This window comes from the organism of the source record quoted next, unplaced genomic scaffold (assembly GCF_019419815.1).
Source record: "Pyrus x bretschneideri cultivar Hongxiangsu unplaced genomic scaffold, Pyrus_bretschneideri_v1 Contig85, whole genome shotgun sequence".
In the NCBI taxonomy this organism is placed as follows: Eukaryota; Viridiplantae; Streptophyta; class Magnoliopsida; order Rosales; family Rosaceae; genus Pyrus; species Pyrus x bretschneideri.
Genome location: NW_025999826.1, coordinates 783,308 through 852,281, shown reverse-complemented (window position 1 = coordinate 852,281; position 68,974 = coordinate 783,308). Strand labels below are relative to the sequence as shown.

General features: G+C 35.7%; 3 protein-coding genes and 1 pseudogene across 3 annotated transcripts; 3 read left to right on the top strand and 1 right to left on the bottom strand.

Annotated features, from left to right (window-relative positions):
- Positions 1 to 9,584: 9,584 nt before the first annotated feature.
- On the bottom strand, positions 9,585 to 10,956 carry LOC103965232 (B-box zinc finger protein 20-like). The gene is made up of 2 exons (XM_009378254.3): positions 10,602 to 10,956; positions 9,585 to 10,349 (listed from the first exon to the last, which is right to left on the bottom strand). The coding sequence occupies exons 1-2, from the start codon at positions 10,785 to 10,787 to the stop codon at positions 9,867 to 9,869; spliced, it is 669 nt and encodes a 222-aa protein (XP_009376529.2). The 5' UTR covers positions 10,788 to 10,956; the 3' UTR covers positions 9,585 to 9,866.
- Positions 10,957 to 19,144: 8,188 nt separating this feature from the next.
- LOC103965234 lies at positions 19,145 to 30,681 on the top strand (annotated as a pseudogene).
- A 5,554-nt stretch (positions 30,682 to 36,235) lies between these two features.
- On the top strand, positions 36,236 to 37,287 carry LOC103965224. Its single transcript, XM_009378247.3, has one exon. It carries the CDS (start codon positions 36,461 to 36,463, stop codon positions 37,043 to 37,045), a length of 585 nt encoding a protein of 194 aa, XP_009376522.1. The 5' UTR covers positions 36,236 to 36,460; the 3' UTR covers positions 37,046 to 37,287.
- A 6,435-nt stretch (positions 37,288 to 43,722) lies between these two features.
- On the top strand, positions 43,723 to 45,393 carry LOC103965226 (protein SHI RELATED SEQUENCE 3-like). Its single transcript, XM_009378248.3, has 2 exons — positions 43,723 to 44,503; positions 44,772 to 45,393. The coding sequence occupies exons 1-2, from the start codon at positions 44,200 to 44,202 to the stop codon at positions 45,164 to 45,166; spliced, it is 699 nt and encodes a 232-aa protein (XP_009376523.1). The 5' UTR covers positions 43,723 to 44,199; the 3' UTR covers positions 45,167 to 45,393.
- Positions 45,394 to 68,974: the final 23,581 nt, after the last annotated feature.

Here is a 68,974-nt window from a genome sequence, read left to right as displayed (position 1 = left end):
TCCAACAATCTCCCACTTGCACTCAAAGCCATCTTCCCATGTATCTAATACCCATCTTTTCCATATGACGGTCAAGCTGAATTTGAGACATTGGCTTTGTTAGTGGATCTGCTACGTTATCGGCTGAAGCAACTTTGAGGATGTTGACTTTCCCCTCGGCAGCATATCTTCTAATGATATTAAAGCGCCTATCAAAATGCTTATTCTTTTGATGTGCCCTGGGTTCCTTGGCTTGAGCTATCGCCCCATTATTATCACAGTACAAAGTTACTGGTGATGTAATGGTTGGAACCACTCCAAGTTCAGTGATGAACTTCTTCATCCAGAACGCTTCTTTGCCGGCTTCAGCTGCAGCGACATATTCAGCCTCTGTCGTGGAATCAGCAATTACACTTTGTTTCTTGCTTTTTCAGCTGACAGCCCCACCATTCAGAGTGAATACATATCCGGAGTTGGAACTTCTATCATCGACGTCAGATTGGAAATCTGCATCTGTATAGCCTTCCACTCGCAACTCTGTCGCTCATCCATAAACGAAGAACATGTCCTTAGTTCTTCTTAAGTACTTAATGACCGTCTTGACTGCTGCCCAGTGTTCTGATCCTGGGTTAGATTGATATCGACTAGTAATGCTCACAGCATATGCGATATCAGGCCTTGTGCATATCATGGCATACATGAGACTTCCTATGGCGGAAGCATAAGGAATAGTATTCATTTGCCGTATCTCTTCAGGAGTCTTAGGTCCCATGGACTTAGAAAGGTGAATTCCATGTCTCACAGGAAGAAAACCTTTCTTAGATTGTTCCATCTGGAACCTACTTAGCACCTTATCAATGTATATAGATTGGGATAATCCAATTAATTTTCTGGATCTATCACGATAGAGCTTTATCCCAAGTACATAAGATGCATCTCCTAAATCTTTCATGTGGAAGGTTTTGGACAACCACACTTTTACAGAAGAAAGTACTGCAGTGTCATTCCCGAATAGTAATATGTTATCTACATATAACACTAGGAATATAACTGCTTCCCCAACGACCTTTTGATAAACACAATTGTCGTCTTCGTTTTGAGTAAAACCAAACGATTTGATTTCAGTATCAAAACGAATGTTCCAGCTCCTGGAGGCTTGCTTAAGTCCATAAATGGACCTCTGAAGTTTGCATACCTTAGTCTTTTCAGACTTGGACACGAAACCTTCGGGTTGAGCCATATAAAGCTCTTCCTCTAGGTAGCCGTTCAGAAAGGCTGTCTTCACGTCCATTTGCTAGATTTCATAATCATGGTACGCAGCTATAGCAAGCAAAATCCGAATGGACTTAATCATGGCTACAGGAGAGAAAGTTTCTTCATAGTCAATCCCTTCTCGTTGCCTGTAACCCTTGGCTACTAGTCTAGCCTTATAAGTCTCCACGTTCCCATCAACGCCTATCTTCCTCTTGAATACCCATTTATTTCCAACAGGTACTATACCTTTTGGAGGGTCTACAAGAGTCCAGACCTGATTTTGATACATGGAATCCATCTCGAATTTCATGGCCTCATGCCATCTCTTTGAATCAATGTCGGACATTGCTTCATTGTAGTCTCTAGGGTCCTCCTTTGTGTCATTGTCACCTAGAAGGTGCAATTCCGCAAAGTCATTGTCTAAGCCATACCTCCTAGGTTGCTTACTAACCCGTTCAGATCTACGTGGAGCTAGGGGTTCAGGAACAGGGTTGTCAACTTGTCGAGTTCTTGTTTGTGGTTCATCATTAATCTCATTAATTTCCTTCAATTCTATCTTGCTAGTTCCTTTAAGAACTAATTCATCCTCCATGAATATAGCAGTTCTGGCGACAAAGACTTTCTGATCGTCAGGGTGATAGAATTCGTATCCATAGGTTTGTTTAGGATACCCCACAAAATAGCATTTAACGGATCTCGCTTCAAGCTTTCCAGCATCTTGTTTCTTAACGTATGCTGGACAACCCCAAATCTTAAGATGTTTAAGACTTGGCTTCTTTCCATACCATATCTCATATGGTGTTTGTGGAACAGATTTAGAAGGCACTGCATTTAGCAAATAAGCTGCTGTGTGTAGTGCATATCCCCAGAATGATATTGGTAGATCAGCGGAACTCATCATAGAACGAACCATGTTTATCAAGGTTCGGTTTCTCCTCTCAGAAACTCCGTTATGTTGAGGAGTTCCTGGTGGAGTCCACTGTGATACAATTCCACACTCTTTGAGATAATCTAGGAACTCGTCACTCAGATATTCACCCCCTCGATCCGATCTTAGGGTCTTTATCTGTTTCCCAGTTTGCTTCTCAACTTCATTCTTGAATTCTTTGAACCTTTCAAAGGATTCTGACTTGTACTTCATAAGATACAAATAGCCAAACCGAGAGTGATCGTCGGTGAATGTGATATAGTAGGAGAAGCCTCCTCTCGACGTAGTAGACATAGGTCCACATACGTCAGTGTGGATTAACCCTAGAATTTCAGTGGCACGCTCTCCTTTCCCAGTGAATGGAGATTTGGTCATCTTCCCCAGTAGACAAGGTTCACAAGTTCCCATGAGGTCATTACCTAATGGGCTAAGATATCCATCTTTCGACATCTTGCGAATCTTATCCTGGTTTACATGTCCAAGTTTAAGATGCCAAAGTCTAACTTGGTTAACTTCTTCTCTAGCCCTTTTGGGTTTTGAGGTATTCCGGCTTTCAATACAGTGCATCCCACTATTCGTCTCTAGGTGAAAAAGTCCCTCTATCATATTACCATGAGAGATAATACGACCGTTCAAGTATAAAGTGCAACTCATTTTGTCAAACAATACTGAGTGCCCATCTCGTAAAAGCTTAGAGATAGAAATCAAATTCTTTATACATGAAGGAAAATATAAACAATTTTTAAGTTCCAGGACTTCCCCAGAGGGTAGGTTAAGCATGTAGGTGCCTATTGCTTTTGCAGAGATTTTAGCGCCGTTCCCAACTCGCACAACCATCTCCCCATTGCGTAGTGTCTTGCTCCCTACTAGTCCCTGCATCGTATTACAGATATGTTGACTAGCGCCTGAATAAAATATCCAGGAATTGGAGCTCACTGTAAAAGCACTTTCTATGACCTAAATAGTCTCTTCAAAAGTTCGTGTCATAAGGCTCGCAATGCGCACCTTGTATTTCTTCTTCCAACGTTCATCCCTTCCACAATGAAAGCATGTTCCTTTGGATTTCTTTGCCTTCTTCTTACGTAACCTTTTCCTTGTTTTTGCATTCTCACTCCCACTGTCCTTTTTGAAACATCTTTCAAATTTACAGCACATGTCAATCATCTCGTTAAAAGTATGATCGAATCTATTCACTTTATAGTTTACAATAAACTTAGTGAAATCATCCGAGAGATATGCAAGGAAAAAGTCTTGGGCCATTTTGTCAAGTATAATGGTGGGTAGTATTTTAGGCATGTCGTTAACTACATAACATAACAGAAATCGTATTAGATTGTTGATTAACTACTTGATTGGGTCTTGAATCAAATAGTACCACCCACTATTTTTGGCAAACTCCACATCCCTCAATGGAATTCGAGAGTTATATTGAACTCTTAGCGGGGCATGGGAGACTCACCATTACCAAGCCCACCTCAGAATTATATCATGTTGGTTAGCAAAAATAATGATGAGAGAATAACACTTTAGTCATTTACAACTCTTGTAATTACCCATCTAGTTTGGCCTCTAGAGAATGAATGCCTCAGAATTATATCATGTTGGCACCATTGCACTTAGTTAAGTTATTCCCACCATGCTTAGTTTATGTAGAGGTTCAAGCACAACCTCAGAATTATATCATGTTGGTCATACTCGTTGTCTACACTCACCTCATCATATGTTTATGGACTCCTCCTGGATGTAAGCCCATACTTTGTACTTCCCCATTATAGGGTGAAGCCGGTGCATGAGTCACAAATGATTGGAGCCCACCACGGTGGAAGGCCTACGAAGAAATGTTCAAAACATCTCTCGTTTATCAACTTAATATTCGTTTGTTGAGGGAGTAGTTTTGGGCTACATCAAAAACATTTTAATCATATTAAAAGAACATGGCCCTATCATAACTATTGGTCCAAGTTAATATGATTTAGTAGCATATAATACTCCCACTGTTTCGTTGAAACAAGCGAGACTATATGGAACTACTAACGAACGCATTGCATCCTCATATGGACTATATAGTCATATTAGGTTTTAGGATGATTATGAACCGTTTGATTTGATCCAACACGAGCCTTGTGTTGGACCTTGGGTTTAAGGTAGATAGTTGTTGATTTTAGTTACGCGTTTAATTCCAATTAAACCGTTATTTCCTATTGGGCGTTGGACCCAACTATTCCAATTTGCATACATATAAACAAAGAGGAATACATGAAATAATAAGAAGGGCTTATGCCCTTTTACAACACAAATAATGGGCTTATGCCCTTTACAACAACTTGAATTAATCAAATTACATTCAAATCTACATTACTTAAAACCCAAGCATTCATAATGTAAATCGGCCAATCACATAGCTCAATTATCGAGGCCTTTGGTTCATAATCACCCTTTTCTTAATTAACTAAATTAACTAAGAAAGCAACTTTAAACAATTGGTTTTTGGATCCATAGAATTGATTTAAATGGAACTAAATATAATGAAAATCAAATTCTCATTAAAGAGACAAAACAATTTTTGTTCTCATTTTGTTTTTGGGCCAAAAACAATGACCACAACAATTTGGGTCACTTTGTTAAAACAAAAAAAACTTTTGGGGTCAAAATGCAAATACACAAAAGTATCAAAACTTTATATAATTGCACAAAAGTCCCTCCATCACCTTTTACCAAAGGTGGCCGGCCATAGTGTTGTAAAATTGAAAAAATTCTAAAGTTTTGTGAGTGGTTTTTGGTAGGTGAGACAAAGGTGACTTTGATGGTTTGTAAGAAAATGTTTTTTATAAAACTTTAAAATTCTTTTAGTCACATCTCACCAATAACTATCACCCACCATTTGAAAATCAAAACTTTATGAAAAACATAAAACTTTTGAATCAAAACTTCAAAACTTTTTGTTCTTGGTAAGAACTTCAAGAAATATGAAGAACATACATGAAAACTCATAATAGCTCCATAGATGTTTTCTTTCACCAAAAACTCAAATTTTCACAACTCAAAAGAGGGTTAATATCCTAGGGTACTTAGGGGTTCCAAAAAGCACTTTAAAACCATTTTAACAAGACTAACAAGAACCCAAAAAATCACCCTTTGGATTTGGTCGAAAATCCCAAAACACTTGGCACCAAATTTTAGTTCCAATATTCATGCTTATATGAACTACATCTACAACATTTGAGATGCTAAATTTTCAAACAAAATTTATATTCAAAGCAAGAACAAAGCTTGTAACATTTACAACATTTAAATCACATATTATGAAAAATCACAAAACCCAAAAGGATCCACCATAAACTAGGCCTAGGCTCTAATACCACTTGAAGGAAAATTTTTGTCCTAGCTAAGAACATGTAAGAACATTTGAATACATATGCAAACTAATAACACTTTAAAGTAGGCATGCATTCAAAAACAATTCATAAAACCCATGACTTTCAAAGCCTAGTATATGGTGAACCATAAGACTCTTTAACAATATTAAAGAGAATAAGAATTTAGAGATTCTTTACCCTTGAAGCTCATCCTTGATTGCACAAGGGATTCACCCAAGTGGAGGGCCTTCAAGTCACCTCCTTGCTCCTTGGATCTTCCTTGTGATTTTCTCCCTTTTAGTGCTCCTTTTCTTCTTTGAGGATTTGAGGATTTGTTCTCCAAAACACCAAAAGTTTGGTGTCTCTAAGTCTCCACACCAAAGATGTTGTGTGAAGATGAAATGGATGACTTAGGGAAGAAAGATTGCTAAATGTTCCTCACCTAAGGTGGCCGGCCTCTATGTAGAAAATGAGAGAATATGTTTCACCCAAATTCAATTAGAAAACCCTAAGGATGAAATGGCTATAAAGATGTCTTTATACCACCTCACAATGGAGTGGCAAACTTGCAATTAAGCCAAGTTCACTACCCTCCACCCTTATGGCCGGCCTCTATGTAGTTATTGGGCTTAATTGCCCATTTTGTTTTAGTTGTCATACAACTTAAACATAATGGGCCTTGTGGACCAAAACGTTTTTGTGCCCCGAAGCCCAAAACTAACTTAAACGCCCAATACGAACGTTTCGTATAATTAATTAACTATTTAATTAATCTTGACCATTCTTCAATTAAACCATTTAATTGCTTATCCATTTCATATAATTTCTTCACTTATATCCTTACTCGGTGTACGATCCATTAGGTTCCAATTAGCGAGGTAGTGGGCGATGTTACTCTTAACGATCGATTGTGAATTGAAACCACATTTCAATTCTCCCTTAAAATTAGTGTTTGCTAATCTTTAGGGCTTCCACAAACCATGGGTGACGCCTAGCAGCATGTCATGGTTACCCAAGCTAAGTAGAAGTGGTTGGAGAACCTATCCAGTTACAACTACAATGCAATACGGTCCTTCTCTAATACAATACTCTTAATCACATTGTTTAAGTGATAGTTTGTTTCATGTCTACTATCCAATGTGATACTTCTCTATATGATTCAATTGAATAAGATTTGGAACATCTTCCTTAGTCATATTCATATGCTTTGGCCAAAGACTCTCGAATCATATCTTAGAGTATTCTCCTTCCACCATGGAAGGTTAGAGATCCCTTGTTGTGCATTCATATGCCTACATGACTAGATAGCTTGACCCCAACAATGCCTTGGACACTCCAATAGAATGCCGTTGACATAATCAAAGATCAAGGACCTAACCATTAAACATCAATGATGCCTCAGGTCAAAGGACTACTTTGCATATTGCAACTATTGAGTTCTCACATGACATGTATGTTCGAACTCTCGTTTGATCGTTGTTCAGTGTACTCGATTACTCTTTCGAGCACCTATGTGTTTGCCTTAGTGTCCAACACCAAATGACTTGAGACTAGTTCATACTCACGCTTGAGTCGACATAACACATACTAACCTTAGCGGATTGTCAATGCCCAATTGGCAATCCTATGGCTAGGAACGTTTTAGGAATGAACATAAGAGAAATGTCTCGTTAATTTAACTAACTTAAATCACTTGTCTCTTAGATCAAATACATTCCTTGGATTCCCTTATTGCTTAAACACAAGATACTATAAATAGTGATTCACAATAAGCTTTGCCCTCTATTAAACATATAAAAGTGTAACACAATAAGTATTCCAAAAAGCTATTACATCAAAAGAGTGGCTTTGTAGGCATACTTCCAACAAGGGTATCTACCATCGTCGGGCTTTGAATAACCCTCTTTGTCTTATTTGTAAATCTTCGCTGGAGATTGCTGAGCATGTTCTTTTCCTTTGCCCCTGGATTTCGGTGATTTGGTTTGCATCTGGTTTAAATTACCGCTTTGATTGCCAATCTATTAATACTCTTGATAGATGGTTGTTAGCTTTATCCAAGGTGGTGGAAGGTGGGGATATGTCTTTATTTACTGTGTTATCTTCTGTTTCATTCCTTTGCTAGGAAATTTGGAAAGCCAGATGCCATGCAAGCTTCAACAATGTTCTCCCCTCTCCTTTCAAAACCATGAAACTTACCTCAGATTCTGCCAAGGATTTCCTCGAGGCCACCCCAACCTCTGCTGAGTTACTGGTTCCACTGCCTTCCCAACCCCTGTGGATCCTTCCCCCACCTAATTTTATGAAAATCAATTGTGATGCTTCGTGGTCTAAAGCTTCCTCTTCTATGGGTTTGGGAGTGGTGGCTAGAAATGAGACAGGGACCCTTAGCTCTGGTGTTGGTAGTAACAGTATTGATGCCTCTTCTTTGGAGGCCGAGGCTAAATGTGCACTTCTAGCAATGGAATTGGCTGTTCAAAATAATCTTTCCAGATTTTTTTTTTCGAATCAGATTCGGCAGAACTTGTTTAGAGTATAAATGGCTCCAAAAAGCTCTCTTGTTGGGCTATCTTTTCGATCCTCAACCAGATTCGTCATTTAAGTCACAATTTCAATTCCTAAAATGGTCCCTCGATTCCTCGCCAAGCGAACTCTGCAATCGACTGGGTTGTATTGCAATGTAAAAGAGGGATGTGTCCAGAAGTCTGGGTGACCAGATCCCCTTCCGCTCTAGTCCACATTCTATCTATCAACGGTCTCCCCTATCCTCACTAGGCTCGGGGTTGTCATGCTCAGGGAAGGTGACTAAAGCTTCGCTTCAAGTCATGTTCTTATCCTTCCCTGGCCATGGGTTGTTCTTTTTTCTTGTCTTTGCTGGCCTTGGCTGTGTGCAGTCTTGTGTATATTTTTGTCTCTTCCTTGTATTTATTTTTGGACTCATCATCCTATTTATTTTTGGCCACACATCATCCATGTGAATTAAAAAAATACACTTCTTAAAAAACTTGCGTAGACTTGCCAAAACAAAGCATCAATATTGCCATAACAAGATAAAGAATGCTCTAGAACAACCAACATCATATTAAAACTTTAAGGTTATTAACTCTTTATGTCATTGTGTTTCTATCCAGACTCTATTTTGGTAAATGTATTTTCAATTTAGCCAATATAGTGAATGTGTTGTTGTATGCTTGCAACTTCAGCCACTTAATTACTAAGAAACAGTTATTGGCACTCCAAAAGTTTTATTCTACACTTCTCACAAATGTATTTTTCTTTCCTAATAGAGTGTGGAATGAGATTTTTGAAGTGCTAATAACAATTCCCAATTACTAAATTAATTATTGACCCATTGAAAATTAACAGAATTAAAATACTTATTTAGAAATTCGTATGGTTTTAAATTCTTAGGTATGTATGTAATAGAAAAGAGAATCTATGACAATCACAAAAATCAAATCAAATGCAAATGGGGTGCGGCTCGGGATTTGGGTATTTACTTTTAGGTGTGGGAGGTGGAGATGGACAATGGGATCTTATAGATCCCGTGATTGTGACTATTCATCATATATCATGCGATTAATTTTTGTTAGGTACTATTTATGTTTAATTTTAAATTTTAAAATAATTAATGTCTGCACGATGTACAATGAATGTGGTGAAGGGAGGTGGGCATGGGGATTTATTGTTTTATGTTTCTTGATTTTATTGTTTTGCAAGTTGTGAACGATTAAGGGCGTTTGATAACTATTTTATTTTTAGTTTTTAGTTTTTTCATGCTTTCGAAAACTGAAAAATGAAAGTAGTTACCAAATATGTTTTTAATTTAAAAAAAAACTCAAAACTAAAAAATGAAATGATTACCAAACGACCTTAAGTAAATTCATTTGAGTCTGGTTGCATGAATTTGTAACTAAGTATAACATTAAAATGATTAATTGTATGAAGGTAATGAGTAAAGTGGGTGAGATATTCATTATCACCTTATATAGAGGCCAAATTAAACAGGCCTTAAGCCCTTAGTAGGGAAGACCTCGCCCTCAATATCTGAGGTAGCAAATCACCTTAACAAAGTAAAACCATTTGCCAAAAAGTTGCCAATAACAAGTGAAACCTCAAGTACCCAGATGGCCAAATCATCTGATGAGAAAAAAAACTTAAGTTGTTTGGAAGATCTTGCTTCACTAAAGGCAGCAAATCCCACAAGTTACATAAGCAAAATTGGCCATGACAACTGCCAAATATACACATCACCAACAAAATGGCCTTCTACTGTTTTTTTCAAACAAAAGATTAAAAAAAAAAAAAAAAAAAAAAAAAAAAAAAAAAAAAAAGGAAGAAAAAGAACCCCTCTAGAGGTAATGTGCACTTCCAACCTCACAGAAAGCATTGGAATGATCATATGAAAAATCAAGGTCTTCCACATGCCACCCGGGGAGCTTCTCCATCAAATACTCTGATATGCTGCTCGTCGAACCCGAACCATAGTCACTGAAACAATAATTCTCTTCTACCTTCTTGTCTGACGAAGATGAGATTGTATGTTCCAATAACGAAGAAGGAGAACTCAAGATTTTGTTGCGCGAAACTGTGCTCTGTCTCTTTGTGGATGCCTTTGAGGCTCTTGCATCATTAATTTTTGCGGTCATAACTTCGGGGAAGTTGGAGCAGGCTGATGAAGTTGGATACAAAGAAGAAGCCGCAGAAAGCTTAACACCCGGGAGAAGAAACCTGCTGTGTTTCTGTGTGTGTTCGTTCGATTTGTGAATCGAATGGTCACACTCCCTGCAGAGAATTGCTCTATCTTCTTGACAAAAGAGAAATCCTCGCCTTTCCTACAAAACCAAGCACAAAATATTTAGGACTCAATATAATTTGGAATTTGGATAGTGATTTTCAGACTCTTGTTTTCTCCAACTGTGCTCCTCCCGTACTATAGTTCCTCGATTATCTTTGATTTATTCAATCCAAAGGCTTATATCCAATTGAAAGGCTAGAAAAATAAGGAGTGCATGGGGAGAAATGGGAGGGTGAAAATCACTTCCCAGTAATTTTATAGAGAAAGAATGCATCTAGTACTAACTAACCTGACAGATATCACAAAGAGGGGAGTCTTTGAAAGTTGGGTGGAGAACAGAGAAGCGCTTGTGTTTGCTGGCAAGTTTGTTTGCATGGTGAATTTGGCGATCGCAGACGTCACAAAGAGCGGCTTCATCGGCAGAGCAGAAGACAGTTGCCTCTTCTTTGTCACACAAGTCGCACCGGATCTTCATAATCTCTAAATTAATTTTCTCTGGAAGTGCAGCTGCAGGATATAGCTGAGTGTTTGAGTAGTTGTTGTTTTAACTGAGTTGGTGATGGGGTTGGAAAGGAAATGTTATGGGAGACAATGAATGGAGACAAAGAACAAGTATGGGCTTTTGGGCATTTAGCTGATGAGAAAGTGAGATAACAGCTAAGAACTTCTTTCACAGAACTGATGTCTCTTTCTCCCCACTGTATTATTGTGTGCGTATTTGTTTCTCGATTCTTTGAGTAAAGTCTAATGATATTCCATCAAAGAAAAGAAAGAATATTTGGGAGCTTTTGGAGATGGGAGGAGAGGCTTCACACACACGCACACACACATTCATCCTAACCTCTCTCTTAATATAGTAGAATGAGAGAGAGAGAGAGAGAGTAAGCGACAAGAGCCAGAGAGGTAAATCCCCCCTTTATCCTAAAGAATATATTATATGCAAGAAAAGAGAAGGAGAGGTGATGTGGATGGAGCAATATTGTTAGCTCAAGGGAGACCAGAGTTAATTATCAATTAGTTAGAGGTTTGCTTTTTCATTTGTTATTTGTGCGTTGATGATTGTCAATTTTTGATACATGTAGAGTTTATGGTAGAATTTCCCTGCAATAACAATTAACTGTATAATTTCATATTCTTGATTATATTTAATATTTTATGACTGTACTTTTCTACTCACTTGTAATTTGTTTATAAGGCTAATTTCCACACATATTTTTGGACCTCTCACGCATCATTTTTTATATATTTATAGTCATCAAACTAAATAAATTAAACAAAAATAAAAGACATGATTAAGCTTAAATGTGTAGGAGAATAAAAATGATGTATGTTTATCAATACCATGAACTGCCATGTAATGTAATTTGATTACTTGTGCATAAAGATAACTTTTTATTTAAGATAAAAATATGAATAATTTTGATTATGACGCATGTACTGTAAAACCCGATTAATCATAATAAGCATATGAACACAAGTATTTTTCCATTTAATATTAGCAAAAAGTGCAAAAGGGAGAAGAAACCATAAAGACGCAATACTAAACTGGATATAGATATGCACAATCTGGCAAGTGGCATTGAATCAAATTGATGAAAGGCGCTTTGTTGGTTCATTGTTGGTTCCCACACCATCTCCAATTGTTGTTGGGTTAAAAATTGTTTTTAAATGATTGAAAGTTTTTTTTAGAGAAATTGTTTTGAAATTTAATTACAATTTAATTCTAAAAGAGTATTTTAAGTGTTTTCAGCAAATTTATTTTTTAGAAAATGCACTTCAAATACTTTTAAAATTAATTTTTTTTCTCTAAAGTACTTTCCAAACAAACTTTATATCAGTAAATGAAATAGATTGGAAAACGAAAAGGCATTCCAAACTAGAAGGGAAATGGTATTTTATTCAATACCCGAATTAAAAAGGCATAATTTTGAAGCAAAATAGAAGCCTAGTTTTTCTTTAATTTTTCTCTCAGCATAGGGGATGAGACGAGTGAGACTTTTAAAACTAGAATATGTTAAGAGGTCGATCCCTTGTAATACAATAATAAAAGAAACTTCAACTTTCTTCATTATGAGCATTTGGTATTTTTTGGACAATTTGTTGTAAGATGAAATCTTAACTTTCTTCAATATGAGCATTCTGTATTGTTTAAACAAATGCATTTCTTGAATAGACGTTCAAAAATTTTATATAATTTAGCGTCTAATTATAAGCACTTAAATTGTAATATATACTATAGATAATGTGATGTTGTGAGGAAGTTTCAACTAAAACTTCAGGGATTGAAGACACAAAAGAGAAGTGAAATGGTGATGGTTGGCAGCTCTCCCACCACCACCGCATGTGCACGTTATAGCATGATGGGAAAGCAGAAAACAAAGTTCTGGGAAAGATTTGCAAATAAATAAAAAATGGGAAAATCAGTAGAGGACAAAATAACACTTTGTCAGGCTTTGGTATGGATGATCTTGTCTGAAGCATTAAACTTAAAGAACGTGAAAGACATGCGACTTGTAGTCTTGTATTCCCCCTATATCACCAAAAGATTTGCGATTTGTATGTAAGCATCAAAATATAAGAGAGAGATCAAACATAATCTCCGCATCATATCTTTGGTCATTATAATCATCGTTTTCTTGATTGTTTGATAATAAAATATTTAAAATTTTCAAGGTATGTTTTAATTTGTGACTTAACAGTTAAGTCATGCATAGAGAGATCTTATGTAACTGTACAATAATTAGATTGTATAGAAGTGACATCATCAAGTGAGACATACTGCTATAGCTGAACTATAAAAAATCATTCATTCTTGAATTTAATTTCAAGATTATATAACAAAAGTGAGTGCACGCACTCATTACTCTCCGCATTTGATCTCAAATTCATTAGCGAATGACAATGTTTCTTGATTTACGAAGACAACATTTCTATATAGTTATTATCATCATTTTGATAATCGAATATTATTATTTTCTGGTTGTAAAGTTCCAATACCTCCTCACATGGATGGTATTTTGGAGCATAAATAATAAGGAGATACCTTATTTTACAAAATTGTTTAAAGTTCCTTCCCCCACTGAAGTAGAGACTGGGTGAATGACAGAATGTGTATGTGTTTTTGGAGTCCGGATTCTAGCCGGATCTTCTTTGTGAGGATCTCAAGAATCTGTGAATCGTATCCGTTTATCATACATCGTACGGTCAAAAATCATTTTAAATATTTTTTTTTAGAAATAAACGTAAACAGTACTTGACAAAAATTGATCACACAATGTACGATAAAAGGATGCAATTCACAAATCTCTAGGATCCTCACCAAAAAGATCTGAAGAGGATCTTGTTGGGTGTTTCTTAATGACATACCATGTGAAAAAGTACTCACTTACTCACCACTCAAATGTGTGCTTGTCACAAATTTTTAATATCTTAATTATACACTTTTAGCATTGTAAAACGAAAAATACTATGAAAAATTAATTTTTAGAGATTATGATAGATAACATAATATTTCAGTTGATAATTAGTAAATAAATCAAATTATTATTTATCATATCATGTAATTTACAAAATATAATTTAAATAATAATATCTCTAGTTTAACTCTGCAAAACAATATATTTTGTGAACTTTTTCACCACTTTGGGTGCACTACTTTTGTGACCCCCATAAAGTGTTAAAGTTGAGCAAAAACTTAACAGACCTCCAAAAACAGTATACCATGCAAATTGACTATTTGGGTTGGTGTGCCGTCAGTTCAGTTTTATACTTAAAAACAAGGTATTTTGGTGACGAGGAGAACGGTATACGAATAATTGCGTTCTTAAGTAAAAACTTTTCTTTTTATCTTTTTGGTTTTTTCATCATCTTGTAACTTTGTATACTGATTAGATTTACAAATGATTTAACCATTTAGTTACTATTTAAATGTCAACTATGTGAAAAACATTCTAATCAGAAAGCGTTTAACTATTTGGCTACCATTGTGAAAACTTTAGTGTTTATTGAACAACATTTGTATTGGATAATAATTAGATGACTAAATAATTTTTTATTTGGTTGATTTTTGCATTGATATATTAGATTATCATGCAACTGTGCATGATGAGAACGACAGCGAGAAAGTTTAAATGAGAGGGTTCTAGCTCAAATACCTTCTAATTATTAGGTATGGAGCCCATGATACGTGTAAGAGATTTAGCTGGTCGAGCACCTTAACGAAGTAAATGAAAAAACTATTATATTTTGGAACTTGTGTTTTAGTTTCCCTTCTCCATGGAAGAGAGATTTGAAGCTCAGAGCTGGACTGCCAACTTATATGCTAATCTGATGGTGATTTCATGTATAGAGGTGACACAAACCATGACAAAGTTGAAAAACTGTGAGTTGTGTGATCATCCTAATGACCATGCCTCCATGCCTCCATCACCAATTCGTCCTCAATTGAGTCCTCACATCACATGTTAAGATTTCCACACTACAAAAATTTAAAAGAAAAAAAATTCTGGACTAACTACACTATGTGTTTTTATTATGTATATTAGTATATGCCCACACACATACTCTGTGTGAATTTTATTTTTTTCTCAAGTGAGAGAGAACGTGAGAGTGGATGAGAGGGAGAGGTTTATTTTTTAATTTTTTAAAATTAGAAATGCTAAAATCACATGTAGATGAGGCTTAAACAAAAAAAAAAAAAAGAGCAAAGTTTTGTTGTGAGAATATTACGTTACTGCTTTTAACTTTTTTATTGTGATAGAAGACTAAATAGTCTTTTCACATTCTTTTTGTTGACAAAGATGGTTCTAGTAATTGTACCAAGAAGTGGGTACATTTTTCAAAACCACAAAAAAAAGAAAAAAAAAGAAAAAGATATTAGGCTTAATAATATTATTAAATTTCTTCGATTATACTTTATATGGATACATTCTCAAATCAATGAAATTGAATGTATCCATATAAGTTAAAAAAATAGATTAGAAAAAAATTGAATGGATTTTATACCAAAAAAATGGGTACATTGTATATTAAAAAAAATGATACATTTTACATATAACAAATTGGTATATCTAAGAATGGATACATTTAAGACTAAAAAAAATTTAGACTTCAATTTTCTGACTAAGTGACACTCCCCAACCTAGATAGAGGCGTGCTGACCCCTAAGGGGGGTGGATTGTTACATCCCACATCGCCTAGGGGTAAGGATCCTATAAGCCTTATATGTATATTCTCATTTCTACCTAGCACGAGGCCTTTTGGAAGCTCATTGGCTTTGGGTTCCTTCGGAACTCCGAAGTTAAGCGAGTTTGCGCGAGAGCAATCCCATGATAAGTTACTCACTGGGAAGTTCTCGTCTGAGTTCCCAGAAACAAAACTGTGAATGTGTGGTAGGGGCCCAAAGCGGACAATATCGTGCTACAGTGAAGTCGAGCTCGGGATGTGGTGGGGGCTCGGGCCAGGATGTGACACTAAGTCTATGAGTTTGATTCCCAAATTTTCAAGTCCATTGTAGAAGACCTAACTATACATTTGCCCCTTGAACTTTAGGTGTTGTTTGATTTGTGATGTAGGACAAGACATGGGTCAATTCTGATGAAAAAAAAACAAAGAAAATGAAATATTTGATTGGAAAAGAAGAATAAGTTCGGAAATATTGGATTCAATCAATATGGCGACATGAAAGGTAGCAAGAAATATTCTGATATTAGAAAGGCAACAAGACTCATTAATGAGCTTTTCGTGTTTAACGCCAAAAACGATTGCTTAGACTTCCAAAACCACAGAATAAAGTTTGTAATAAATTTTGAACTTTTTAATTTCTGTCCCAATGCATGTCTTTTAATTTCCTAAGATCCCTGAGCTTCCATAGAGGCTGTGATTGAGTTTATTTAAGCCGTTTGGCTCCCAAATTAATGCATCATTCAAGAATTATTCAAATAAACTTTGCGGTTTTCTCTCAAAATATGGTGGATTCCAAAACATTGTTCTTCAAGGGCTTACTCTAGTATCCCTTCTACGCTCGTGCTGCGTCATTTTGATTCAATGATGACAACACTAGAGATGACTCTAGTCAATGTGAACCGCCCTGAACTAAGCCAACTGACCTCTCATCAGTTTTCTACTGATGCGAGCTAAGCCGAGCGCACTCTATAGACAACGACACCACTGAGCTGATTAGCACAAAATTTTCTTCTTTTGCAGTTCAACTCTTTTGCTTGCCTACTACTCCTAGTGTTTCAACTTTGACCCATCCAATGGTCACCCGCCTTAGCAATGGAATCTCCAAACCCAAAACTCGCACTAATGGCATTGTGGGGTATCCTCTTTCACATGCTCTTTTAGCATCTATTAATTTTGATGAACCTAGTTCTTATTCTTAGGCCTCTAAACATCACTAAATCATGAATGGCATTTAGTTATGAACGAGAAAATTAATGTTTCTCTCCGCAAATAAACTTGGTCCCTTATTCCTCCTCGACCTGGGCAAAACATTATTGGTTGCAAATAGGTGTTTCATATTAAACAAAAATTAGATGACTCTATTGACCTCTATAAAGCTTGCTTAATGGCAAAGGGTTTTCATGAACATCCTGACATTGATTATACAGAGACCTTTAGCCCTATTGCCAAATTGACCAATTTAGAATGTCTTAAGCCTTGTCTCGAAATTGGCCTTAGCATCAATTATATGTCAAAAATGCTTTTTTACTTTAGTTTCTCTAGGAAGATTTTACATGGCCTAGCTTCTTGTCTTTGTGGATCATGCTCGCCCTCATTTTTTTTTGTCTTCAAAAGTCACTTTATAGTCTGAAGTTGGCTCCTCGAGCAAATTAACTCTTTCTTATTCTATCTTGGCTTCACTCAAAGTCCTGCAGACTTATCTATTTTTTTCATCAATGTTTAAACACCATTTTCTACTACTTGATGTTAATGACATTTTGCTCACTAGCAATTCATTTGACTTACTTGACCAGTTTATTGCTATTCTTGTTTATAGGTCTCATGTGACTCCACTAGTCTTCATATTCATTAACCGAAGTATGCTCATGATCTTTTTACAAAAGTTTAATATGGCTTTCTGCAAACCTGCCTCCACGCTTCTCTCCAACAATGTATCTTAAGTTAGTTGGTTCTTTCTAGCATCTCACTTGTCCTGATATTGCCTTCTTTGCCAACATCATTGCCAGTATATGAGCTCTTCCCGGACTACTCATCTCATTATTGCGAAGCGCATATTACGTTATGTCAAAGGGACTCTTGACTTCAACATCCATCTTCGTCCACAACATTCTTTTGCTACTTGGTTGCATATTTCGATGTTGATAGGGCGGGCTATCCTGACTCATGTTGCTCCAGCATTGGCTATCTTATCTACCTTGGTTCTAACCTTACATCATGGTGTTCCAAGAAGTAGCCTACTGTGTCTCGCTCTAGTACTAAATTAGAGTACCGCTCTCTTGCATATGCATGTGCCAAGATGACTTGACTTTGCTTTTTGCGGTGAGCTTGTTGTCTATCTTTTCATGTACTCTTACATTGTGCTAACCTCAATGCCACCTATTTAGAGGCTAATCTTGTTCATCATGCTTGTACTCGGCGTATTAAACTTGATTACCACCTTGTCTGTGAAAAACCAGCCCTTGGCAATCAAAGGGTATGATACATCTTTTCCGCTTATCAGCCTGCTAATCTTCTCACCAAAGCTCTCTAGCCTCGTTATCATTAGCTATGTTCTGAACTCGTCAGATCAAGAGCGTCCAGTTTGCGGGTGGTTGGGTGTGGGAGTTACATATATTTACATGCCCTTAAAAATGGGCACATTTTATTATGTCAACTTTGAGTGTCGAGCACCACCATTTGTAATCATTAAAAACACCTTCAAAAGTTTAAAGACTAACTTTGGTGTATTCCGCAGTTGTCCTATTTTTTTCATCCACCTATGTTGACATCCCCTATGAATTTCTTTTCTACAAGAGATAAAAGGTGGGGGAGAATTGAACATAAGATCTCGAATGCAAATATAAATGTTCCCACCCACCATTATTCCTTGTTATGGCAAACATTTTGAACCGGAAAATGATTTATGAACACTTTTTTTTACCTTACACACTCTTTTATTGTTTTCTGAGTCATTGGATTGAGAAAATTGAGAGAGAATCAATAACCATAATTAAAAGAAGGAGTAAGTCGAACCCACTAAAACTTTCCACTTACAAATACAAATACAAATACAAAAGAATACTACTAATTTGCCACAATAGCTTCTTATGAAAATGGTTAGTTTGGATACTTTGGTACAGGCCCTTGTCAAAGCTCGGGCTTGATGAGATGGGCGATTAATAAAGCATTCTTTAATGGTAATAGACCCAAACGCTTCTCATCCACCCCTCCTCTCTCCCGCCACAGTCCGTACCAAATGAGCTTCCTTCATCACTACTCACGCCCGCGCCTCTGTCTGTACAATTTCACCGATGTTCCTCTTCACATTCTCACTCCCACCAGGTAACTTCTTTTTACAAAGTCTTCTTTACATTTTGTTTTTCCAAAACCCATTTCCAATCTCCTTGTATAAAAGCTAATAAAGCTTAGATAAAATGTAGTATAAAGAATACATGAAGCTAACTGTTGTATGTTTTTTGCTAATTTTTGTCGTTTTTGGTAATTTCTCTTTCAATATTTGATGACAGTTTGTGGGTTTTCTTTTTCTGTAATATTTTGAGTAGGTGCTTTGCTATATTGGTTTAACAACATCATTTCTCAAGAAATGGGATGTTGTGGAGATGTTGCGGAGGCCAAAGCCATTTGGTTCAAGCAATCATACGGGTTTGAAGAAAAGGTAATTAGTTTTTCTCCTGGCCTTCAGTAATGATTTTCTTTTGGTTTTCCATCATTGCATTTGCATTTGCATTTGAACTCATGCTCTTACTTTACTTGATATTTGAGTTGATAATTTAATGGCATGCCCCAACAGGAGAATAGAACTTGTCATTATAAAATCATCTTGCAAAGGATGTATGATAATTTATAGCACTTATGCTAACATGTTCTTTTTATTTTTATTTTCAATGTGGGAACTGTGAGATGATAATTGACTTCACAATGTGGGACATTTGTAAGAAGTTGATAATTGATAACCCGCCACACTTTGATTTCTGATATCCTCATCGTTATTTCCATAGTCATTGCTTTTCTGTGTGCCTCTTAGAATTTAACATGTTTTGTTCCATTTTATAGTTCCACTGTCCAGGATTCTGGCTAATAGAGCGAACAATACTCAATAGTAAAATTGTGTGTTTCGATCTAATAAAACAGGAGAACTTTGATTTGTGTAGCGAATCAAGATGTTGAAGAAGCATTCAGAAAGACTGTAGAAGTGGATAGGCTAATAGACAAACTGGGGGATTTAAATCCAATTGAAGTACGTAGATGTCTGGTTTAAATTACTTCTATCAATGATTTCCTTTTTAGCAACAAATTAAACTTATTTGGATTTGTTTACTTGACATTGTCCTGTCTCTGTGGTATTGAGACTATAAACTAGTTATAGAAGTTATTCTATCATCATCTTAAGTAATACTAGTAATGAGTATATCTGAAAATTTGAAGATACATAGGATGAGACCAAGTTAATATTATAATTTTAAACGCACAAATAGCAGTAGTAAGAGCAGGTCTTTGTTTCAAATTTTTAAGATTCGTGAGATAAGACCGTAAAGGCAATTCTTTCAATAGCCTTTCTTTTCTTCTAGTGTCTGTGAAGGCCTAAGATATGTACTTAATAAATTCTGTATGCATGATACGAAAAAAGTAACCCTGTGAATGCTATTTGAATTATCCTTTGAATTTCTATGCAGTTTCTAGTTTTCATTTTATGTATGATAATATAAAATTTTAATCTTATAGAGCGTGTGGGGAAAAAGGGGTTTTGGGATATGCCTTGTTTGATTAAATATGGATTTCTTTACTTGAGACTTCAATGCAGCTTTCATTGACTTCCACCAATAAAGTTACCACTGAAATTCTTATTTGATTATGATTTGTGAACATCTTCAGAAGCTTGTTGTTGAAAATGTCTTGGCGTTTAACGAGGGTTTTTGGATACGGCTTGCGGCAAGAAGTGTATCTGTAAATCGGAGGATGATAATGTTGGAAATGTGCCCTAAAACCAATCATATGATGATACTTTACGGACATTTCAAACTAATGTAGTTTAAAGGGCAAAGATTATTGTTTGAGCCGTCTAATATAAATGTTATATGCTTAAACGATAAGTCCAAGGAATATGTGATTGGAAGAATGCGATCTAAAGAAGTTAGATTCATGAGACCATTCTTTCGTTGACATATCCTAAACGTTCCTGATCATAGGATTGTCAATTGGGCATTGACAGTCCATTAAGATCAGTACGTGCTATGTCTTCTCTCAGGGAGAGTGACTAGTCTCGAGTCATTGGTGTGTGTGACATCAAGACAAGTACGTAGGTGCTCAATAGAGAATGAGTTCACTGAACACGATCAACGAAGAGTTCTCATATTCATGTCACATGAGAACTCATGGTTGGGATAATGCAAATTAGTCTTTTGACCTGAGGCATCACAGTTGTCTTGTGGTTAGGTCCTTAATCTTTGATTATGTCAAAGTCACTCTATCAGGGTGTCCACGGCATCGTTGGGGTTAAGCCACTTAGCCATGGAGACAAGTGAATGCGCAACAAGGGATCTCTAACCTTCAAACTGTTTGAGGGAGAATACTCTATGATATGATTTAGAATCTCTGGCCAGAGTATGAATGAGATGTTGGAATGCGTTCCAGATCACATTCAAGGTAATCATATAAGTACAAGATTCACATTGGATAGTAGACATGAATAAACTATCAAACCAAACAATGTGGTCAAGAGTATTGTATTAGAGAAAGACCGTATTGCATTTGTAATCCTAAACTGAATAGGTTCTCCACCTCTTCTGATTAGCTTGGGTAACCATGATATGCTGCTAGGTGTCACTCATGATTTGTGGAAGCCCTAAAAGTGTATTATCACTAACGGGAGAATTGAAAGTAAGTTTCAATTCACAATCGATTTGAAAGAGTTTGAATCGCCCACTGCCTCGCTAAAAGGAACCTAATGGATCGTACACCGTGTAAGGTAGAGATTGAAGATTCAACGGAGATGAGTAAGAATAATTAAATGGTTTAATTATTTATGGCAAGGATTAATTAATATGATTATTAATCAAACGAATAAGTTCGTTAAAAGACCTCGGGTTAGTTTTGGGCCGCAAGGTCCAATGGGATTTGAATGTCAAGCCCATTAACTCAAGTTGTATGACAACTTGAATAAAATAAAGGGCTTGAAAGCCCAATAAACCTATAGGCTAGCCATGTGTAAAAGAATAGGGCTTTTGGTCCATTAGGTCACTTATTTGAAGGGACTATATAAAAGACTTTATAGCCTAAAATTTACTAAGGGTTATTTTTGGGGAAAGGATGAGAACACAAGCTCTCCTTTCTCTCAAAAATTTTGGCCAATCTAGAGGGGAATAGCTAGCAATCTTACTTCCTCTAGGTCACTCATTTCTTCTACAATATACCTTGGTGTGGAGACTTAGAGGTTCTCAATTTTGGGAACTTGGAGAAACCTTTTAATCCATCCAAATCCATGGATCCAAGATGCAAGGAATGAAGGCCCTCTCTTTGAGTGATTAGCCTTTGCTTATGCAAAGAGGAATCTACAAAGGTATTGATTTCTCAACTCACTTTGTTTTGAGTTGAGTCTTGGTTCACCTATCTACTAGGCTTTGAATTTCATGGGTAAATGTTTTGTTTTAAGTGCATACAAGCATGATTCCGCCTTTAATTGTTAATTGCATGCTATTGATGTTGCTTAAATGAACATGTTTTTCACAAATTTTCCTTCAAGTGGTATCAAGAGCCTAAGTCTAGTAGTTGGTGAATCCTTTTGGGTTTTGTAGTTCATAGTTTGTGATTTGAATGTTGTAATTGTTACAAGCTTTATTCTTGCTTCTTTGAATGTAAATTTTGTTAGAAAATTTGCCATCTCAAATGTTGTAGATGTAGTTCATATGAGCATGAATTTTGGAGCTAAAATTTGGTGCCATGTTTTTGGGGAAATTCGGCCAAATCCAAAGGGTGGAATTTTGGGTTCTTGTTTGACTTGTTAAAAGTGTTTTAAAGTGACTTTTGGAACCCCTATGTACCCTAGTATGGTTGTATGTTATTTCCCTTAAGTTTGAGTGGTTTTGGTATGTTTTTGGGTGAAGAATGTTCATGGAGCTCTTATGGGTTTTCATGAATGTTCTTCATTGTTCTTGATATGTTCTTGCCAAGAACAAAAGGTTTGGTGTTTTGATTCAAAGTTTTGATTTATTTCATAAAGTTTTTGTTTTGAAATATTTCTTATGTTTAAATATATTAGATATTTATTTTGAAAAATTAAAGAAATTTTAGTGGGTTGGTGTGTAATGATTTATTCCATTACACACACCCCACTTACAAAAACTTTGAAATTTTTTTTATTATTTTGCTTCAAAATCAGCCACCCTACTCAATTAGGGTCCTTGTGGGGCTTTTGTGCAATTATATAAAGTTTTGATACTTTTGTGTATTTGCATTTTGACCCAAAAGTTTACGTTTTTACGTAAAGGTCCAAAATCACTAAAAGGACAAATTGTTTTGCTCCTTTAATGAAGTTTTATTTTTTGTGGAAATTTTTGGGTTCTAGTTGTAATTACATGAAGTAGTGGACTTTTGTGTTTTTACAAAGTGACCCCAAAAGTTTAAGTTTTTGCAAAATAGCCCAAAAGTTGAGGTTAATTGCACTATGGCCCAAACAAGTTGAGGTCATAGCATTTTGGCCCAAATTAGGTAGAGAACAAAAATTGTTTTGTCTCTTTAAATGAGAATTGGATTTTCATTTCATTTAGCTCCATTTAAATCAATTCTATGGATACAAAAACCAAATGAAAATGTTGCATTCAAGTTTAATTAGTTAAAGCGTTAATTAATTAAAGAAATGGTGATTATGAACCTTAGCCTACGATAATTGAGCTATGTGAAAGGCCGTTTCAAATTTGTTTGAACCATGGGAATGTGTAGATTAAATTTTGGTTGTAATTTGATATGATTAATTGTTGTAAAAGAGCATAAGCTCTTCTTTACTTTAAAGTAATTTGATTTGATCAATTGTTGTAAAAGAGCATAAGCTCTTATTTACTTTGAAGTACTCCTTTCTTGTTTTATTCGATATGCATGAAAATGGAGTAGTTGGGTCCAACGCCCAATAAGACAACACGCCTTAATGTGATTAAACGCGTAACTAAAATCAATCACCATCCCTAGACCGAGATTCAACACTAGGCTCGTGTTTGAATCGAATCAAAGGTTCATAGTCATCCTAAGGCCCTAAGGCAACTATATAGTCCATCAATGAATGCAAACCTTATGTTAGTAGTATCATATACTCTTGCTTTAAAAACCGTTTTAAAAGCTTAGTGGGAGTATTATATACAACTAAATCAATCAAATGGACCAATAGTTGTAATAGGACAAAAATGTTTTAATTGGATTAAAATGTATGTTTATATGTGATGAGACCTAAAAACCCTCAACCAAATCAATATTAAGTTGATAAGCGAGAGATGCTTTGAATATCTCTTCGTGGCTTTCCACCGTGGTAGGCTCCAATCGTTTGTGACTTGTACACCGGCTTCACCCTATCATGGGGGAGTACAAAGTGCATGCTTACATTCAGGAGGAGTCTATACGCATATGATGAGGTAAGTGTAGGCAACGAGGATGGCCAACATCATATCATTGTGAGGCTATTCTTGAACCCCTTCATGAACTAAGCATGGTGGGAATAACTTAACTAAGTGCAATAGTGCCAACATCGTATCATCGTGAGGCAACATTCTCTAGAGGCCAAACAAGATGGGTAATTACAAACGTTGTAAATGAGTAAAGCGTTATTCTCTCATCATTATTTTTGCTAACCAACATCGTATCATCGTGAGGTGGGCTTAGTAATAGTGAGCCTCCCATACCCTACTAAGAGTTTCCTCCAAAACTCTCGAATTCCGATGAGGGATATGGAATTTGCCAAAAATAGTGGGTGGTGCTATTTGATTTAAAGACCCGGATCAAATAGCTTAAAATCAATCAATTTATATTCGTTATGTATTTGTTTACCAATATATTTGCAAACGCTATCCAAAACTTGACAAAGAAAAACCGAACGCTTTAGTTTCCGAACTTGGTACCACAATCCCATAGATTGTCTTGAATGGATTGTAAAAGTACCTAAGTAGTCTCGTCCTCACAATCTTCCTATTGATAATGTATCAATAGAAGAACATGTTAGATAAGTCTACCATGAAGAGGACAATGCAAACTCTAGTGCTTGTCTCTTTGTTACACAAACAAGGAACTTGAAAAGTAAGCACAAGGGCATGGACACTTTATGTGCCATGATTCTTCACTTACAAATTGTTGTATGAAGAAATGAGAGTTGCCTTGAACAACTCTTGAGAGTTTGTTATTATGTTTAGAACATAATGGTTGGTTGACAAAAATAGTCCATTTATATGGACTTATGATGATTTTGAATCATTGAGTGTTGAAGTGTTAAACCACTTAACGAGATGGAAACTAGGCAAGGACTTCACCTTTGTGTCCCTATCCTAATGGTTCACTAAGTTTATTGTAAACTATATAGTGAACAATAACCGCACGCTCTCCAAATTGTTTGATGTGTATAACACATTTGAAATAAGTTTCAAGAGAGATAGTGGGAGTTTAGGGACCATGACTATTGTAATCAAAAGGGAAGTCAAATGAAGAAGGCAAAATAACTCCAAGGGAACAAACTTTCTTTATGAAAGGATGGACATTGGAAGGGGTATTTGCAAGAAATGTCTTGCAAGTGTCAAGAACACACCTTTCGAAGGTGTTGTAATATGTTCTTGAAATAGTTCAAAACAGTTGGTTCTTCTACTTGAATGCTTGATTCCGTATTAGTAACTATGTTTTACAATTGTTGTAAAAGTGTGCTAATAAGAAGTAGAAGATTAAATGAGAGAAGAGAAAGTACTTCACATTCGGAAAGTGAATAAAATATAGATCTCTGCGAAAGCGGATTGTACTTACTTCCTCATATGAACTACCAAAGAAATTGGAAAATACTAAAGATTGTCTTTACATTCCAATTTTAAGGAACTTAAATCCGTCACTATAGTAGAGATAGATAAATGTTTTGTTTGACAAAAACATTGTTCTTTATTAATCAATAATTAGATTATTGTAATTTAATTGGTTGTCTCTATAGTAGAGATGATGTGGTAGTTTAACTGTTTAGAATACGATGATGCTTAAAACCCAAAAGGTTGCAAGGTAGTGACTAATCCCAACTGAGTTGTGATACCTCTAAAACATAAGTTACGAGTTGGTCATAGATGGATGCTTTGGATCGTTAGATCCGGATCCAAGACATTCTTGTTAAAAATTGCATAGAGGCGAAATGTTCGAATCTTTATTCTTTTGGAAAGAAGAAAGAATCACAAAGTTGTTAAGGTTAATTCACTTAGATGTTAGTGGCACTTGTCCACAACATAATACTACTCATGTTGTATGACATTCACCGAAGATCACTCTCGGTTGGACTATAGTTTATTTTGAATAAACACAAGTACGAATACTTTGCAAAAGGTTTCAAAGAATTCAAGAAATGTAAGTAGATGAGTAAGACGTCTAAAGTATTTACCTCCTTAGATTTGATCCAAGGAAAAAGTAACACTTTAGATTAATTTCCTTGAAAAAAATCAAGGAAAGTAGCATTGTAAGATAATGTATTTCTCCATTAGGAGAAGAATGAACATAAATAAGATTTAGTTCGTTGGACATTATCAATTACCCATATATATATGATATATACTTCTAAGACATGTTAGTTGTAAGAAGATCCATCCATCATGGATCTTAGCAAGCTAGTGGGAGCTATAAGTGTCTTATGAGAAAAGATCAATTGTTTGATTTCTCATAAAGATGTAAATGAATCTTTTGTTTACTAGGTTTACAAAAGATTAGTGGGAGTTGATCATATTCCTAAATTAGAATATATATATTAGAATATATATATATATATATATATACATGATATATATTAATTTTGAAAATGAAAGGAATTCTTCATCGTTAAAGTTATGACTTTAAACATTCTATAATGATAGAATGTATATGGGAGACATAGTCTATATACATGGGATGGAAATCTATAATGATAGATTTCAAGATATAATTGGATTATATCAATCCCTAAAATAGACAAGAGATGTTAGGAAGTTTCTCATATGATGATAAACTTCAATTAGAATCACAATTCTAGTGAGACTAGGAAGTTGTTCTTCTCAAAGGGAATGTACCCTTTGACTCCCAAAGAAATAATGCGTAAATAGAATCCTTTATGCATACGCAGAAAGGTGATTTATGTATTTCATATTGTATGAAAACATTGATATAAGTCGTACCTAGAACGGTACAAGATGATATCAGTGCAAGCCCAGGATCAAAGCCATGGCAACTGTCAAGTGAATCCTTAGGTATTTAAGAAATACTAAGGATGGATTCCTCAAGAATGAGGAAGAATTAGAGTAACGTAATGGAAGCGTAAATGTATTAGATTATAAATCTAATCCATCATAGAATATCTCTTCATTATGAATGAAGTGATAATGAGATATCTCTTTAATATGACTAAAGAGATATTTGGGTGGAAACGTTAAAAGTAAATGACTTTAATGTATTCCATCATGTATGCAAAATATATTGCCATATAGAAGCTTACAACATTGTTGTTTGGATGGGAAAGTTCATTCATGAACTCTTCATTCGGTTCCAACCAGAAAGTGTATGACACTAATGGGGCGATAGCTCAAGCCAGGGAATCAAGGTCTCATCAAGGTCCAAACTCAAATGAGAGACTGAACCACATGATTGAGAATCATGTATAATGGTGACGTCGTTATTCTCAAGGTTGCTTCTATGGATAACATATAGATATCCATTGTTTAGGCCTACTACTCAGCCATTTATGAAATGAATTACAGAAGAGGTATCATCAATGATGACTAAGCTGATTGGCTCTAGTGCAAGTGGGAGATTGTTGGAAATGTGCCCTAAAACCAATCATATGATGATACTTTACGGACATTTCAAACTAATGTAGTTTAAAGGGCAAAGATTATTGTTTGAGCCGTCTAATATAAATGTTATATGCTTAAATGATAAGTCCAAGGAATATGTGATTGGAAGAATGCGATCTAAAGAAGTTAGATTCATGAGACCATTCTTTCGTTGACACATCCTAAACGTTCCTGATCATAGGATTGTCAATTGGGCATTGACAGTCCGTTAAGATCAGTACGTGCTATGTCTTCTCTCAGGGAGAGTGACTAGTCTCGAGTCATTGGTGTGTGTGACATCAAGACAAGTACGTAGGTGCTCAATAGAGAATGAGTTCACTGAACACGATTAACGAAGAGTTCTCATATTCATGTCACATGAGAACTCATGGTTGGGATAATGCAAATTAGTCTTTTGACCTGAGGCATCACAGTTGTCTTGTGGTTAGGTCCTTAATCTTTGATTATGTCAAAGTCACTCTATCAGGGTGTCCACGGCATCGTTGGGGTTAAGCCACTTAGCCATGGAGGCAAGTGAATGCGCAACAAGGGATCTCTAACCTTCAAACTGTTTGAGGGAGAATACTCTATGATATGATTTAGAATCTCTGGCCAGAGTATGAATGAGATGTTGAAATGCGTTCCAGATCACATTCAAGGTAATCATATAAGTACAAGATTCACATTGATAGTAGACATGAATAAACTATCAAACCAAACAATGTGGTCAAGAGTATTGTATTAGAGAAAGACCGTATTGCATTTGTAATCCTAAACTGAATAGGTTCTCCACCTCTTCTGATTAGCTTGGGTAACCATGATATGCTGCTAGGTGTCACTCATGGTTTGTGGAAGCCCTAAAAGTGTATTATCACTAACGGGAGAATTGAAAGTAAGTTTCAATTCACAATCGATTTGAAAGAGTTTGAATCGCCCACTGCCTCGCTAAAAGGAACCTAATGGATCGTACACCGTGTAAGGTAGAGATTGAAGATTCAACGGAGATGAGTAAGAATAATTAAATAGTTTAATTATTTATGGCAAGGATTAATTAATATGATTATTAATCAAACGAATAAGTTCGTTAAAAGACCTCGGGTTAGTTTTGGGCCGCAAGGTCCAATGGGATTTGAATGTCAAGCCCATTAACTCAAGTTGTATGACAACTTGAATAAAACAAAGGGCTTGAAAGCCCAATAAACCTATAGGCTAGCCATGTGTAAAAGAATAGGGCTTTTGGTCCATTAGGTCACTTATTTGAAGGGACTATATAAAGGACTTTATAGCCTAAAATTTACTAAGGGTTATTTTTGGGGAAAGGATGAGAACACAAGCTCTCCTTTCTCTCAAAAATTTTGGCCAATCTAGAGGGGAATAGCTAGCAATCTTACTTCCTCTAGGTCACTCATTTCTTCTACAATATACCTTGGTGTGGAGACTTAGAGGTTCTCAATTTTGGGAACTTGGAGAAACCTTTTAATCCATCCAAATCCATGGATCCAAGATGCAAGGAATGAAGGCCCTCTCTTTGGGTGATTAGCTTTTGCTTATGCAAATAGGAATCTACAAAGGTATTGATTTCTCAACTCACTTTGTTTTGAGTTGAGTCTTGGTTCACCTATCTACTAGGCTTTGAATTTCATGGGTAAATGTTTTGTTTTAAGTGCATACAAGCATGATTCCGCCTTTAATTGTTAATTGCATGCTATTGATGTTGCTTAAATGAACATGTTTTTCACAAATTTTCCTTCAGATAAAGCACAGTTTTGAACTTTGTTATTTCTATTTTTATGCTGATATTTTTGTTTTTGCTGCTTTCCTATTCAAGTTTGTGAAAGAAGGCTTAATCCTTTGCATTCTTTCAAAAAGACTATAAGGAGTTGGCAATATCTATAATGAGCATAGTGGATTGCCTTGTCCATGAGACTAATGCATGTATGTATATATGTGTGTGTGTATATATATATATCTCTCTCTCTTTGTGTCTCTCTGTCTCTATCTCTTTGTTTCTCTGTCTCTCTCTCTCTACACACCATAATCCAAGGGGGATTATTCTTGTTTTGGGTTCATGCTAAATTGTAATCTCCAGTGTTTCGAATGCAGTACAAGTTTTTATTCTATTTTTCCTTTGCTTGTAGGAAAAGATAAATTCAGCTATTAATATCCTTAAAGGGGTTCTGAAACCTGTAGTGGATCATGTAGAAGAAATACGATGGCCTCTTAGAGATCCTAAGGCTCTTAAGTTAATGGAGAAAGTGAGTTTTTCTTTCTTCTATTTTGTTTTAATTTATTGCTGTGTTTTTCTTTTGGGCCAATACTTACTGTTGAATATGCAATTAGGTTGGAAGAATTTGAATTTTTTTTTTGCAACATTTCGTGTACCTTTGGAGTAAATTTTAGCTTTACTTGTACTTGCTTCTCTTGCATTACTGCTTTGGCTTGATAATGATTGTATAGATGTTTACAATTTTTCCATATTTAGGAAGATAGTTTTTAGAACTAAACAAGACTTCCTGTCTGTGTAAATTTGTCATCTGCTTTTTCTGAAATTGCTAGGCCATTAATTTAGTTTCAAATCATGTTTCATCAATTCTATTTTGGATATAAAAAGGGCACATGTGATTGCATCTTGATAAAAACTCTTTGGGATCTCCACTCCACCTAGAACCAATTGGTTTCGTTTCGTGCTGCAACTCTAACATAGTATTGGAGTGGACAATTCATCCACGTCAAATTCCATTGGATTAATATAATTGATCTATGCCTTTGGCTTTCTCTGGTCACATGTACGGGGGCGACGGGGCGTGTTGAAAATCTAAACCACCCCCTTCCCCACATTAGGTATTTTAAACATCAATATGCAAAGTTATGGATGTCTCCACCGGTATCAAATTGGTTGGGTTTAATGCTCAACAAAAACAAACTATAATATAACATTGTTCTTCATTATATTGTTTGTTTAATTTGTTTAATCTTTTCCTTTTTGATCATCAGGAAATATTCCAAAGGGAGCAAGAAGGGCAACTAGATAAAGGCTTTCTTGCATAAGTGATAGGAGCATATTTATGCGACTTAGTTAGCTTATTTCCTTTCATTTAGTGAGTTAGTTTCTATTTATTATAGTCATTTAAGCTATTTTCGTATGTTTGTAGGTCCAATTGACTAAACTGGCAAGAAAGTGCAATTTGAAGTATTTTGGAGCAGTTTTGGGCTTGGAATGGATAGCACATGCCTGGAGCAAGGTCGATGGACGAAATTGAAGTTCAACAAAGGCTAGGAATATGCTAAAGAGATGGAAGAAATTAATTCAAGACTTGGAAAACAAGGAATCAACTACAAAGAAGGAAACATGAGTCAAATTTCCTTATTTTGACTTAGTCAATCCTAATCTTTTCCTACTTATGTTCCAGCTACCAAGGGGATTCCTAAATATATTGGGACACTTAAATATATGTTCTAGAAGCCTAAATCCCATTCCTAAACTCAATGCCGCACCACCTTTCCTTCCTTTTCTTCTCCTTCCTTCCTTGCCATGCAAGGAAGTCCTTTTCCCTTTCCCAATTCCTTGCCGCACCCTTCTTCCCTTTTCTCTCTTGGATTTTGATTTAATTACCCTTTTTCCTTGAGGATTTGGAGGATCCAAATCTTTCCCAAAAACATTTAATTAATGCCTTGCCTTTTCTCTTTATTTTTCTACAATCTGCTGCAAAAACCATATTCATTCACCCCAAAAAACCACCATGCACCCATTCAACCATTGAGCCATCCTTAAACACAATTCCGCACCATTCATTCGTCCCTTCACCATCCATTCAGCCATTCATCCCTTCCACACACACAGCCGCACCATACATTCATTCTTCCATCACCAGATTTCGAACCATCTATCCATCATAACCCATTATCATACACACAAACCTTGTGTCGCATATTTGCAAAGAGAAAGGAAGGAAGACCCCTTGGAGTCGTGCCTGCCATTCAAAATTAGATTGTTGGAACATTCTTAGGTGTATTTAATCTTTTGTTTTCAATGTTTAATTTGAGTTTTCTTTGTTTGATTGCGAACATGAGGAACTAATTTCATTTTGGCTAGAGGAGAATTCAAAGCCATGAACATATACGTGACATGAATTGATTTCAAACAATTATTGTTTCGTAAAACATGAATGTGATTTGCTTAACTACTTGGTTGACAACTTATTCTTGTATGTTGATTAAGGATGCATACTAAGTTTGCATGCATGAATTTGATGCTAAAATATAAGGGATTTTCACCTAATCGTTATGAACTTATATTTGCAAGTAGTGGAGGTCACTAATCACGATCGTGTTAAGTAAAATCCATGGCAGGAGTATCATGTATTCATAGTTACGAATGCCTTGTCAGTGCTTATGATTTTCACAAAGCCTTAATGATCTTTGATTGTATCTCTATTATGTTGTTCATGTAAGGAACTATTGAAGAATAATTTGGTTGCCGATGTGTATTACATCCAATTCAATGACTTAAGGAAAATCTGAGGGTTAATTAGTGTTGTTCACGGTTAATTTAGGGCATTGTCATTCATGGTTTATTGGAATAATAGTTGGAAATCAATTTGTATGCATATATGTCATTTGTGGAGAATAACCCTCTAGCTAGCCTATCACCCATCAATTCACCCAAATTCATATCTTTTTACTTAGTTTTTGCAGTTTGTTTGCTTTTACTTTAAATTCGTTAAAAACCCAATCTCTTTTACTTTGTTGTGTTAAATTAGTTAGAATCTGTCCTAATTTGTGTTTTTGAGTGTTTTGAGTCAAAGTCAATTCAATTTTCATCCAAAGTAAGTCTTAGTGTCTGTTTTGAGTCTTTTTTATTGTTTTATGCAGTTTTGAGTTTGCTTAGCTTGTTTTGAGTCATATAAGTCTAGTTAAGAGTCTTAGATTCTAGTTTTTTGTTTTTAAGTCAGTTTAGAGTAGATTAGCAATCCCTCCTAATCCCCGGCCTAGAACGATCCCTACTTACATATATACTACAATTGTCAACAAGAGGGTTTAATTTGTGTGCTAGTTTATATCACATCAATAAGTTAATGTGCAACTACGACAAGTGAGTATGTTTTAAATTTCTAAATAGTTAACTTAGAAACTCTACTTATTTCGATCTCATGTCTGTTGGATCTGTCTCATTCTTGGACATTTCATTTGTTGCAGCTCCTGAGGAAGAATGGAACAAGTTGCTGATTAATGGATTAACAATTGGACAAGGGGAAATTTCTCCACAGGAACTCTATGCTGTCATTAAGAAAAGGGTTGAGCGGAATTTGATCTAAACAGTGAGAAACAACCTTGGTCTTTGGTAACATGTCAACTGTTGTTTCAATTTCTATATTCCAGACATTGATTGTTTTGCTTTTTGGTTCTTTTCCCTTCGTCAGGAGGGTGGTTCGTACCAGTAGTGTGTTCTTACAAAGTATTTGAACAGAATCTAATCTAGAGCGTTGTCCAAGTACTTTAGGGTAATCTGCAATAGTACATGTTCATGATTTGAAGATATGAACTTGACATTTGGGGATCACAAGTCATTGGATATGATCTAAAATTTTTACGCGCACATTCGTGCTTGAGTTCCCGAATAAAAATATCTGGAGATTTCACTTTGAGCAAGCAATTATATTTTGGCTTAATTGAAGCTTGGTCCAAAGTTCATTTTACTTCAATCCAGTAGTCTCCCTTGTTCTTATCCAGAAGGAAGATGGAATTCTCCTCTTCTAGCTTTTAAATTAGGTTTATTAAAGAGGACTCCATGCTCCGATTGTGGGATATTGCTGGTTGAGAAGAGGGGACCCCTTCAAGGTTGTTGACGGGCTAAGTCTTCACGAGTTTCCGGTATTTTGAATAATTCCATCGGGACTAGGGACTTCGACTTTTTATATGACCATACCACCCCCCCCCCCCCCCTTTGTATGCAGAGGGAGTTACGGCCCTTCTGAGGCCCCTACAAAAAAAGTAAAAAAACCCGCCGGAAAATAAAAGGTGAAGTAATTCAGAAAAAGTTTATAAGTCACTGCACCTATTTGACACTGCTCTCCAATTGTTCGACATAATGTCGCAATTGGTTGTTGAGCAATTGTGCATAGCTAACATGTGTTTGAGTTGCTTCATGTTCGTCAATATGGCAACCATGACCAATGATCCCCATCTTTAGTAGTGTAGTTTTTTAGTTTGATCTGTTTTACATAACTAATATGGTGCTTGTACATTGCATATTAAATGGTGTCACTTTTGAACATTGAACCTGCTCAAATTTGCATTAAAACTTCGGTCAAATTGGATCTTTGGTCATTTAATTAATTCGCGAGTATTGGTTTATGAACTTGTTATCACATGGAGCAATGAACATTTGAGATAAGTTTAGAGACTAAGTATCTTTTCTTTTGTCGGAATAATAGGTGCATTACTAAAAAAACATCACAGGACCATTACTACAAAAGGGCCTTATAGTGTCAGTGGGTGGTGTCGGTTTAATATAATATGGTGGCGGATAAAACATTTGCGACACCTACTGAACATGATGTCAAATTTACTGTCACTTATAAGCATCATAAACTGCCTATGTCACTTTTAACCGACGTAAACATTTAATGTCGCTTATAACCGACATACATTTTAATAATTTTAAAATAATGGTGTCGCTTTTAAGCAACATACATTTTAATAATTTTTTTATGCTTGTTTCCTGTCACTTTTAGTCGACGGCATATGTCATCTGCGTCGATTAAATTGAAATATTTTGGGCGGGAATTTTCAGACGTTTTTTTGCACGCGCAAGGTTTTCTTGTTTCGACACCACATCCAATCATTGATTCATTGACATGTCTCTTAGACATACGTCGGTTTGAACCGACGCAAAATTTCCCTATTTTGACGCCACTTGCAAAGACTGTGAAGTTTGTCAAGCTCACATTGGTTTGAACCGATGCAAACTTTTCCTATTTTGAGGCCACCTTAAGTCTATCAAATGCACGTTCGTTTCAACCAATGCAAACGTTTCTTATTTCGACGCCACTCAAATCTGTCAGGCTATCGTTGGTTTTATTTGACACAATATTTTCCTATTTTGACGCCAATTGCTAATGCTTTTGAATTCATTGTATTAATTCCACTTCGTACTCACAGTATGCTCTTTATGATCTTGGCTTTGCAACTGTCGGCCTTAACCGACGCTAACTTTTTATCCATATTTAAACCCCATTCTTTCCCATTACTTCCGTGCTTTCATTTCCCTCTCTCGTTTACTTCTTCGGTTTTGCTCTGTGCGTCCTTACGCCTTCTCCTTCTCCCATTTCAGACTTACTCCTTCCCCCATTTCAGCCTTACTCCTTCTCCTTCCACTAACTTTTGGTATGGATCAACAAAGTGAAGATCAACATTCTGAGGAACTTCATTTTGAAGAGGAAGAGTTCGAAGCTGGTTCTTTTTTGAATTATTATTAATTTGAGTTTTTGTTTTGTGTTTAAACTAGTTTTATGCTTAAATTGAAAATTTACATTTGTTTCCTAGTTTTTATTTTTTATTTTGTATTAATAAAGAACATCTCAACGGAGGTGCGGACCCTCAATTCCCAAATGGACAAAACAACTTTGTTCGTTTGATTCGTCCGAAAAATGCATCAGTGATAATTCAAGCGCTTTTTCAAAATATGTAGTAGCGAAGGTTAGAGATCATAGAAATCTTTCGTTGACGAGGGATTGGCGTAAGATTAAGGAAGTTTTCTGGAATAGAATAAAGGTATAGATTTTTTTTTTTTACTTGAAAATAGAAGAATAAGTCAATGATTGTAATAATAATTAATTAGCTTGGTTTTTTTTTTTTTGGATGTAGGGAAATTTATTTATTTTTTTGAAGATGCAGATATAATAAAAATGCCTATAATCCGCCATATGACGTTTCATGTTGCGGAGCATGCGCACAAAGAGTATAGAAATAAGTTAAAAAAAAAAGTATTATACTAAAAGAACAACCGAGGTGCGCAGCCACCCTCCTCCTGATGTGAATCCTGCACAATGGATTGAGTTGGTGGCATGCTAAAATAGAGAAAAAACAAGGAAATTTGTCTAATAAATTCCTTCATTTTTTAGGAGGTTGCTGAAAAAAATAAGATTAATCGGCTATTGAAAACAATGAACCATACAACTGGTTCAAAATCTTTTGCAAGAGTGTGGCAAGAATTTGTATGGATTGTACATTTTGGCACATACTTAATTATTTTGGCCTATACTTAATTATTTTTATCACGATGTCGGTTAAAACCGATAGTGGGTTGGATATTTTATAGTTTAATTGCTAGTACACGTAGCTTTAAACTGACGACATGTAGAAGTACACGTTGCTTTAAACCAACGTCAAGATCGGTGTCGCTTTTAACTGACGCTACTTCGTAGCGGATTAAGTGGACAAACCAACATTGAAACCCTTTCATGACGCTAGCATTGCTGTCGCTATTCCAATTTGACATTACATTGTTTTATGTCGAATTTTTGCCAAATTTCTGACGAAAATTGGATTTGTTGTCGATTTTTACTTCTCCGGTGATAGGCTATATTGTAGCAGTGGACAATGCAAGGGATAGCCAAAAAATGAGAATCCAAAATTCAACGTAAATATGAGGAACAAAAGTTGCATGTTACAATTTTGCAAAGAAACGTAGCTCGACAGGCATAACGAGGAAAACAACAAAAAAGAAAGAAAAACTTGTCGATGAAGGCTGCATGGGATAAAACTTGTCGATGAAGGCTGCACCAATAAGACGAGATGACTTGTACGCGCGGACGCATCATTCTCTGCGTGGACCTCAGATTCCCCCGACTCAGCCTTTTGTATATAAAAGCTCAACTCACTGATCCAATCCCACATAATTCTTTTCAAAATTCATAACAAAAAAAGAACAGAAAAAAACAAGACGGAAATGGATTTGGGAAAACTTTCGAATGCAGACTCCATGGACGAACAATTCGAATTCCTGGAAATCGAAGACGGAGAAGAACTCTTGGGTCTCACACACTGGGAATTCATCGACGCCTCCGACGCCGACTCAGAGCAAAACCACCACAACCACCGCTCCGACTCCGAACAAACCGATAAAGACGAAGAAGCAAATCGGTTTGATAGGCTTATCATTGGGCCCGCTTCATTTTCCCCTTCGGTCCCTCCGCCGGTGGCCGATCATATCCCCGCCCACCGTCATCGCCGCCCCCGTCTCGTCCGATTTGTGGATGTGGGTCTCAATCTCAAACTCCATAGCGATTGGGACGACAGCGGCGATGAGGATGAGGGCCATGGTGAGGAGGAGGAGGAGCATGATTATGGGTATGGATTAGACGACGAGCTGGTGCCGTTGTCGGTGAGCGACAAGTTGGGGCGGCAGAGGATGAGGAAATTGGGGAAGAGGATGTTACCGAAGATGAACAAATCGAAGCGGTCGCCGTACATGGTTGCGAGGCCTGGCTGCGTTCGCGGGAAGCATGGCCTGGGATTGAAGCATATTTATTGACAAAGATTGGAGATTTGGAGATTTGGGTATCTTTTTACAACTGGGTTTAGATGTAATTAAAATATAAATTCGTAGTTGGGTGGACCAAGTCTTATGTTAATTAGGTAAACAATGTGGTTCGGTTTTATGTTGATTCTGTGTCTCTGTCTGACTTATGATGTTTCATCATCTTTTAAGAATCTAATATATGTAGTTGATGACGTGACTGTCTGTTTATTTGTTCTACATTGCTTCTTTGTCTATTTGCTTTGTCATTTGTTTTTTTTTTGTGGGAACTGGTTTACTTTTGATCAGTCTAATAGTCGCTGCCTTATTCATTCATATTCCGGAGCACTATGGAATTTTCGATCTTCGACTTTACTCTATAATTTGTGATTAAGATCTTGAATTTTGATTCTTTGGTTTTAGAATTGATAAGAAAGGATAGTGCTGCTTGAAGAATAATTGAGATGATATTGGTGAATCTAATGAGTATAGAGGAGGGATTGGCACTAGTATTGGTGAATCTAATGAATTTTGATTCTTTGCAATTTGTTTGCTTTGCTGCTAGGCTACTAGTACTGGTTTTGGAAATACACTGGTGGTTCTATAAACATCTGTAGTTAGGGTACGGCTTCAATGCTATGTAGCACTCTGCGAGACGAGTTTTTCCGCTTCCATGTCCATATAACAGGATGAGGAAATCCAAGTGTTAAAGGAAAGCAGAAGCAGTGCTTACTTCACACGTAAGCCTTATATTGTTGCGCTGATGCCTTGATGAAACCGGAGGGATTTGATCAACAGTTGGGAAGATTTTTGAGCATGATACTCACACGAGATGGTACATCATGTGTCATTACATAAATAGTAGGATATGTGTATCAAAAAGTTAATAACTTAAAAAATAAAATTTTTCATTACTTACATGAAAACAAGTGATGTACCACCCATGTTCCCGTCATAATTAAAATTTTCTCCAACGGTTGAGATACTAACATTGTCAAATGTATTGGGTGGTTCGGTATGGGATACCATACCGAAACTAGTATCCCGAATCCCAAACCGAAATTTTTCGGGACATGAATTTGAAGACCAATCCCAAACCAAATTTCGGGAATCCCAAAATATTTTCGGGATTTTGGGACAAATCGGGAATCCCAAATTAAAATATGAAATTATGAATTGTTCTTCAAATATATAATTCAAGAACACATTCATGAACTAGGAATTTCATTTCATTCACACTACCATTTAATTGAACACTGGCATGCCTGACTGTTTTTATTATAGTCAAAATTCAAATTAATTAAACCCTTTTTGCAATCTGTTGAGAGACAAAAGAATCAAGCCTTCTGAAATCATCAGCTATGGCAGCAACAATAATAAAATCCACATGAATATCAAACAGAACATGAAAAATATGCAAGGTATAGGGCATTCCAGATTGCAGAGCATGAATTAGAAACTACTAGCATCAATTATAAAAGAATAATATATATATGTATAAATATATATAATAATTAATATTATATATTTTCGGTTTGGTATGGGATTCCCGAATTATCGAGAAGCCAATTCCGAATCCCATACCAAAATTTTGGGATCGGTTCGGGATAGCATCCCAAAAATTTCGGAAATTTCAATTTGGAAAATTTTTGGTTTGGGATCTGGATTTTTTTGGTTCGGTTCGAGATTTTCGGGAATTTTTTCCACCCCTATGTATTTGTGTGGTAATAGTTAATAAATCACAACCATTCCACTGCAAAACTGGGGTGTATCCAAACAAGGACTTAAAAGAGTATTCTCTTCTCCTCCTCTGCATCAAAGTTCAAATTCCTTATTTCGAATTAAATTAGATTACGTGCCACTTTATTTCGTATTAAAATAAATTAAGATATCGCTGGAATCAACACCGTCACCAGTTTTTTTTTCCGGTTTATCCTTTTGGAAAATTTTCCTGGCAATTTTTTTTGCTTTTCCATGAAATCCAATACTAATACTTCTTCAAGACCAGTGGAGCTTGTTGGGCTTTTGAAGGATGCTTATTTATGATCAATCCCGGAGGCTGTACTGTTGCTCATTCGCTACCCAACCATGCCCTTACATCTAGTTTTCAGAGGATGGGCTTTTGTTCTTGAATTCATGATAATGCAATTTGACATAAGCAGACTCGAACCGTTGACATCCACCATAAAGTAAATTATCGTCTTTGAGGCCTCCGATTGATTCTACTGTAGAGACCAACGATAGTCGATAGACAATAACTCCCCCCTAACCAACCGATGCATTTCTTTTATTGAAATAAAAGGTCATCTTAATTTGCTTAAAGTCTCACATCGATAAAACACATTATAAATGTTTTATCGTTAATTATCTAGAGACATTTTGAAATAAAACCCTACCGTTGCTAGACTAGGAAGTGATTAAGTTGAGGATGATCATATAAATGTTAGACACTGACAGTCTCTCTAATATTTAACGGGCTTAAACAAATGTTCTCCCTCCTCTTTGTGTATGCTTAGCTTGCTACGTAATCTGCCTAGTTGTATTCAGTTGTGGCATGTGCTAAATGAGCCATAAACATGTGTCGTGCTCATGTCTGCCTAACCCATCTTCTGCTACTACTTTACTGTATTTACTTTTATCTGTTTCACATATTTTCTGCTTTTACTTTTGTCTCACTTTTGAAGGTCGAGCCTACTCAAATTGCATGAAATGACACCATTCGGCGCTGAAAGTTGGCCGATTCTATCATCACATAATTATGTCCTACTGCCACTAAAATTTTAATTCATTTTTGTCACTTACTAGAAGCAGTGCCATCAGCCATCAATTTATTTTCAACGGCAAAGCGTTCTTTAGAGCAGTAAATCAACAATCCCAATTTGTTTTGAGTACAGGGGTCTAGATTTATATGACCACCTAATAACAAGCGATAACCATGGGAGTAAATTTTCGCCTAAGATTGAATTGATGAAAACCTACACATAAAAAGAATAGCCAAACGGAGTTAGATTAATACTGGTATGATATCAGTCAAAGGGTCTTTGATGCCTAAATTAGAAAGATTGTAGGAAATAATAAGAGTGTTGGGAGAGTTCTTGATTGCAGGAATAAAGTGGCTGATCTTGATTATTTATAGAGAATTGAAGAGTTAACTCTAGTGTGTGACCTAGTCTGAACCCCGATAGAGGAATATTTCTCTGAGATTCTTGGAATATGGTTTGGAGAGTCTTGTCATGCTAAGAGACTGATAGGCAAGCTCATTACATATCAACGCGATGTGCACAAGTCACATGATGATCGACTTGGACCGCATGTGACGAATTGGGCCATGGGCCCTGTTGATTGTGGGCTTCTAGGACCTTCATAGAAAATGTGGCCCGTTAGCCCGTTAGAATTTGACCAATGGTGTGCATATTCCTATTGGTCAAGATATTTTATATTGCCACAATCATGTTGCTACAAATAAGAATAATGTGAAGACGAACCAAAATACCAAGATGTTGGTGTGTGAGAGTAAGTTGAGATTATCGAGTAAGTGGAATCAGACTACCTCACTCAAGTTTTCCTACCTTAGGACATACGGGGTGACAACAATAAACCAAATAAAATCGGGTTGCCAGGAGAGTTTAAGTAGCGGCAGCCAAACCCACATCAATTCCATTTCCTTGATTAGGCTATTTAACCCCAATTCCAACTTGAATCAAATATGGGGTTAGTTAACAATTGGATAAGTTGGGATTACACCTTCTCAATCCTTGTAATTAGTCTACGCCAAATCTATCTTATGTATTAAACGTGCCTTAGAGTATTTTATAATGAATTAATTTGGAGAGTTGTAGTGCTGGTTTGGTACTAAGGTACTTTTATAAAAAGCAGATATAAAAAAAAAAAGCTAAAAAGGTGTTTGGTAAACACTTAAAAACAGCTTATTTTCACAGTTTTGGGTGAAAAAAAACTGCAAATGTGAAGCAGCATAAATGTTGGATTATATGTTGAATGTTGGATTTTGATTTCTTGTTAAACGTTAGATTATATGTTTAAGATTTATAAATATTTTTCTTTTAAAAATAAAGTATATTTAGTAATTCACCTTTATTGGTTAAGAAAATTAAATTAATGGCACATCTAGTATTATACCTTTTGTTGTCATTTCACATAGTCACAGTTGTTTTACATAAAAGTTTACCAAACACTATAACACTTTTTTTTTTTTCCAAAAGTACTTTACAAAAAAGTTTATCAAATACTCTGCTGCTTTATTTCACAGCTGCTTATTTTCACAGCATAATAGAAACAATGTTTTTTTTTTAAAACACAGCAATACCAAATCAACCCATGGATTGGCTTATTTGATTGCATAATGCTTGTGAAAAAAAGGAATTAATGCCGTTATATGCTTTCAGCTGTAGCATTGGGTTGAGCAGCTTGTGCTTACCTGCACTCTTATCGGACCTCGTTTTCATCCCTAATTGGAAGAGATCTCTTACTTAAATATATGCATTACAATTACTTTTTTTTTTAGGTGAGATTATATTGTCAAATTATTATGTGAATTTGATTTACGCATATGTAAAAAAATTAAGTGAATTAATGAAAAAAAAATTGACAATGTGACAACTTAAGTATCTCATTGCAATAGGTAAAATATTAAGTGAGAATAAAATACGAACGTAATGCTAGTGAGACCAAATTTTTAAACCAAATAATGTGTCATCAATAAAAAATAACACGTTACTCGACACTTAGTTAATCATTCAATTATCTACAACTACATCATTTGGTTTGCAAACTTGACATCTCTAGCATTACCCAAATACGAAAGGATTATGTTTTGGACCGAGTGGTGTGTTAACAGTACTTGGTAGGTCATCAAGAGTAAGCTACGACACGGTGGAAGCTCTTTCTGCTAGTACATACTGTTCATATAATGCACTGAGCAAAGCCCAGAAACACCTGACACCCCATGATCATCTACCCGGCCCCTTCAACAAATTGGCCATAAGACCACGAGAGGAAGACATGTACGTAAAACAATGAATCATTGCAAACTTTTAGACGAAGATGCATGATAAATCAAGACAAAACAGAAATGCAAAGAGTTAAAAATATTACTGCAGTTTCTTTTTTCCTAATGAACTTGAAGAGGAAGAAGGGCCACAAATCAATGCGAGTTTCCGGGCGCAAGGACGAATATATGTAAAAGCTGAAAGACTTGTAAGACTTGTACGCTGTGTATGGTTGTATATAGATAGTACCTTCGATGAATGAGAAATTTTGTGGCTCTAGACAAGTTAGCTGTAGCAGTATTTACTTTTTAGTACTGTTTATATTAAATTGATTGACATCAGAAACTGCATTCCTTGATGCTTTGGCTAAAAGCAAAAGGTGAAAAGGATAGAAATATGTGCGTGTGTTATACATGTAGTGCAAGGAATGCCTCCTTATCATACAACCTAGCGACGTAAGCATCCTATGTTTACTGTCAGTGTGGAACTTGATTGGCTTACGGGTTGTGAGTTAAAGTTACATATGAATTACAATTAGAAGGAAAAAAATGTGTTGGGATTCTATTCTGTATAGCCTTCTTATATTATATTGCAAGAGCTAATACAATCAATGATTCATATCTACAGTTGACAACTTCACATTGTCAAGTTGCTTTTCAACATCAAATATATGATAGAGTTCCAAAGTTCTAAAACGTATGGATCTAAATGGAAGATTAACTCGATGTACAAATTTAAATTTCATATAATTAGTTAGATATAGACAAACGTTCTAATAAGTAATTGATGTGGTTTTGATTCGTGGTTGTAGTCAAAATTTAGGGTTATAGCTAGGTTACATTAGAGTTTTGGTTATTGTGGTTTGTATGAGAATGGCTTTGTCTTGCTTGTATGTTGTGACGTGGGTTTTCTTTGATCTCTGTAGAAGTCTTATATGGTCAATGTTTGTCTAATCAAATATCGTTTCTTTCTTAAAAAAATCAAAATATTAGCCCTCATTAGACCAACTCTAGCATAGTCTTCAAGTTCATTGTCGTCATAAACCTCTAACTTCGATAAAACATTGTAGCTAAATCGAGAATAATAAATTTTTGTTGGACTTACATCGATCGCTAGACAAATACTACGTTTACGACGAATCTAAACATCACACATTTGCTTACCCAAAAAAAATAAAATAAATAAATAAACATCACACATTTAGGTCAGGATTAACATGATCAATTGTTTTGGATCCACAATATGAAAACATAAGAACTCATGTTGTCGGATAAAAGAACATTTCCTTAAGCATGTATTTGTTAAAAATTATATAATATTGGTAGTGAACCAAAGATAGATGAAGCTAACTTTTTTAGGGAAAATGGTTCCCCTACATCATTTTACTCCTAATGCACATTTTTGTTATTTCTGACATTTGAATTAAATATCGCAAATGAAAGTCAAGAAACAAAAATAATAAACGATGTGAGAATGTGAAGAAAGGTGAGCATAAATTTGTTCTCCTTTGTTAATTTCACAACAAGACAAAGACACACTTCCAAAACAAGCATGCTTTTGCATTATCATCAACATTATCTTTAAAGTTTAAAGAAAACACCCACCTTTTCCACATTTCTTCGATCTCTCTCTTTCTCGCTTCCTAATCTCTCTTCTTTTCCATCCCCTCCTATTTAAATGGTTGCGATTATGCCACATTTACATCTTGTTTTGAATTTGTTATATGGAGAATAAGACGTAAAGAAAAGTGTGAGAGGAGGGGATGGAAGGGGATGGTAATAGGAGGGGAAAGAATCCTACTCCTTTTATTTTGTACCTGCCAAGTTAGACTCTGCTGAAAGACAGTGAAGAGGAGGTGAGAACTAGAGTTTCCTTCAAATCTAGAATTGATGGCGGCGTCAACTTGCATTACTTTTAATGGTGCAATTCTACTCTTTATTCCAACTATTGAACTCCTTATCAACCACAACAATTCCTACTAATTGTCTACCACTTAACAAGCAAAAAAGCTTCTGGCCTCACACGACCAATCCATAAACACAAATTAAACCCAGATCCCCCAAACACTCCGATTGAAAATCATCATAATTACACATGGAATGATTTTAATATATAATTAAGGGTTACAACGCTTAATTATAAGATAGAGATGAAGAAATTAAGATGGTGAGGCAAGGAAGAGGAGGAAGAGAAGAAGAAATAATGGGTTCCAGATGCCAAGACTGTGGGAATCAAGCAAAGAAGGAGTGTGCGTACTTCAGATGCAGGACTTGCTGTAAGGGCAAAGGGTTTCACTGCCAAACTCACGTCAAGAGTACTTGGGTTCCTGTCTACAGAAGGCGCCATACTCATCACCAACAGCTTCCTTCTATTGATCCACAGCACCCAGCTCACCTTCATCAAGGGCACAACTACAACCCTAGGAGGCCAGCAGCCGGACACGTCATCACCAATCCCTCTTCATCTGGTACTTACTATTTAATTATATATATAGATCACGATTTTTCTTGAGGAGGTTGACGAATGTGAGCTCTATGTACTAACCCTAACAGTGTTCTTTCCCTTTACTCTTACGAGCACTATACCACTGTTTAGGAATATTGTACTTTCTTCTGAAAAATACATCGATATAATTCTTCCGATTCTTTTTAATAAATGAACATCAATTTTAATATATATATATATATATATATATATATATGTTTCATTTTGATAACAAGGATTGTGTATTTTAGGGCAAGATCAACAGGTTAACAATTTTCCAGCAGAAGTGAATTCCATGGCCACTTTTCGGTGTGTTCGAGTGAGCTCCGTGGAGGATACGGTCAATAAGCACGCTTATCAGACAAGTGTGGTAATCGGAGGGCATGTATTCAAAGGTATACTCTCTGATCAGGGCCCTAATTACACTACTGCAGCTGGCCAAAGCTCCAGCTCCCAGCATGTAATGAATAAGGAAACCAGCAATTTTATTAGTGCTGCTGCTTCTGCTTCGAATATTACTGCTTCTACTTCATCAGCCGCTGCAGATCATCAAGTGCCATATCATCATCAACTTCCTTCTTCATATCCATTGATTCCCTTTAATGCTTTCATGCCTGGTACGCAATTTTTCCTTAACCCAAAATAATGAGCCTTAACTAGGTTCTATGTACTTGGTTCTTGTAATTAAAAAATAAGTATACATATTAATTATGTAATAATTCTGGTATAATATGGTTTTCATACGATGATTTTAAACTTTTTTAATTATACAGTAAAATATTTATGTAGTCATAGTGTTTGAATCAAAACCAATTGTATAAATTTTGGGAGATTATTACTTAATAAAGGTGTACCCAAATGGTATTATTTTTTCACTTAGTTATCGTTAATGAAGATTGTACAGATACAAAAAAACTACTAGTTGAGCATGTCAATTTCTAAAATGTAACATTGGATAAAGAAAGACACTCAATATTTAATCTGGTGCATGTATCTATGTAGTGCTCTCCTTAGTGCTTCTATGTAGATAAGCTATAAACATTATAATTTCACCAAGAACTTGTCCATGTTGACGAGGTATTAGATACCTGCAAGGCGAGACATGAACTATAAAAAATAAAACATTGTCTCAAACAATTATAGAATTTTTCTTAGTTCATTTTAAACTTTTATTTGTGACATGACATATTTTTGTACTCATTGATAATTATTACTACATATATATGGAGGCAAGCTTCCTAATATGAGACCTAAAAAAATTATAACTTAATACTATGCGGAGTTTATTCCTAAACATAACTGACCCAAATTGGGACCAAAAATTTTATGACTATAAAGAGATTATTCATATATAGAGTATTACTATAGAAAGGTTCTACCACATATATGTTCAACCAAATATTGGAGTGTAAATAATGAAAGTGAGTAAAGAACAAATCCCTCCTTTGATTAATAGGCTATATAATAGCAAGATACATGGTATGTGTCATTGTAAATTTATATATAGCACATTTATATATACCAAAGTAAGAAAGACATGTTAACCAAAAAAAAAAAAAAGTAAGAAATACATAAATTAAATAAAGAAGAAGCTAGATCAGCTTTAATTAATTATTTATTTATACTTATTTTTGTTTCAAAATTCAATGTTTACATTATGTGATAAATATTCTCTGTGAAATGTTGTGTATGTCCGCAATCTGCAACTGCATACAGGAACATTTTGAAATTTGTCTTCTTGCTATTTGTTTATGGCTAATTCTCATCTTCAAGGTTAATTATACTTGTGCACTGTAATTGTTTATGAACTTCGAAACCACTTTTCTCCAGCATTTCCGTTTCTTTGCCGGTTTGAAGCAATGTCTGGACAAATTTACAAAGATTTGAAGCTTGTCTTTGCTTTATATATCTCAAGTACTTTGCATGTGCATGAAACTACATATAATTTATACAAAACAAAATATCCAAGAAAATGTACACATACAGAGACACGATCTCAGAGGCCTGAATCATGGCCCATATAGAATAATAGTATTAACGAATTGCTGCTCAAAAGCTGGTTTTGTTTATTTTAATAATTCGGATCGATACTATACAAAATGCACATATTGTTTCTTATTAAATGCATTAATTAATATTGTTTCTTATTTTTTCTTGAAAAAACATGTCTCTACAAGTTTCAATTTGTATTAAGTGCAGCACTAACATGCATACCTAAATTTTAATGATTATTCAAAGTGGGTATTGTATAATTATGTACTAATTTTTTTCAAAGTTAATTAAGGGATTGTTGATCCTTTGAGGGGAATCATAACCCTATACATATAGACCTAGAACCATGCATAAAGCTAACCCCATAAGGGAGATATTTTATTATTAAAAGTACATAAAAAAGACTCATATGGTTGGAGCATCTTATTATGAACTGGGACTTTAATAAGAAAGCACTAATTAGTTAAACAAACCCCATGCCTAATTTTTTTAATCTTTTATGCTAAAAAGACATTCACACATTAATAAATACAGGAAAAGATATATACTTCTCAAAGGCACTAGCTCTGGAATATATCCTTAGTACTTGAAAAAGATAGAGGCAATATTACAGGTATAAATATTAAAAATTATTTTTGATCATTGCAGTGGCTCTATATTCATCGTGTAGGAAGGAATCCATACTGGATTGCTTCTCCCTTATAATCAAGGAGGTTCCCAATTACTTGCTAATTGTAGTCGTATGAAATTGAAAAGGTTGGCAAGTTTAGGAGGAAAAATAACAAATAATGCATGAGGTAGGGCAATCTTTATAGCTTTTGAGTAAAAGGGTTTGTGATTGCTTTTTTTTCCCCTTCTTCTTTCTTTTTTAGGTTATAATAAACCTTGTCATCCTGAAAGCATATGATACATTGACATGCGTCACGAACCACATGCAAGCCCCAAATTAATTAAACCACCCAAAAGACGCCTGAAATCATATATATGACATATTGCTCTTATTCTTTAGTTTTGCATACACACGGAGGACAAACTATCATTTCGTTTGGTATGAAGGATCGAACTGGAATGGATTATCTTTTAAGTTCAAGGCATATTGAAAGTAGATAAGAATGATTTTTCATTTTGAGAGGAGACATGAAGAAATTTCTCATTTTTAATCCTCCCGGAGGATTTGAATGCTTACGTTTTTTTCTTGAGTAATCAATCTTGTACCTCCAAATTGGTCACAATTCATTTGTTCTTTAAACATACCTTAAATAGTATATTATCGATCCCAATCTAATTATATATACCAAATGAGGCCTATAAGTGGTGATCAAGGTCGGATACGGCTTTCGCTCTTAGCCCAATTTTCTCCTAACCTATCTAATTAATCTGCTTTCAATGACTACTGACTAACCTAGCTAGCTAGATGACAAGATTAAAAGACGTTATTTTTTAATTTCTTCATGTAAATAGTAGAGTTCACAATGAAAAACTGTATATACTTATGTGTATATATATATTAATCTACTGATTTGTCAATGAAAAACTATACATTAATCACAGGAAGGCTGCTTTAATTTGTGCTTCAGTTAGAAGTTTAGAATAATGGTTGACTTTGTTAATTAAACTAACAAGCAGTCCTTCATAAATTATGCTGGAAAACATCAGCATAAAGTTGTAAATCCACAAACTAGTTAGCACATCCTTTTACAAGTGACTCATTTATATAAACACAAGATACATGATCATTATGATATTCTTATCGCCACTAGTTTCTGCTGTGGAATAAAACCTAATTAATCGCAGAACAGAATGTTAAACTTTGCAATTTCAGCGAAAATATGAATATTCTTGTAACCAAAACCTAGAAATGATATATACAAGTTCAATATAAAAACAAACCATTCAAGTGCTGGACTGATGTGATCGATTTGCATGCAATGTCATGGTGTTTTGCGCTGCCGGCGACAATCGAGCCAACAAAACAGACTCTATGCTTAATTAGGTTTCACAAGGTCTTGAGTTCATGGATGTAATAACAGACATAACGGGTGTGCTTGATCCACTTGTCAATTGTATGTTAGTTTCTTAAAGATTAGGCAGTGTTATAGCTTAGTAGCTAAGTAAAATTGAAAGCTAGCAAGTGGTCTTTTACCATAGTGATGAAAAGGTGATGAGCTCTTGCATGACGGTGTGGGTCCAAACTTCGTCAGTAACTAATCTAACAAAATCTATCATTTGACAAAAAAAAAAAAAAAAAAAAAAAAAAAAAAAAAAAAGAAGAAAGAAAATAAGATTGAAAGCTATATATAGCATCTTTTGCATTCACTTTAGGCGGTTAATGAAGTCAGATCTTTTCTCTTCTTCTTTTCGACTTCTGCTTCCTCTGCATTTGTCAATATTGTTTCATTGTTGCTTCTTCACAAACCCTAGATTACAAGATAGTTATTAGGATGACGCCATTCCTGACAGTTTAATGGGATGAGTTAAATTGAGAATTTTGAAGGATTTTAAAAGAGTTATAAATTCAGGAGTGTTTAACCATGATTTTATAAAATTTATGAAAGCACAGGGGCATTCCGTCATAATTTTAGAGAATTGGGTTTATACTAATTGATCATAAATATCATGATGTATGTATTCAATCATGATTTTAAAAGAGTTTATGTACATGTGCTCATTAGTATCTTGCCATGTTTGAACTTTGTCCTAGCAATGCATAACGTACCATGAAGAAGTGCCCATCGTTGATAAAGTGAGACCATATTTTTATATTTTATTAAATAATCCATTTATTGTAGCCATACTAGCAAGTTTGATAGTAGATTTGACTTTTTGGAATAGTAAAAAAGTCACAAGCATGCACCTCACATACTAAGGGCTAATTTGAGATTATTGTGCATTTTTGACAAAAAACAAACTACGTATTATGTTTTCATCACAATCAGCTGTACAATCAAATATTTGTTGAGATCTCTTGCTGTTCAAGATTTGGGTATTAGATAGCTTCTGTGGGCTCTTGCAAAATCTTTTGAATAATTTGACAACAAAAGCAAATTTATCAACACTAGTAGAAAAAACACTTTGCGTGACGTATGTACCTTCGTTGTACAAAGTCATAAATTGTTGCCTGAGGGTTTGCGCGACGTAACATTCTTAGCGCGCTAACCGTCGCGCCAAGGTAGTGACAGTAAGGTTTGTGCGACGAAGAAATAACATGCGTCGTGCAAACCCCTTTTTTTTGTTTTCGTCAAAAATATTTTTTTTAAAATTTTTGATAAATATTGTAATTAAATTCTAAAGAATAATCAATTAACCAAGCAAAAGTATTTAATTATAAAATATATGAAAATGTACATACAAGATGTCCGAACAAAAAAGAAAAAACTACAAGTGAACTAGGTTTAAAACATTAGGCTACTGGGTATCGGTAGGGCGAGGTGGCTTTGAGGTCGAAGGTGGAGCAAGATGAGGTGTTGGTAGAGAGATTTGGAGGCTGGACATCTGTATGGCTCGTACAAGGTCTCTCACCGTCTTGGCATAAGTCTTCATCTTATCACCCTGGACCCTCAACTGCGCCCTCATCTGCTCACCCTGGGCCCTCATTTGCTCTTCCTGGATCGCAAGTTGACCCTTTAGGGTTGTCACTTCCTCCTTCAATGCATCGACCTCTATTATGTTCGATTTGGAAGAAGAGGTACTCGTCTCACGAACCTGCACTTTCCCCATACACCAAACAACCTTGCCATGACGACGACCAAAGTTCTGATCCAGGACATCAGTCATGATTTGAAAACCTACATCCTTGGGTACCGTGACATCCTAGATCAGGGTCTCTGAGGGAAGTTGCGATGTTGCTTCTTGGAGAACAACAATGCTCTTTTCCACTATAGTAGCCTGTAATAATAAAGAAAAAACATACAATGTTTAATAACAAAATATAAATAATATTTGAACGATTCATACATATAAGAATAATAATAATTACATATCTGCTCAATGGTCTCATTACCTAGAACCCTCCTGAAGAAAAAAACATTAAGAAAATTTCAATAATCAATAATAATAAATAAATTGTATAAAATTTCAAAGTTAATATACTTTTACCTAACGTCGTGCCTCAAGCCTATACGAAAAGGGCTTTGAACCGGAATGGTGGAGAAGTGTCTTTGACTCCCGAGCTTTCTGGCCAACAACAGATTTCTTCTGTTAAACACACAATATAGATGTTAGTGCGACTATTTGAAATAAATTAATTAAAAAAAAAGCTTAAAAATAACCAAAACAATAATAAATTATTATTAAAAAATTATGTACATACCACAAATTTTGGGTTCGTAAAATGTTTGCAAAGCCACTCCCAATCCTTTGGCCGATCCTTCAACTCGATTGGAACATGAAGGCTAGCAATCTCTGGATCATCCCATCGTTAAAATACATGTGAAAATTGTTCTTCCAATGTTTGTACCAGGTTGCTAAGGTCTCCTCTAAGTAGGCAATGGTCTTGGGGGATATGTCCTCAAGATCATAAATGACCTACGAATATGAAAAACAATAAAATAATAGTAAGAAATTTAATAATATTAAGATAATATATTTTGGTTTTTAATATTTGTAAATAAAATTGAATAAATGATAAAGGCTAAAAATTAATATGCTAACCGACAACTTGTGTCGTACCAATTCCTTCGTCTCCTCGGGAATTTCTGCCTAAGACTCCCACTAAAAAGGACAATTTTCTCGAATAACAACACCATAGCTACTAGTGATGCCGCTATGCTGTTGTGAGGTAGATGTTCCACGATGTCGTAGCTAATACGCAATCTTGATCTTGGAGGTGGCCTGACGTACGCTTTGTGACTACTTCAGCATTCGACTAAGCCCCCTGGTGTTTTTTTTAGTTGGCCAAAAGTACTTAAACGGTGAAAACCCTAAGCTTAAATTTGTACAAAAAAGTTTGACACAACCTCCCTTAATAGTATAGCATTTCCCAAAACCTTTAAACATTAAAATAACATTAATTCACAACCTGCAACACATTTTCACAATCCAGCAAATTTTCACCATCATAAAAATAATAGTTTTAAAATGGAAGAAAAAAATACAACGTAGTGAGAATTAGGAAAAAAAAAAAAAAAACTACATGGTTGGGAAGCCACACCATTGACTCTGGATGCCGTGGAAGTGGGATCAAAAGGCTCTGGCTCGCGGCGGCGCCGGTGAGGCCACCGTGCACTGAGTGACTGAATCGACACTGATGACGTCGATGAGACGGGCAGTTGGGACGCCGTAGAAGTAGCCTCAGCAAGGGGTGAAGGCTCCCTAATCAATGGAGCACTCACGGTTAGAGCAGTAGATGCTGATAATGCGGGAGGCACATTGGTCACACTTTGACGATGAGTGATAAATTGCGACATCTATACACTTTTTGAACCATAAAAATATAACATTAGAAACTAATCCTTTCTTGCATTTGAAACTAGTAGAAAAAAGCAAAGAAACTGAACCAATAAACCATGTGTGAAAAAAACAAAGAAAACTGAACAAACATTAATCGAAGATTAAAAAGTTTAATGAATCCAAGGCAGCACGATTGATTAAAAAGATTCAAACCAGGTACGTCAAACGGGTCTTGGACAATATTAGTATCCCAAAGTGCTTATTCACCAATTTATATTGAAGATGATAACTGTTGGTCAGCGACGTTGTCATCCTTGTCATCATGATAGAATGTTGGTCAGTGACATTGAAGATGATAATTGTTGGTCAACGATGTTGTCGTCATTGTCATCATGATAGAATCTTCGATCAATCTTTTGAACAACTTTCCAACCATTGCCAGCTTTAGGGTCGTCTAGATAGAATATTATCACTTGACACCTGTCTTTGTAAAGCAATTGTACTACACTAGTTAGTTTGCCATAAAAATCAATGTCTTCACTGTCGCCAGCACCTAGGACACGGACACCACTATTTTGAGTAGACAACTTGTCATCACGTGTTGCCCCCAATAACTTGATCCCGTTGACATGACAACTTGAGAACAATTCAACGTGAAGCGGTCCTCTCGCTAAGTTATATAATTCTTTATCGTAAGAGGGTGAATTCAATTCCTTCAATTTGTTCATCTAATATAACATATACAAAAAGTTAACATGTTAGTGTAACGAAATTTAAAGACGGGTAATGAACAAGTTGGAAAATATACTCAATTCAAACCACATACAACTTACAAGTGTGTGAAACCACGAAGGAAACAAGTCATGGTGCTTCCTGACATATAAATGTGAAGGATGTTCCTGCTTCATCAACTGTTCATGCTCTTCAAGGTATGGCAAAGCCTCCTCACAATTGTTGAGTATGAACCAATGTGCTACCTCCATGTCCTTTTTGGTAAAAGATTCACCGTTTACAAGATCGCCGAATGGTCGTGCAATTTGGACAAAAACAGACAGCTTCTCTTTTCTGACACCACCATCATTATTGCGTTGATGACGATTGAAAGCTGTCTCAACAGCTTGAAGATACATTACACAAAAAGTAAGTAACTCGTATGCGACCCATGCCTCCACAAAGTGATTATTCGGGCTTTGCCCTATTTTGGACACACTTTTTCAACTCACCAAGATATCTACACAAATAAAAGGTATGCTACAAATTATTCAAAGTGTTTGTTGATCATGAATCTGTTATATATATAGATGCTTAATTAAGTACCTTTCTATTAGACACATCCATCAATAGTTCACTGGTCCCGCAAGCAATGCCTCATCTGGCAAGTGAATCATCACGTGAATCATACTAGTAAAGAAACCTGGGGGAAATATCTGTTTGAACTTGCATAAGATGTTCACAATGTGTCCTGCAATTGTTTAACTTCCAACTTCCGCAAACAGCTTGCAATCAACTACGGAAAAAATCTCGACAATAACAGGATTGGTTTTACCACATCAAAAGGCAATAAGTGTCGAATACCAACCAGAAGAAGGCGTTGGAGTATCACATGACAATCATGACTCTTTATGTTTGAAAATTTACACCCCCTCACGTTCACGCAGCGCGGGATATTAGAAGCATATCCATCTGGAAACTTTACAGAAAAATAAAGTTGAAAAACTCTTTCTTCTCATTCGGCTTAACTGTAAAAAAGGGATGGCATTTCTTCAATGTACCACAAACTCTCTTCATCCACAAGGATAACCTAATGCCATTTATTCCAAATCGAGGCGAGCTTTGATCGTGTCCTTCGTTTTTCCTTCAATGTCTAAAATTGTCCCGACCAAAGGATCAAACATATTTTCCTCAATATGCATAACATCGAGGTTGTGTCTCAATTTTAACTTTGACCAGTACGAGAGCTCAAATAACTTACTCTTGTGCATCCAATTCAAATGTGTACTTGGTCTGGGCTTATTGACCCCTTTGCCGAAATGACCAAATTCCTAAAGGTTTAACTTATCCAAAATCTCATCTCCGGACCATTCTCTTGGTCTTGGTTGAGTCTCTTTTGTGCCATGGAAGGCTTTATCATTTTGACGCCACTCGTTGTCCCAAGGGAGCCATCTACAATGACCATGATAACAAACTTTTCTCGCAAGACGACGTTACGTTCTCCTTGCATATTGGACATGCCAAATAACCCTTAGTCTTCCACCCAGAAACCATTGCATACATAGGAAAATCGATTACTGTTCACATCATTGCCGCTCGCATGGTGAACATCTGCTTAGTATACTTATCGTACATACGAACACCATTTTTCTATAAATCTTTTAGCTCATCAACTAACGACCGCAAATAAACATCAATTCAACATCATGAATTCTTTTTTCATGCACTTCCAAGGCAGTAGATTATAAGGAAAAATGATGATCGGCCAAGTGTTTTGGATTTGATTTAAAACCCTGAACGGATTAAATCCGTCGGTGGCAAGTCCCAATCTAACGTTACGCGGGTCAGTTGCAAAAACAGGGTATATCCAATCAAATTTTTTCCATGTCTCTCCATTTGCAGGATGCCTCATAACATCATCATTTACCCATCCTTCTTTATGTCATCTCATGTCAATTGCAGTATGCATCGACATGTACAGTCGCTGCAACCTAGGCTTAATGGAAGATACTTTTTGTGAAATCTTGGCCTTTCTATTCTGTGATGTCATTTTAAACCTCAGCTCATTGCAGATAGGGCATTTATCCAATTGTTTGTTCTTCTTATAGGACAATATACAATTATTTACACACGTGTGAATTTTTTCATACCCCACCCTTCAACACTTTTTGGGCACTTTTATGACCTTCAAGTAAACAATTCTTCTTTGGAAGCATCTTCTTGATAACTCACAAACAGTAATCAAAACACTTGTTTGACAAACGAAACTTGATCATGCCATGCATCAACTCCGCAATTGCTGTGAGCACCGAAAAGTTCTTGCAATTCGGATATAATTCTTGCTTGCCATTTTTCAATAGTTTTTGAATGCCTCACTGTCCATGGTTGGATGGCAGTCATCTCCCCCTTCATGGTTGGTGTTGCTCAAGGTGTATAGATAAACGTCATTTAAAATATTCATAACTTGTTCACTAGGATCCACACTAGATTCAACAGTCTCCACTTGTGTCACGTAAGAAGACGGAGCTTGGTCTAATCGTTCTCCATGATGAGACCAAGTAGTATAGGCCTCCATCATCCCATTTCTTAATAAATGAAATCGAACATTTTCGCATATCTCCCACATTGAGTTGTTACACCTCCTACAGGTTGTGTCTAGTTGCGAATTCAATGAATTCATCTGTTCTATCCAAGTACTCAACATCACATCTATTATGATTATGTATCCACTGTCTGTCCATTTTGTCTGCAATCCTAATAAAAATACAAGAATTACAACAACTTCAACTATTGTCTTGTCACCTTATTCCTCTGGTAAAGGCCCTATCCCATTTAGGAATGCACAGTTATGTGCCGTAATTTACGATTCCAATGGATAAAATTTCGCCGTGGGCAAATTTCGGCAGCATCTCCTTACAATTTTTCAAGTGCACACCGTAGATACATAATATCCACCATGTACTTGAAGAACATTAGGAAATGTTACCAAAATTTCCACTATCGAAACCTAATCCATGAACCGCAAACTACAACACATAACTATGCATTCCCAAATTGTAAAAAAAAATGGGACAGTTCAAGAATTAATTGGACCACAGTCATGCTTTCGCATCCCTCCACAAAATCCAACTAATTCTCAAACGGGAAACTAAGGTTTTCTTGAAAAAATAAGAGTACAAAGTTAAGTAGTATTAACTTCGTACAACACAAAACAATTTTGTAGGTGATATACAAAAATATGTGCATACAAATAAACTAAATCATAATAATTACTAAAACTAACTAAAATAGATAAAATTAATAAAAATTAATTTAGCGAAGAAAATAAAGTGATTTATGTACATTGTGACATCTCAAATGTAGTTAAATTTCTCTTAGACTTCATTTTCATTGTAATATAAAGTGATATGTGCACTCTTTATTTCACTTTACGCATCTATCTCTTAATTTAGTCCTTAGTTCTCCTTTATTTTGTTTAATCCAATAATAAATAAATAAAAATATATGGGGAAAATTATTTTTCCCTCGCTTCATGGCTTCTGGTAAACTCTTATATGAGATACAGTAGCCATGCCTCTGTCATCACCAATCAGAGTAAATAATGACAGTGAAAAAGTTGATTAGAAAAGGCAGTAACAAGTGAAAAGAAAGAACTAATAATTTAAGAGAAGGTCTTGAGGGAGAGATAGAGAGAGATATGGGTAATTTATGTCTTTAACATGCTGTGGCATGCCTTTGCAAAAGCCAAAAGGTCCAAGTTCTTTGTTTCATAAACAAATTCAAATCAAGTTGAAAAGTTTACAACAGAAAATTTGGATGGTTTCCTTTCTCCACCAAAAACCAAAAATTTATAATAGGAAGGTTACATACTAGAACATGGTCCCGTTTTACTTGCAGACCGTTTACTTTTCGACTAGATGAGGAGCATGTATGAATTTTTTCGTCTTAGTTGCTTTCATTACCTAATATTGTCAATTTATAGGATTTGTGATTTTGCATGTCTTAGTTGATATGAAGTATATTTGTGGTTCTAATGAAATGATGGGTCGTGTGTATGCAGTTGCTAATTTGAAAACCATGTATAACTGGACACATATATGAAGGTATACATAAATTAACAAATTGGAAATGGAAGTATAAAAGATGAGTTAGTGATTATCTGTATCTCAACTCTTAATCATGAGGAAGTAAAACTCTGTGCTTTATGGTTGCATATTATTTTGAACGAGCTATTGCTCTATATTTGAGACTACTTTAGACCAGAGCACTAAATTATAATTATGCTCACAAATGGGAAAATAATGAATGTGTGTTTGACCTCTTTTATGACACAAGAACTGCAGAAGAATTACAGTACCAATAATCATCCAGTAAATGGTTTACCTTTAGACTTCGAATCTTTGCTGCCACTTAAAAGTAGCATTCGAAAAAAACTGCTTGTAATAATTAGCCACTAAATGGCATTCTCTCCACGTTGCCCTGAAAATGACAGATACAAGATAAAAACTTTAGGCAAATTCTACAGAGCAATTGTCAATCCAAAGAGACACAAACTTATAAAGGTGTTATAGTTTAATTCAGTTTACATCATGTTTAAGAGCAAGGGAAGGATTTCATTCGAAAAAACCTGATCTGGGAAACAGGGCAAACATGGCATTCGAAAGCTGCAACAAATTAAGGGCAATGGAGGGATTGAATGATGAAAAAAGATGAAATATCTGTATGTTGAATTTATGAGCAAATGAGGGATTGGAGAAGGTTTTCAAGAGAAATGGGGGAGGGAAGTAGTTGCTACAACTGGGTTTGCAATTTTTGCCTCCCAAACTGATTAAATGAAGCAGAAAAAGTCGTTGACTTTGTGCGACGCCAACCTTTGTCACGTAAAACTGTTTTGTGTGACGCATGTGCACCTACGTCACGCAAAGCTGTTTTGTGTGACGTAGGTGTACATGCGTTGTGCAAAGTTGGGAAAAAAATGGTAAAGCTTTCTTAGTTTGCCGCCAAAATCTTGCGCGACGAAGACTGGCTTCGCGCAAAGCTGTTTTACGCAAGACAGGTGTACTCGCTCAAAACTGTTTTGCACGACGCTAGCCTTCATCGCACAAAGGCTGTTTGCGCGACGTTTTGTGTTTTACATCGCATAAACATGTTTTGCGCGACGAAAGTTGCTTTGTCACGCAAACATGTTTTTCTACTAGTGCAAGTACCTAACCAATTTTTTTTTTTTTTAAAGTGATTGTGAAGCTAGAATGATCTATGAGCACAAGTACTCAAGAAAGACGATATTCGATGAGGGATATGGTTGTTGGGAATTTTTTTGGGGGGGAAAATGACTATAATATAAACATATTTGAGGTTCACATAAATGATCATTTTTCAGTAACGACGATAATTGATCAAACATCGACGATGCAATGATGATGTAACGACAACACAACGATGATATATTGATGACGTAATAAACACCAATTATTTCAGTAACAAAATGTCAAAATATGTATATCATGGCTACTTGCCCTTTTTTTCCTTTATTAAATTTTAGATTTTGTTTCTTTATATTTTTAAGGCAAAAGTGAACTAAAAATGATAATAAAAAATAAAAATAAAAATAATTGGGCCTCAAAAGTTTATAGCTTAGTCGGACAATGCATCAAATGCTTCACTATTTTTATATTACTTAGTCCATGACAAGCCAATACAGCTTAGTCCTAAAGTTAGTCTTGTTCGAGACAATATGTCATAACAAACACAGTGTAAAAGTCCAAGTAACTATACACTTCAATGAAAATAAGTTTTAAAGTTAGTCCAAGTAACCGCACAATATGTCGTAAAAAACACAGCGTAAAAGTTCTGAAGTTAGTCTTGTTCAAGACAATATTCTTTTGTTTTTTACTCTCTAGCTATCTTTGTGCTTCTGGAAACCCTAGGTCCTATCCTGCGCCGTCAACCACTTCTATGGTGGATATCCTATCTATTTCTCTTCCTTCCGACCTTTGGAAGGTGAAGCTACAGGGCAATTGAACTCTTCTAGTAAGAATTTCAAGTGGGTGCGGAGTACTCAAGACAAGGTACATTCTGTTTCAGAGGATGCATCCTTATCCATTATACCTGTGCAAACTGAGCCATCTTTCAAGGATAAGTTATTGGGTATTGAGAAGACAATGGATAGCTATCCCAACTTGGGTACAGAGGATGACCTTTTCAATATTGGGGATGGAGAATTTGAAGTCACTAATACTGAAATGAGTCTTGATATTAATTTTGCTGCTAAGGTGAAAGAATAAATGTACCAGTATTGGCATAATTTGGTCATTATTAAATTCGTAGGGAAATGCCATACCTATAATTTTGTGCTTGCTAGTTTAAAACAATAGTGGAACTTGAAGGGACCGATGCAATTCGTTGACATGGCGAACGATTTCTTTATTGTCCATTTCTTACTAAGGGAAGATCTCCTTTTTGTTTTAACTGGTGGCACGTGGATTATTGATGGGCAGTATATAGCAATTCAGCAATGGACACCGAACTTTTGTGTAGCGGAAGAGGAGATTTCCTATCTCATTGTTTGGGTTCGTCTTTTGGGATTGCATATTGATTATTTGAATAAAGATATTGTGCATCATATTGGTAATATGATAGGTACCATTTATAAGGTGGATGCTCATATTGTTGGCCAGGCAAGGGGTAAGTATGCTAGAGTTTATGTAGAGTTTGATCTAAAGCAACCTTGAGGCCTTGCATCCTTATTGGAGGAAAGCCAATACATTTGCAATATGAGAATCTTGCATCTCTCTGTTTCGAATGTGGGAAAGTTGGGCATGTTCTAAGAACTTTGCCCTCGTGGGATTATAGATAAGGTCACCCTAATTGTGACAATCACATAAAAATGAGGCCCATGATGGGGCTATGAATACGAATAAAACAGTTGAATAGGTGGTGTTGACACATGCAGCTCCAAAGATTATTGCGAATGAAATTGGTCCATGGAATTAGTTCCCGCTTGTAGGCGTGCACAAAAGCTCATTTTTAATAATGAATCTACTAGTGAGGCTAAATCACATGAGCTTTTTGGTTCTCACTTTGATGCTTTAAGGAAGAAAGATAAGGTAAATGCAAGGTTCTAAAAAATGCTAGGCGCTAGTCGGGTGGTGGGCTAGTGCCTAGTGCCTAGGCGGCCTATGCGGATTTAGGTAATTTCTTGTATATCTTGCAAATAAGTGCATTTTGACAGTTACAAAAAATTAAACTTGTATGAAATCCATGGATAAGATAATAAAAGAATGATAAAATGCAAAAAGAGTACCCAACAAGTCCAAAATTTAAAAACACATTAAGCATATATGCCATATAACCATAGTAAGGAGTATTATAGGATGACACATGTGCAACCAGCTCACAATTTAAAACCATATATTCAGCGGATTTAAGTAAATTTATTATATATCGTATAAATAAGTATTCGTTCATATCTAAAATATACATAATTTCATTTAGAATTATAAGATAATCAAATTTAAACATTGAATAATATGTTCTTTTTTTAAGCGAGAGCTTTTGCATTTTACGTACATAATAAAAATACATATGGTATAGTCTTAAAAAAAATAATAAAACATTGCAACAAAAAAATAAAAAAAAGAATGAAAAGTAATAACGGGGTTAAAAGTGGAAAAAGAAAAGGGTATAAAAAATAGTAAAAAAAAATGATGGGGACCATTCAAAGAAAACGTGCAAGTTGCAATGGATGCTTTTCCTAGATAAAAGATGGTGGGATCATCTTAATTGAATCATGCAAACTAAATAATGATCTACATTTACAACCAGACAAAAGCAGAAATAATATTAAAAACAAAATAAATATGTTATAGTCGTAATAAACAAATTGGCCTTATGTAGAAACCAAGATAAAAAACAAATAAACAAATTAAACAGCATAAGAAACAAGGTGAAAAAATAGATAAACTAGATAACTAGCACAAGAATCAAGGAGAATGAAAATAAAGTAAAACATCGTCTTCATCTTCCTTGCACTGAGTTGCATGGCGACTTTGCAACAATTTTTTCTAGATTCTGGCGTGCTCTACATATGCCAACCTAGCCTCTGCCCAATACTGCCCATACCAGCATAACCCCGCCTAGTCCTACCTAATCCCGCCTAGGCGTCCGCCTAATATATTTTCGATTTTTTGCCCAATTAGAAGCTAATCGCAGCGGCAACCAAATGCCTAGGGCCTAGGCGGCTGCCCAGACCGACGCTTTTAGAACACTGGGTAAATGGAATTGAGAAGAGTGCATATGCTGCTTAAAAAGCTTTGGCCACTGCTGATGATGTCATATGAAATCAGTCACAATTTATTCAAGCAAAAGGATTTGCTATGGTTAATAGCAATCATCCTGGTGGTATTGAGGGAAAGAAGAAGGTAGGGAGACCTAGAAAGGCTTCAAGATAACAAAATAATAAATTATCTCAACTCCATCATTTGCCATTGGTTCAGGGACTGTCTCTGCCAAAGAAAGACCAATCTAAGATTATAAAAATAACAACCAAACTATTACTCCAATTTTGCCTCATGTTTCTTTGATACTCTCATCTGGTGCTTAGGGAGAACATATTGTGAATGGAGATCAGGATGGTGGTCAGGGAGTTATGACCATAACTAAGAACCCTCTCATTGTTGGACATCAACCACCTAGCATATCACTTCTAGTTGTTAAAGGTGTACTGAATATGGTGAATAATCAGGAATCTGACTAGTGTATTTCTCTGGTTCTTGAGAGTCCTATGAAGCTGAAGCAGGGTGCTAGTGTGCCACCAGATATATGTATGTCTGACGCGAATGCACTTGCATGATTGTTGATTATTCATAGAACCATTACAATTCCAATTCTTTATATTTATGGATAAAATCAAAATATCTGTTTGGAATATTTGTGGAGCTGCTAGAAGACGAACTCGTAATGTAAAAAAAGTTTTGTTTCCTTGCATCGAGTGGATATCTTAGTAATTTTGGAGCCTCGGAATTGTGGTGCAAAGGCTATGCAAATTTGTAAACAATTTGGATTTTCTCATTATGAGATTGTGGATATTATGGGTTTCTCTGGTGGCATATGTGTCATGTGGAATGATTGGCATGTGTGTATGGAGCCGATTGCATTAATGAACCAATCCATTACAATGTGTGTTTCCCATATTTCTGGTCATAAATGATCATTTACTGTTGTATATACTAGTCCTTGTCAACAACACAAAGATAGCCTATGATCTTTTCTTGATAGTGTAACTGTTAATAATCCTCTGTCATGGATGTTAGCATGGAATTTTAATGAATAGCTTTGCAGCAGTGAAAAAAAAAATGAGGTACTAGTGGGTACAAATTAAGGGCTTTCGTTCTTGGGTTAATAATCATGGTACGGTGGACTTGGGATATTTGGGAATCAATTTACATGGAATTCAAAAGATTGATTTGGAAGAATTATTAAGGAACAACTTGATAAAGGAAATATGTAGCCAACCTTGGAGATGTTTGTTCTCTGACTATTTTGTTAAACATCTTCCAAGAACGGTTTCAGATCACTGCCACTTCTCATTTGTTTGGGAAGTATCAATTGCTGGATCCGCATCTGAAGCCTTTCAGATTCGAGGCTATGTGGATGATACATGCTCAATTTCAAGGCTTTGTTAAGGAAAATTGGACTGTTCGTTCCGGGCACATTTGCTAGAAGACTTCAAATCTTACTTCTAAGTTATGGAGATGGAACTATGAGGTTTTCGGTCACCTTTTTCAAAAGAAGAAAAACTACTACCTTGAATTGAGGGAATTTAAAGATCCTTTGATTGAAGATTAAACCCTTTTCCTTTCAACCTCGAGAAATAACTTATCGAGGAGTTGAATTGTGTACTTGATTAAGAAGGGATTTTTGTGGTTGCAAAAATCTAGGATCCAATGGTTGAAAAAGGGTGATAAAAATAGACACTTTTTTTCATCTTTCTATTGTAATTCGACGACGTAATAAAATTGAAGGTCTAATGAATAAGCAAGGGATTTGGATACAAAACAACAGTCTATTGAAGGATATTGCGGTAAATCACTTTATTCAATTATTCTCTGATGATATGGCCTTTCCTTGGAATACTCTTTTGCCCCGCTTTTTTCCCATGTTACCTCAATATAATATTTAAGTACCTTAACAATAAGGTGTCGGAGTTGGATGTGAAGAAAATTTTTTTGTTTTTAATCAGGCCTCACAAAGCACCTGGACCTAATGGTTACCCTGCTTCTTTTTACCAAAATTGTTGGAATATTTGTGGTAAAGACATTATAAGCATAGTGCAACATTGTTTTCGCTCTAGTTCTCCCCCTCTTGGTTTAGGTGAAACTCTTATTGCACTTGTTCTTAAAGTTGAAGGCCCACAACTAATCTCTTAGTTTCACCTAATTAGTTTATGTTGTACTCTTTACAAAGTGGTCACAAAGTTGTTGATTGAATGGCTCAGACCTATTTTGACAAACATTGTCGACCACAGCAAATGAGTTTCATTCCTTGTAGACATATCATAGATAATATGTGTTAGCTCAAGAAGTCTTCCTCACTTTTCGGAAACAAAGGGGAAGAATGGATATATGGCTTGGAAGATTGATCTAATTATGTATTGTGTCACCCAAGTTAATTTCAAATTCTAATGAACGGTGAGTAATCTTAATCTTTCACTCTGCAAAGAGACATTGATCAAGGTGACCTACTCTCTCCTTATTTATTTGTCTTAAGCATAGAGAAATTGTCTCACCTAATTCTTGAGGCAGTTTTGACAAAAAAATAAAAAAAATCTTGAGGTGGTGAATTGCAAATCTTGGAAAACGGTTAAAGTTTCTCGCCAGGGACCAACTATTTTAGATTTAATGTTTGACAATGATGTTTATTCTTTTTTTTTTAGGCTACTCGAAAGCAGGCTCGAGTGGTTAAGTGTTGTCTCGAGACTTTTTGTCTTTCGTTTGGGCAACAAATTAGTTTTGAAAAGTCAAGATTATATTGTTCTCCAAATACTTCAAATGCTTTGTCGGTGGAGATAAGTGATTTGTGTGGTTCCCCGCTTACTAATGATTTGGGAAAGTACCTTGGGGTTTCTCATATTCACTTTAGGGTCTCTAAAAGTACTTATAAGGAAATTGTGGAGAAGACGCAAAAAAGGCTTGCTGCTTGGAAAGCTCATTCTCTCTCTTTGCCTGGTAGAAAGACATTGATCTAAGTTGTAACCTTGGCTATCCCTGTTTATGTGATGCAAACTGTTAAGTTGCCGATCACTATTTGTAATCCACTTGATACAGGCTTAATAAAATTTTTCTATTGGACTACATTCAATCCAAATCCAAATATAAAATTCCTTTGGTTAATGGAGTCAGGGGTGATTACTTTAAAGTACAGGCTGTTTAGGATTGAAGAATATGAAGGCTATGAACTTTGTTCTTATGGCAAAAAATGCTTGGCAAATGTTACAAAATGATGATGGATTTTGGACTCATGTTTTCGAGAACAAGTATCTTGCTAAAGGGAGTAATTATTTATTTGAACATACTAATTGGCAAGGGGCTTCTAGTACTTGGAGGGCTTTATTAATGGAGCTACGTTATTGAAAAAAGGTCTTGCTTGCCATATTGGCTCTAGTGAGAACACTGTTTTTTGGATGGATTCTTGGTCCATATGTGGTACTGTCCAACATCATGCTTTATTGCTACTATCACAAGAGATGATTAATATTACAGTGGTTGACTTTTATTTAAATGGGGGATGGAATATTGACCAACTTCTACAGTGGCTTCCAAAAGAAATTGTGGATCAAATTGTCAACAGTCTTATTAATATTATGGATGGTGCTCATGAAAAAAGTATTTGGAAGGAGACTAGTGATGGAAACTTCATTGTTAAGTCCCTTATAATCTTGCTATTCAAGTGTCTGCATGTTCGGATTGGAGGTGGAAGTCTATCTGGCAATGCCACTTACCTCCTAAAGTGAAATATTTCATGTGGCTCCTATTATTGGATAAACTTCTCACTAATAATCAACGATTTAAGCAGGGGTTAGTTGCTAATTCTTCGTGCTACAAATGTATGGGCGTTTGTGAATCTATTGCACATGTATGCAGAGATTGTCCTATTATTGTTCAGGAATGGCAAAGTCTCAATATTTCAATTTTTTTTTTTTGGCCTCGGGGTTATCTTTGAATAGCTGCATAATAATTTTTCTTTGAAGGCTCTCTCCCTTGACCATTTTAATTGGTGTCTTGTGTTTGTCACCTGTTGGTTCATTTGGCACTGGAGAAATAAGAGCATTTTTCCAAGTGACTTTTTATTCCCCAATGATCTCAAAATTATTATTCTCACTTATTGTTGTGAATGGCTGCGAGAAAATATTAATACTTCTCATATGGCACCCAAAGCCCTTACTTTAGGAACCACCTCCAGAAGGGTTGTTTAAACTCAATGTGGATGGTTGTAGAAAAGGCCACCTTAGTTTTATTGGACCAAGATGTGTTTTTAGGAACTCTTTTGGAGCTTGGGATGTTGGGTTTTGTGTTAATCTTGGGCGTGGGGTCATTCTCAACGCTGAAATTTGGGGAATCTTTTTGTGATTACAACTTGCTTGGGATAAAGGGGTTCGACGCCTTTTGGTGGATTCTGATTTTGCAATTATTGTCCAGCTGATATCACATGGTGCCATTGATAATCATCCTATTGGTGAATTGATTCAAGCTTGCCGTTTAATGTTACTATGTGATTGGAAATGTATATTCGTCATATCCGTCGTGAAATGAGTTTTGTTACGATGAGTTAGCCAACTTGTGCCTCTTTCATCCTTTATGTACAGTCTATTTTGAGTAAGCTTCATCTTCTTGTAAGTAGTTATTATTGTCTAATATGTTGGGAATCTCTTGGCCTCGTGACATTATTTTGGAGTTTCTTTTTTGTCGGGCTATTAGCTCCTTTGTTTAACCAAAAAAAAAAAAAAAACCTTATTTTTATGAACGTACAGTTTGGGTGTGAGGGTAGTTTGCCTAAATTACGTGATTACTATAATATAATTTCTCAACTAAAAGGCAAGTGTTTTCAGTAGTGTGTTTTACAAATTATGAGATGAATAAAATAAGAGGAAGAGAGGCATGGATATAAAAGTCAAAACCCCATCTTCTCGCAAAACATCCAACAGTTTCAAAGCTCAAGACTTCAATTTTTAGAATTTGGATTGTACTCACACGGTCAAACTGAACTCAATTTGGCCTTTTGGTTCTTTATTCATTTTTTCACCTCCTTTATATGTATAATTTTTGTTAATAATATTGTTGCACTTGTAAGCAATGGCGTAGGGTGAAATTCAATCTGCAGATAAACCTTCAAGTTACACACATATATAATTCAAATTTGCATTACATCTAATTTGAAAATAAAATTAAATTAGAAAGCCTAGTATCTTATGATAGCTTTAGGTTATTCCTTCTTTATTATGTAGTATCTTTGAGATGGCAAAATTAAGTCTAAAAATATTAGAAGATGATTAAAAGTGGCATAAAAAAAGGCATAATCACATAAATACCCCTTAAAACTCAAACTCACTCTCATTTTGTCTCTTGAAACTTATTTTTTCTCACATACCCTTACCCCTAGAAGTATATTACCTCTCACTATGCCCCATAAAAAAAATCCATAAAAAATTCATTAAACCTTCTAACGTGGCACAAATGAAAGTTTATTCCTTCGTTGTCTCTTCCTTTTCTTTGACCATGGAAGAGCAGCCATGGCTACCATCTCCTCCATCACCCAACCCTCATTCTTCTTCCTTTGCCCACCTTCCTTCTCAGTCCACCATGAGAGAGTTGATGGTTTCACCATTTGGTGGCAACCTATTTCTAAAAAAACCTACTTTTTAAAACCCACTTTACAAAATTCCTCTATTGATGAACCTTTTTTCAAGCTCCCACCTTTTTTGTTATCTCTAATCCAATCATACGCCATATAAATAGCTTTGTTCTTCACCCACTTTACAAAATTGCTCCACTTCTCCCATTTGGAACATTTATACTTCATCAATCAGTTCACAGTTTTGTCTATTTGATTGAATGAACGAAAATGGGGCATAGTGAGACATGTACTTCTATGTAGTTTTCCTCTTCACTTAGTATTACGATCTATTGGTATCTACACTAAAGGGGTGTGGGAGTTTGCTAAACCTCACAATGGGCTCACAATAATATGTTTCAAATTCGCCTATGGCGAGTATTAGGACCCAAAAAGGTCACACTTCAACCCAACCAAGTCTCAAGGCCCAATTGTTATGCAAAGCCTACATTCAAGCCCAAACACATGCCAAGGCGCAAGATCGATGAGGAATATATTTACCAAAATGCCATGCCATGGTGTTTAAGTCGGATATTCACGCCAAGCTCATGCTTATTCATCACTCCATGCTTCCTTAGCCACAATTCATGCTAAGCCCAAATCACATATTCGGGACTTGCCAAGTAGATTGCGGTGTGGATGGTTACAGAAGGTTATTAGGCCTATGTGGAATTAAGGCATGGAAGACTTTGAGTTGCTTGGGAGCCAAAACATGCAAGCCCATATCCTTTGTATTTCACGCATGCATCATTGAGAGAGAACTAGCCTAGTTTATCCATTTCCCTAGTAAGCCAACCCCCTTGGTTAGGATTAAACTAGATTCTTTCATTAAATGAATGTTAAGCCCAACAAGTCAAGCATTTAATGCTGACTTTCCCTTCCCAACCTGCACAGATAAGCAACGCACAAAAGCCGTGAAGCGCGCTACCAGATTTAGCTCATGTGAAAGACTGCCCTGGGAAAGCCGCGCCTCGGAAGTAGAAATTTGTAGGTCTCAACAATGCAACTAGTTTACACCAAAATGGAAATAATAGGATAGTTAAGGAGAAAGGAATGGAAGACCAAGTCACAAAGGGATATTCCTTTGAAACCTAAAGAATAAGTCTTCACTTACATAAGGAGGGAGAGAAGCCATTAGAAGGGGATTCAGATTAATAGAGATGATGAGATAGAGAAACCATAGTGAGAGATAACCACCCAGGAAGAAGCCCATAAAGTTTCATTTTAGTCCAGAAGCATACTCCAAGTCTCAGGCATCATCATTCATGCAACCTTGGCAATTTCTACAAGCCTTCTATCAAATATCTTAACCATTAGAAGCCTTGCTAACACCCTAGGAATGCCCAAAATATGTAGCTATGCATGCCATGCAACCATGCCAACCTTCTCTCTCTCTCTCTCTCTCTCTTATGTAAATTGATAATCTTCTAGCTTTCACGCCACGCTTCACTTAAGCAAGTCATTATCTTGATCTTTCATGCTATCTTCGAGCCGTTGATGTTACCCGAGTATTTTCTAAGACAAGTTAACTCTTTCGAGATATTCCAGGACTTGTTATGAACCTGTACCAAGGGAGACAAGATGACGTTCTCAAAGCCCAAGTCCATCTCGACCTAAAAGTCCCCCAACAACAAGAATCAAACATGTGACCTCTCTCTTACAAATGAAGAGGAATACTAATAGACCGTAATACTAAGTGGCCATTCTAGGTAGTTAAGTGAGGAAAATGGCCACTTAGTACTACAATCTAATGGTATTCTTCTTCACTTGTAAGTGAGAGGTTTTAGGTTTGATTTTCGCCAAAAGAAAACTTGAACCACATTATTATGGCTAGCCCATTGCGAGGCTTAGGCCATCTTCAATGGAGATGGCTATCCAAATTTTAGCCCAAAATGCTGTTGGAAGTATGCCCACAAAGCCACTCATTTGATGTAATAGCTTTTTGGAATACTTATTGTGTTAAACTTTTATATGTTTAATAGAGGGCAAAGCTTATTGTTAATCACTATTTATAGTATCTTGTGTTTAAGCAATAAGGGAATCCAAGGAATGTATTTGATCTAAGAGACAAGTGATTTAAGTTAGTTAAATTAACGAGACCTTTCTCTTATGTTCATTCCTAAAACGTTCCTAGCCATAGGATTGCCAATTGGGCATTGACAATCCGCTAAGGTTAGTATGTGTTATGTCGACTCAAGCGTGAGTATGAACTAGTCTCAAGTCATTTGGTGTTGGACACTAAGGCAAACACATAGGTGCTCGAAAGAGTAATCGAGTACACTGAACAACGATCAAACAAGAGTTCGAACATACATGTCATGTGAGAACTCAATAGTTGCAATATGCAAAGTAGTCCTTTTACCTGAGGCATCATTGATGTCTAATGGTTGATAGGAGCATATTTATGCGCCTTAGTTAGCTAGTTCTTATGCATTTTTGTTATGTTTTCTTCGTTAAAGTAGTATTTTAAGCTACT

Bases quoted from the DNA above. Each gene is read 5' to 3' on its own strand.
- LOC103965232 (XM_009378254.3), bottom strand. From the start codon at position 10,787: ATGAAGATCCGGTGCGACTTGTGTGACAAAGAAGAGGCAACTGTCTTC. The intron at 10,350-10,601 runs GTTAGTTAGTAC...TTGGTTTTGTAG, and splicing joins CTCTTTGTGATATCTGTCAG to GAAAGGCGAGGATTTCTCTT.
- LOC103965224 (XM_009378247.3), top strand. From the start codon at position 36,461: ATGGATTTGGGAAAACTTTCGAATGCAGACTCCATGGACGAACAATTC.
- LOC103965226 (XM_009378248.3), top strand. From the start codon at position 44,200: ATGGTGAGGCAAGGAAGAGGAGGAAGAGAAGAAGAAATAATGGGTTCC. The intron at 44,504-44,771 runs GTACTTACTATT...TGTGTATTTTAG, and splicing joins CACCAATCCCTCTTCATCTG to GGCAAGATCAACAGGTTAAC.